Source organism: Aulostomus chinensis, chromosome 13 (assembly GCF_037954235.1).
Source record: "Aulostomus chinensis isolate RoL2024-O1b breed Wild chromosome 13, RoL_Achi_v1.0, whole genome shotgun sequence".
Lineage (NCBI taxonomy): Eukaryota > Metazoa > Chordata > Actinopteri > Syngnathiformes > Aulostomidae > Aulostomus > Aulostomus chinensis.
Window position 1 is genome coordinate 14,263,400 of NC_141332.1, and position 60,948 is coordinate 14,324,347.

Sequence of the window (60,948 nt, forward strand, 5' to 3'; positions counted from 1 at the left end):
TAGAAGGGGACTTGTTCGGTTGAGCTTGGGCTACTGCTGTGCCTCAGTAATGCTGTCACATATTGGACAATCAATGGCAGGGAGGAATGAGGAGCGAAACGCACACTCAAATGCATAAACACAGACACACACACACACACACACACACACACACACATGCATACAGCAATATGATGTAATAACTGCAGTGTATATATACACTCTTTAATAATTCTTGCACTTCTAATTTCAGGGACATTCCTGCATTTATGTTTGAGTGCATATGCGTGAAATGACATGCTAACGAGTCCTTCCAAAGAGGTTAGCTTAGCTTCATCCACCATACATTAGCTTGCTACTAGCTTTGTGAACTAATAACTTGATTAGAGACGATATTTTTGAAAAGCTGAGTAATCGTTTAGACTATAATGCATCTTGAGCGAGCGCCACCGCCTGCTGGCTGATAATAACCTGAGAGAATTAGAGGGACTGTAAGCAAGGGAGTAAAAGAGGGAGAGGCTTGACTAGCATTTCTGAGCTTAGTTTAGTTTTTGTGTTATCCGTATTCCTTCCTCGCTTCAGGAAGGGCTAGGGTGATAGGTATGTGTGCATTTATATATAGATTACAATAAAGTCGCTGGATGGCACACACACAATAGGTTGTTTCCGCTGCTTACACTTTACTCTGCAAACTCTTTCCAATCACATCACGCTGCCTTGCTCAAATGGACAAGAAAACATGGAGAAATGTTCCTCTTCTCACTCCCCGAACTCTCTCTTTGTCTCTTTGGATTATCTGGTAGCGCAGCAACACACCCACCATTAGTTTTCTGCTGCTGCTGACCCCAGTCATTCATTTAATTGGCTGTTAATTGCTATTCTCTCTACAAGACACAATGTATATGTGGAGCTATATTTAGGCTCTCCCCTCGATGGCTCTTCATGCTAAATTACAACTTTCAGCCAGGCGCTGAAGGGCCCCATTGTGGCCTGTCGTTCTCCCCCTCTGACTGACTGACAGGGGGGGACACATCCCTCCCTCCTTTTATGCCTTCCTCTTTTCTTCTCTCCTTTCTTCTCTCTATTAGATGCTGTACTGTTCTGTCTGACACCTGGATCAAGCTGCGTGTCACTTTCTCTGTCCTCTTCAGTTTGACATGGCAGCACATATTCATTCGTCGCCAGGCATCTGAGGACACCATTTTATCAGACTGATCACACTGCATAGCCAGTTTAAAAAAAAAAAAAGGCCAAAAATACAACTAGGCAGCTTTTAATCACATACAGTTCTGCTCATTTTGATCCATCTGTGACACCTCTCCAGAATATCATGATGAAAGATTTCCTCGCGCTGCGATTGGTGTTTGTAATTTTCCAGCATCGTCTGTCCCTTCAGCAGCAGAGAGCAGCTGCGTCTGAGTCATGGGCGAATTGCAACGCACACACAAACACACGGGAATGTTTGTGACACAGATGTGAGTTTGATGGATGACATGGGCCAAACACTGACGTCACCCGGTGGAAATCCCGGATAAATCGGTACCCCCCCACACACACCCCCACACCCATCTGTCCCTCTGTTACATTCACTGTGTCCACTCTGTTTTTGTCTCTTCTCACTGGCAGGAACAAGCAGAGTCACCGTTTGTCCGAGTTGGTCCCAAGGGGGGTGCGGGTGGGGTGAAGGGGGAGGGTGGAACTACCTGTGGAGAGAGGAGGGGGTTCCTGATTTATGGCTCTGTCTTTTCATTTGTAATACCCTGATTATCTCTGGGGAGCTGGTCGGGAGGGCGGCGAGGGGTGGAGGCTGGCAGGCCTGAGCAGCTTAATAATGTGTACGTGCCCACAGCGGGGGGGGGGGGGGGGGGGGGGGTAATCAGGTAACAAAATGCGGCCCTTTTGAAAATTAGAATGAGAGCAGACAACCTCTTGTTTTAGCAGATTAGATTTAAATATTGTTTTCTTCTGTCACCGTTAAGTATCTGTGCACTTTGTCATAAAGATGGAAGGTGATGAAGACTTCAAGTAGATACGCACTTGCACTCTCGTCTCCTTTCTTATCGTCGCAGGGTGTCAATATGGTGACAGTGATGAGACAATTACCGTGATGTTTCTGTTAATGAAGCCTGCCGCCATTAGTTATGAGTCCCAAATACTCAGGAGATTTGTGTGGTTTGCAGAGTGAGATTATCTTCCTGCTGTCTTTAACTAAATAATCCAACCATTAGGACAAAGTGATATCTTTGTGTGAAATATGACACGTGCCGTCTCATTCACACATAAAATGATTTCAGTGGATAAAACCCACTTTCTGTGACAAACATTTGCTGTTTTTCTCTGCACAATCTGATGCGTGTGTGCAGGCATGCGCGCACACACACACACACACACACACACACACACACACACACACACACACACACACACACACACACACACACACACACAGGTAAGCCCGGCCCTGGAGATAACACCCTCATCATTGTCGCAATCGTGCTAATAATCATCATCGCAAGATACACTGTTGTTATCATAATCAGATCTGTGGCGGTACACAGCTTTAAGGAAATGCAGCATGAACCCTGCTCATTATAATTGCTACAGTTGTACATGCACGTTAGCCGGGAGTGCATCTCCAGTTTTTACACAGTGCTATTATCCCGCAGCATAATACCTTGCTGATTATCCATTCAACGAAGGCGTAGCTATCATAACGGTTATGATAATAGCATGGCTGTGATAATCCACACAACCGGTGCTCTTTCTCTTTCAGATGCTAATGATGATAGTGGGTGGTCATACACACAAACAGCAGTAGCTGCTGCAGTAGTGAACCACTTGATTGGCGCTGTGTAAATCCGTTTGACCGCCAACCAGCTGGGCACCGGATGGGCAGCTGAAAGGGTGTCGATGGGGGCTCACATGGCTCTCTGACTCCTTCTTGGTCCTGTGAATGATATCGCGTGCACTGATTAGCCCATTTAGCCGGATTGATTCAGTTAAAAGGAGACACCTTATCCTACAGCTTACTAATATGTTGCCATGGCGACAGTCAAGGAACAAGCTTCTCAAGCTCTGTCTGTCTCACTTTCTCCTGGGTTTTGTGTTTGCTCCGTGCGTGCACACACACACACACACACACACACATGTACACACATACACACACGTACACACACACACACACACACACACACACACACACACACACACAATGCTTGCTTAAGTTACTTTTGGGGGTATTTACATCATATTAATGGAGACTTTCCCTCACTACTTTCCTCACTTACCTAATTTAACCCTCAACCCAGACCTTGACCTTTGACCCCAAAAAATCACTGTATAACCAATAAAAAAAAAACACTGCTTTTGTCCCCACTTATGAGGTCTTCAGTTGGATCTTGGTCCTCATAACTTAACTCATCACCAACAGAGTTAATGTTGCTCTCTTAGTGGGAACCTGTCACTGACATTCTATCCTGACCTCTAACCTTTAACCCTAACCCTTGGGTCATCCTAGTCTGAGCAGACGTTTGAACACTTGGGGTCCAGCGCTTTTGGCAACCCAGCAAGTATAGTGCACCCCTGGTTTTCAGACTACACGAATATACTTAAACAAGGCCACACACACACACACACACACACACACACACACACACACACACACACACACACACACACACACACACGCACACACACACACACAGATGTCTCTCTGCTGAGTCCCTCCGTCTGAAGTTGCTGAGATAAGAAGATCGGGTTTTCCACTCACTGGAGCGAGAGCGCTCTTACCTCTTCCCCCACAGTCCACCCAGCAGCACCTGTGTGTGAGTGTTTGTGTGTGTGTTTATGTGTGTGTGTGTGTGTGTGTGTGTGTGTGTGTGTGTGTGTGTGCACGTTCATGGATTTGTGTGACATTTTGGGTCTACAGTGGAAGAGGCTAAAGTGCACAGGTGCATTTTGAATGTCGGTAAATCCTCTGTGTGTGTGTGTGTGTGTGTGTGTGTGTGTGTGTGTGTGTGTGTGTGTGTGTGTGTGTGTAGGGATGTGTGAGGTATAAATCAGGTTTATAAAGCTCCTGGCTGGTGGATCAGCAGCCGAATAGCTGGAAACAAAAACAGTGTTTTTATTTAATATATCATTCCAGGTGATAGATACTCGAGTTCAGTTCCGGCGTGAAACAAATGCGGACGCGCCGGAGGAGGAGTATCACTCTTCTTTCTCCTCCAAGTTTGTCATGAACTTCTCCACTTCCTCTGCGCACCATTTCCCCCTTCCTCTTTGTCTCTTTCACACCTGACATCCCACAGTGGTTGACATGTGTCTCAGTAATGTCTGTGACTCTGTCTCCCCAACTCTGTCTCACGGCTCAATTTAGGTCAACTCTGAGACAATGTGACCAAACCCCCTACCACCACCACCACCACCACCACCACCACCACCACCACCTCTCGCATCCTTTTCCATATCTCCATGTCCTTCATCTCCTGCTGCTGCCCCTGTCTTTCCTCTTTTTTTTTGTCTTCTAACAGTTGGAGTATGTGTGTGTTGTTGATCGGCCCCGTTTTGTCTCCTCAGCTGTTTGTTTCTCCCCTTGACTCTGGCAGACTCATTATCTTTGTAGAGCAGCAGCGTGCGTCAGTCAGCAGTGATTAGCGACGTCTCATTCCAACATTGTTAAGGAAAAAAAACAGTTTGATATTTGAACGAATGAAGATACGGCTTTCTCTAATCTTCCACCGAAAAACTGTGTCATAATAGATAGAGGCTCCGGTTAAGTTTTCCATAACATTAAAGCTTGCATTGAACATAATCCAATTAAAAAAAAAAATGCTGGACAAAAAGGACAAGGAATGCTTGCTTCATTAAATAAAAAGAAATCAACTGTAATCAAATTGCTGAGTTCTCAGAACTGATGAAGTGTAGAAATTTAAATATCTTGCAGTAAACATAATTAATTTGCAGCCCTTTTGATAAGTGATAATGACTTGGAGATTATTGGTTTAAATGAATAGTTTTGTTGTACAGCTGGGGCAGACCAGAGATGAGAAACATTACACTACTTACAAAGTTCCCGAGGAGATGAAGTAATGGTTTTAAAAACACAATAAGACAATTAGACCGCGTATAAACTAATTACTGCTGCTTTAATTCCTTTTCAGATTAAACTGCAATTGTAATAAGACGACGTCTCAAAGGAGATGTTTGTACGCAGGGATGGAAGACACATTTGTAATTAAAGGTGGAATAATATTTTTCTCATTAAACAAATATTTGCAGAGGAGATAAAAGTGCTGACTCTGAAGACACTTGTGGGTCTCTTTCTCCTCCTCCTCCTCCTCCTCCTCCTCTCTCTCTCTCTCTTTTTATGGCGGAGCGGCTTTTGCGTTGCCTCCAGTAACAGACTAGCTGGCTGCTAAACGGGAGGTGAGGCGCTCAGACGTCTTCTCCGACAAAGACGTGATGATTGTTTTTTGCTCTGAGGCTACAAAGTAGGACACTTAACTTACAGAGGAGGAACTTTTCTTTCATTTCTGCGACATTATTATTGTGAGAAAGTAATGTTATTACTGCTCATATTCACCGCAGGCTGTTCCCCGTGATGTTCCTCCCTCGGTCTAACAGCGTCGCCGCTGATGGACTCAAAACAACAGGTTTCAGCATGACTGGCTCTCTCTTATCATAATTTGATTATTTTAATGATCTTGTTACTAAACCTCAGACACTGCGATTGCATGCAGCCGGGGGGGAAGGTTTGGGAAACCATGGTTGAACGCGTTGTATGAATCTCACATGAGGCTGAGGAAATGACCAGGGGTGACAATATACAGTGGTGTGGTTACCCATGTGTGTATGCAAATGTGTTTCACTCTGTGCAGACAAACAGAGCCCAGCAGCACCGACCGCAGCCGCGCCGCCTGACACGGAGAACAAGAAGGTTATGGGAAGCTATTTGCATAAAACAGCCCAGTGCATTATCAGTCAAACACCACAGCCAGAGGGGGCTTGATTGTGGCGTTTTATCATCGTCTATTGAATTATCTGGATTAATTTAACGCATTTAGGCCTGTGTGTTTTCCCCAGCTCGCAACTCTCCCGTCTCTTCGTTAGCGATAATTACACTAAGTGGGTCATCTCCTTCTCAGTTCTCTCTCTCTCTCTCTCTCTCTCTCTCTCTCTCTCTCTCTCTCTCCACATAGCATTAGCATTTTCAACTTCTTAAACAAAGTTTGGCCAAATCTAATGATTCACGTCATGATTCACTCGGCACTCTGCGGATGAAAGCCTTGAAAAGGAGGCAGTTGACTCACACGGTGGAGGAGTGAAGCGAAGAGAATAGCGCGGTTCAGCTGGAGAATTTCTATCTCACCTTTAATTTTATTTTATTTCTTCACATATTCAAGCGTGCTGAGTCACACAGACTTGTGAGAGCCCCGGCCCCTTTTAACCTGCGTGGGCAATGCTGGTCAGTAGAACGATTATAATGCCATCCATCTATAGCTATAATCACGAGTATTCCAGATTATGTAACACATGCCAATATTTCATTCCAAGGGTGTTGCAAAGCGGTTACACTATCATGAGCATAGCAACAAAAACCCTTAACCTATTTAGACAAAACAACGCCTTAAAAATATCAATGCCTTTTTTTACAAATAACCCCCAAAAATCTGAAAAAGGTTTTATAAAACCCTGTTGGAATTGTCAACGTCCGCTATAACTTTGTTTCTCAGACTCTGTTGCTGATAGAGATGTGTGAAAACTAACCCCAAAAAACCATGAGATCATTGTCTTCTGTTTAAAATGATGTGCTTTTACTCTACTGTTTTTTGAAAGAAATGAACACCTACAGTGCATCTGGTCTGAATCGGTGAAAATAAAGACCGAGATACAAGGAAAAAAGATGGCCGGTTGCCACAGTAACAGATGGTGGCTTTAGTTGTTGTCTCATTACCTCTTTTACATCAGGTTACATCTGGAAATAGCGAAAGCTTAGAATACCTGTGTATACCTGTCAACATCCAAGACAAACAGAGGGTTGCACATACTCACGTATACACACACTCACACACACACACTCACACACACACACACACACACACACACGTGCACACACACAAAATGAAGAGGTCAAGAGGATAAGAACCATGGACAAAGTGTAGCACATCCACTCCATCACTCTCACCTCCCTCGTGGGATGCAGCCTGAGCAATCACTGAGAAACCTCACAGAGGAAATATGGCTGTTAAGTCATTAGGCAGCTCATTAACACGTTGCTTAATTGGTGTCTAATTGATCGTGGTTGTTTCATAAAGCTGTGGAGCTCAGGGCTGTGTGGCGGCAGCGGCAGGCTCTCCGGAGAGGAAGCAGTCGGCGTAAGTCTATGAATAGACCTGCGGTGTCGATACTGTGTGAACCGCTCAGCAAAACCTTTACTTATATTCCAGTTACTGTTCAGTCAACAAAGTTGCAAAGCCGGAGTGATTCAGAAAGAGCTGCTAGATCTGATCTGAGGGTTTTAGTCACTTTGAGAACTTAAAGTGGGAAAAAATTTAAGTGAAGAAATGTGATGCAGCAGGAGGAACGAAAAGTGACGGTGGTGTTATCAAATTAATGCAGTCATTTCTCCTTCTATCTCTCTCTCTTTGTTTCACAGACCAAAACACACACACGCGCGCTCACGCACACACACACACACGTGCACACACATAAACACACTCCAGTGAGTCGCTGTAAAATCTCTTCAGAGGACCATTAGAACGCTTCACGTGGGTTAATGGAGAGAGAATGTTTTGACCTCCCTTTAGTGGCGGCGTCTTCCTTTTAATACCACAAACTTCTGCCAAATATTGATGATAAAAGGAGAAAGGGGGGGGGGGGCTCAAACCTTGTGCTGCTTGTCAAATTGGTTTAATTCAGATAAAGGTAACTCTCTCATGTAGCAGATAAAAGAAACTCTCAATGTGCGACCCATATGCTGGAAAACCCTGACAGCACATTCTGTAGCTTAACATACATAATCAATGGCCTCTGCATGAAAGTCTTTATAAGTTAATGGAAGGTATGAGGAAACCTATCACTGCATCACTTCCCTGACATATGCCTTCTCCTATTTCAGTGCTTGTTTTTTCACCCGGAGCGCTGCGTTATCTCCCATCCTGTCATTTTGTGACGAGAACTCACCTGTGAATAATTCATGAGGAGCAGCACATACGATTACACTGGTTAAAAAGTAATGAGGCATCGCCATAATAAAAGGTTGTCTCGCATTGTTTTACCAAGTGTCTCGCACACGCCGATGTCGTTGCTGGCCCCCAGTTTACATGAAAGCACGTCCCTGTCGCCCCCTGACAGAGCGGAGCATAAAGAGAGAGAAAACAAGAAAACAAAATCAGGCCTGTGGAGCAGGAGACAGACACACACACACACACACGCACACACACGCATGCACGTAAGCACGCACGTACGCTCGCACACACATCCAGAGCGGCATGATCCAGCCCAGGCTACGAGCTGTCACTGCGGGCTTTTCATGTCTGAGCTTGGGAAAGATCAGTAGAGTCCCCGTCTGAGCTTGGAGCCCTTTGATAATCGATGGAGCTTACAGTGGTGCTTTGCAACGACAGCGACCGTTCACGGCCCAATCAAAACCGCTGTCCTCTCTTGTTTGTTCCCAGGATTGTGCAGGCGATTTCCTGTTTGACTTAAAATGAGGCCTCGTGCTTGTCAAAGTTGACAGCAAGGAGATGCGTCTGTATCACAAAGCTCCTCCGTTTTGATTTTCTGTACAATATCTGTTTTCTGCACAGCGTGGAATTGTTTTGTGTGTTTGCAAGAGAGGCACAATACGAACACAGTGGGTATGCTCTATGACACACTTCAGTTTTTTTTGTCAGAACCAATCAATGTCTTTTTTAAGAAACTTAACGTTCACGCATTATTATTGTGAGATATAGAATTAAATGATCAAGTATACAGTGAAGCCAATAACTTCCTTCATCAAGATCCCCTATGAAACACCCTTAATTCCTCCTTGCGTTACGCTTAATGTGGTCCCTGGCAAAACAGGGTTTGTAGGAACCAAAGATTACATGACTGAGCAACTGAATTGTTACACAATATATAAATAATACCTAATGAGGTTCAGTAAATAATAACTATATTATCATATAAACAATAAAAATCCCAGTAATGATCAACACAAGTAATTACTGCAATTTAAGAAGCTGGAATAATAATGATAATGTGCAAAGTAATTAAGGATTACATTATACTGACAAGGACTGACAGCTTGAATTCTTTCAATGAGTAATTTATTTACTATGGAACATATTTCCTCTCTTCATCATCGTGCTCGGTACATCCCAGAAACAGCAAAGAGAAGAGAGTAATTATGAGCTTAAGACGCTGGTTTTGATCATAAACTTTTCATGTTGCTCTTAAATGGGAATCTTTGTGTTCAGTTTTGTCTGTTTCCATGTTTTTTTCGTTTTTTTTTTTTTACGTAGTTCCCGTTTAATTTTTAAATCTTTTATCTTTGTTTTCTTCACTTCCTGTCTTTGTCTGGCATCCTTTTTGTTTCCCGCGCTCACCTGGGTCTCGTCTGTTCATCGTCAGTCGTGGTGAGACGCATCAGCTCCTTCCCTCGCTGCGCTCGTCTCCTACCGCGGGTTTCTTCTCGTCTCATTAGTTCAGTTCAAGTATTTTAGTTTTCTCTGTCAGTCCATCTCAAATCCTCCATCATCGTCACTTGCCTGTTACCGAGGAGAGTTGTTAAGATTTGAAAGTTTACTTTTTGTTTGTCTTTACTTTTAACTGCAGCACGGTGGTCCAGTGGTTAGCACTGTCACCTCACAGCAAGAAGGTTCCGGGTTTGAGTTCCGGCATATATCTATATCTATATGAAATTTTGAAGACGTGGTTTTTTTTTAACATATATATTTTAATCAACATGGAGCAGAAAGTTTCATCAATCAAATGTTGTGATTCAGTTGATCTGCAGCACCTAACGCACGTCTGCCAGTCCTGAAAGAGGGATTCCTCCTCCGGGGCACTTCCTGAGGTGTCTGCCATAAAATATATTTACGATGTGTTTTTTTCCTGGGATTGCAAAGCATCCCCTCCCCCAAAAAAGTGTGATTTGTGATTTTGGGTCGTATCAATAAAACTTGGATTTGAATACATTTTGGATTGCACTGCAAAGACCGAACGCGACTCTTGAGTTGGTTTGCAGAATAAGTACGCGATTTCTAAGAAGTCAGTGCAAAATAAAAAAATAAATAGAAAAAAGTAATCAGAAACGTCTGCAGGTATCTCCAACCTCCAATCTATTTCTGTCCCACAAATACATTATTCAGTTGCTGTGCATCTAATTAACAATTGAAGATGCACAGATGGTGCTCTTGACCTGTATATGCTGCAACAACACGTGTCTCTGTTAGCATGTGAACATGCATGGATGTGTCCTCTCGCTACTCTATAGACTGTTGCGTTCAAGGTAGATGCCAAGGACACATTATTGTGTTGATGTTTTCTTGATGTGTGCATGTGTGTGTGTGTGTGTGTGTGTATCCCTGGACTCGTATGGTTCAAGAAAAACCTGTACCTGTTCTCTCCTTTCATTAGATAGACGCGGTTAATATGCTGGTGACATTGTGGCATTATACACACATCTATTTGAGACTACATGCATATATGTGTGTGTGTTTGGGTATGTGTGTGTGCGTCTTCCCCGCTGCTTTATGATACCAAGGGAATAGAACAAACAGTCGCACAAATAACATGTAGAGACACATGTAGCGAGGGAGGGAGACCAAACTAATGAATGAAAGAGTGGAGAGCAGATTGATCGAATAAGGTGGTGACACGCAGTGTTCACAGCTGGCTCAAAGTCCCCAAGGTTGTTTAGATATTTCCAAGCCACTTCCATGGTTGTGTAGGTATTGTTGTGCTTTATGGATTAAAAAAAAAAGTTTATTTTATTTTACCGCTTGTCTGTGTGAGTTTTTACTGTACACAAACTCTCCTTTACCTCTGAAATTAGCAGGATTTCTCTTGAAGCAATACATTTCTGTAAAGTTACTATAATTAAAGCTTTCATTCTGCATCAAGTTATTAAAATGCGCTCTACTTTTTTATCCTTCAGTGTCTTCACATTATCCACTCTTGAAGGTACAACTATCTGCCTCCTCTATATCACTTTTCTTGCCATCTATCATTCTCTCTATCTCTCTCCCTGTTGGCCTCGTGCTTCCCATTTAATGTCTGCTGTGGGCCGGCCAGATCAATAGTCTCAAGACGAACACGTAGACACGTGTGCTAAAGTGGGAAAAAATAGCAAACCACATAAACATGTAGAACCAGCCACACACATACACACACACACACACACACACACACACACACACACACACACACATCCACGCATACACACACACACACACAAACACACAAACAGCATCAGCCGGACTGCACCATTAGCATCCTGTGAATGTTCATGGGGGAACGGAGCTGAGGTGAAATGACTTGTGTCAAGTTTGCAGACCACTAGTGGCTGATGGCCTCATCACACACAGCCTGGAGCGGCTGAGCGCAATCCAAGCTAAAAAAAAAAACAAACCTAAAAACTAAAACCTCTGATTATGACTTTTTAGCTTTTCAGATTTCGCCGGCCCCTCGCTCGGCAGCGGATGCACCCAGTCACAGTTACTCAATCCTGGCCTCTGCACGATTAGGCACCATCTCACTCCAAGCATGACCAATTCTTCTGCTCCCCTCTCACACATGGCGAAGTCAGGGGACAGACGAACCGAGGACTTCATTCCTTACGCTTCTGTCGTTTAAATCAGGTCGGATGAGTGTCATCCTCCCCTCCCCTGTAAGAGCATGGTAATCTGATTCTTCTACTCATGCCCATATCCACTCTGTTCTCCGTTGCCTCTAACTCTCTCGCTTTATCCGCCCAACTCTGTCACTCTGTCTTCATCGCGGGTATGCTATGATTGAATTATGCCCTCCAGAGTGGCTCTACAGGCTCCTGTATGGCTACTTGCCATCTTCAGTGGAGCCACATTTCCCCTCCATGCTGCCCAGTTCCATCTCTCTGCCATGGTACAGTAGGATCACTCGCTCTAGCTGCCCCAACAGTGTCCTGTCACCCCGGATCACAAGGGAAGGATGAAGAGAGGGACGAAAGGAGAGAAAGCGGGCACAGACCCCATGGCTGAGTCTTCCCCCACAACATATATGAATATGTTGGCAGAAAAGGACAAGCTTGCTGTTAGCAGTGTTGAACAACCGGCCATTGTTGAATTTGGGTCCTTCTGCCTTTCTTGTCTTTTCTGGAGTTTAAAAACTAGCCTGTACCCCAACCGTGTGCTTCATGTCATGACTCCATCACGTCCTCAGAACTTCCAGGTTGCTCTCCATACTCACAGTATATTGATGCGTGACCGGGATTTCACATTCTGCTGGACATTTTTAAGATTTTTTTTCACCCAAAAAGTCAGAATACTTTTTTTTTTTTAAAGATATCTAACAATTATTTCATATCACGTTTCTTTTTCGCCGTCATTGTTGCCCTGTAAACTGGTTCTGGAATGAGAGCTTCATCTCTGGAAGCCTTGAGCGAGACAGCGAAGGTCGTATTACAGGAGCAAATTCAACTGAAGGAATTCTGACTTGTCTTACTTTATCCCATCTTATTTCAGGTTAGGAACAAATCCCGTATGCTCAGTCTTTCATATTGGTCACTAACTAATTGTACCTTTTACTCATCTCAACAGCCAAGCTCTTTGGTCACCTGTTAGACGTTCTGGAACATACCACATAAAGAATAAAGACAGGGAGAGACCCACGTCAGCGGGTCACAGGGTCAAGGTCAACTGTTAAACTGTTCTTTAGGAAATTATTTTTACATGATATTTGGAAGCTTGTGAAATCCATCCACTTATTCCTACATTAGGGGGTCGTGGGGGGGGGGGGGGGCTGGAGCCTATCCCAGCGGCTACGGGCAAGAGGAGGGGTTCACCCTGGACAGGTCACCAGTCCATCACAGGGCCAACACATAGAGACAGACAACCATTCACACTCACAGTCACACCTACAGTCAATTTAGAGTATCAACCAGCCTCGTCCCCTCTTGATGTCTTTGGACTGTGGGAGGAAGCTGGAGTACCAGAGAGAACCCACGCAGGAACAGGGAGAACATGGAGACTCACACAGAAAGATCCTGTGCTGGAGCCGGGACTTGAACCTGGAACCTTCTTGCTGTGAGGCGACAGTGTGAACCACTGCACCACTGTGCTGCCCAGCTTGTGAAATGTACTTTTCTTATCTGATGTTACAGGACCATAATATTTTTTCCTCAGTAAGGGCCTAACACTAATCGCCATGGTTACCTAACACTGAAGATCTTTGGAAAAGTTTGGAAGTTTCTCTAATACGACCACACACCACTCACCACCCCTGATGCATGAACCGTCCAACAACCTGTCGGAAAAAACAAAACACTTTTCTCCTGAAAATGTTTGAAGTATATTACACGCCAAGTTCTGGTAATGTGTTTTGTTGGGAATATGTTCGCAGAATATTCTTCCTGAAGGTGGGATAACTCAAAAAAAAAAAAAAAGTTGGACAGGGCAACAGATTATGGATAAAATATTCCCCAAAGCCACAGTTAACATGAACATGTGTTTAAAATGATTTCACATCTTTAAGATATGTTCTTTAAGTTAAATGAAAACATTAAAACCTGTGGCCAATGTTGGAAAAGTGGGTAGACAATAATAATAATGATAATGATAATCATCATCATCATCATCATCATCATCATCACCATCATCATCACCATCATCATGTAAATAATAGTAATAGCACAGATACATTTAGGTTTTAATACCAGCAAACCGCAGAAATAAAGTGTGTGTGTGTGTGTGTGTGTGTGTGTGTGTGTGCGTGTGTGCGTGTGTGTGTGTGTGTGTGTGTGTGTGTGTTGCGGGGGGGGGGGTTCGGAGATTATACAAATAGTCTGGTAAGAGGCATGTTGTTTTGATTAGACCTGACAGACTCCTCAAAAAACATGAATAAAAAGCGAGGAGCTCCAGACCTGGACTCATGCATAATAGTTTAGTGCAGCGAGCGCCAGGAAAAGAAGAGTGGCTCATACTTAAGCCTCACGTAATTAATGCATAGATTAAGGCATTGATAGTGCAGGGGGCTGCATGTGCAAGAGAATGTGCACAAAAAATGATATGCAAGCAGGAAAAAAAAAACCAACCAAGAGAAATTAGAGAGTGCAGAACGTTTTGTAAATCCATCCTTTGTTTTCTCTATCAAATGCTATTTGCTCCCTGGACTCTTTATTTTTTGTTTTTTATTTTTGGAGCTTTTAGAAAAGAAAACTTTTTCCTCTCCTTTGAATCCGACACACGGCAGAGTCGTGGCCCTTTTTATTGCACTTTATCAGCTTGACCAAAGGATCCTTGTGTGACTTACCTTCACTGTGCTCTCCTCCTCACTACCGTGGCGCTCAGAATAGTCATATGCTGGTTTCCAAGGCAACCAACCAGGACCTGTGTCCAGAGAGAGTTGACAGACATTGAATGGAAGAACATGAAACAGTGGCTGCACCTTTTATTAGACAATGGCACAACATAACCTATGAGCTTTTCTGATTAAAAAGAGCTGCTTAGTAAAAGTAAAAATAAAAACGCTGTTAACTTTTTTTCATCAAAGAATCTGTATGGCCTTACAGAATTGCCTTGTGTAATATTTCCCTTTTCTAAATAGATGAAACAAACTATATTTTTAGGAACAGCTGCAGTGCCCCTGGAGGGAAAGACTTCATTTGCTTCTCCCCTGGGTCACTACACCAAGTAAGCTCCATTAATGTAAAGAGAAAGACTAGAGGCTTACATGAGATGAAATAGAAAAACAAAACTCAGCGGGCCAGCACTAAGAGAGAGCTATCAGTTGTCTAATTAATCTGTTTGTTCGCTGATGTTCTGCGGACCAGAGGAAGGGGCGAGGAGCTGCAGCGTCAACGGGAAAAGGAAATAAGAATCTTCCTCACCGGAGGGTTAAAATTGAGCATTCGAGGACAATTAAGAATATGTTTTTATATTATGTGGGCATTCTCGACTTATGAACTTATATATGATGAAAAAAAAAAACGTTTCCCAATATTGTTGGTGCAATCTGAAGTTGCTGCCCTCATAAAAACAAAATGCTGTTACTCCCCAACAGGGGGTGCTGCTTCCTATCTTCTCCAGAGGGTGACCTGTGGGATTGGGGCTGTTTAATCACAGCAGAGTGAGAGAGAGAGAGAGAGAGAGAGAGAGAGATAGAGAGAGAGAGAGAGAGAGAGAGAGAGAGAGAGAGAGAGAGCTGGTGGCTTAAGGCCATGTGACCCTTATAAATTTAATCCAGAAACAGAGCTGACACCAGGCGACATCAGTAATGACAACATTCTCTTCTTCTCCTCCTCACATAAAATATATGTGGAGATTATTGGTGTGAAAATGAATGAGCGCTACTCAGGTGTGGCTGCAGGAGTTCGTCTGACGAACCTCTTTATATTTGTTACACATAAGCGTTGCAATGCTTCAACAACTGCATTTAGATGTGCAGTTTCTGTAAATCTTTTTTTTTTTGTGGGCATCATTTTGGTTTTAAAAATAATAATCAGTAAGACAGGAAGAGTTCCAACCATTCGCTGCTCAGTCTGACAGATGAAGAGACAGAGGAGATGGCTCCTTTGCTCTGCTGATGTTGAGCAACAGCTGATAAGTGATATCCAATCACATTCAATTTGCTGGGGATGTTTTCATTAAGCGTAAAACATCAGTCAATATGTCTGGCCCGTGGCTGCGGAGCTACGAGATATGAGCTTTGGTGCAGACCCAAGTTTAGCTCTAACTGCTCCAAATCCAGCACTTTTAAGAATTTCTTCAGAAGTGACAGGGCTCAGCAATGAGAACCGCTGATCCTCAGAAAACTATTTGACATGTATTCCTTTTGTTGATAAATAAAAGAAGTTTATTTATTCTTATTATTTACTTGCTGAGCCCCGAATTGCTCCTGATGGCCCTGTGATGGACTGGCGACCCATCCAGGGTGAACCCCGCCTCTCGCGCAGTGTCAGCTGGGATAGGCTCCAGCCCCACCTTAACGGATAAGCAGTACAGAAAATGGATGGAAGGAAAGAAATTTACTGTGACAAAGTTCAGCCTTGATATTTACTTGGGTGATGCCAGATGATGGAGGCACTGCAGAGTGAAACCGGTAGAATTCACCTCCAGTTTCTCTCTTTGCTGTTTATTTTATTCTCTCTGTTTTGGTGCACAATAAACAATCAGGGATAGAAATTTTTGTTTTGACATCATTATTCCCCATTTTTCTCTACACATCCAGATTCATCAGAATAAAGGGGTTGACTTTTGTTGCTAGCCGTCAATCAATAAAAACAGATAGAGATTTTGAGAGAAGCAAAAGGGGGGGGGGGGGAGGCACTGCTGTATAAAATCGCTTTCTAAATTCAGGTCTTGTGCAGCAGATTAGGAAGTCAGAGTCCTCCAGTTTCTTAAAGTAACCCTGCATTTCCCTGTGATGAAGACTTAAAGATCTGAGAAGCATCAAGAGACATATCTAAGAGAAGTGACTTCAGTTTTTATTCATGCCCCTTGCCTCTTCCCTTTTTAAGTGATCCACAGCTTCAGAGAGGGAAAGAGAGAGAGAGAGAGAGAGAGAGAGACAGAGAGAGACAGAGACTCTTCAGCAGGACCGACGCTGTCACTGCGCAGTTCAAAACATTTTGCCATGCAAAAACCGCCAAAAGCCCTGAAAAAAACCTGCTCCTTTGAACATCGGAGGAACTCATTCACAAGCAGGTCAGGCATAAACTTTAAGAAAATTTCAAATCAGCTCCCCTCCCCCCGAAAAAAAAAAAATCTAGGAAGTTCTGAAGGTAGATTTCTTAATGCTGGGGGATTTTTTTAAAATTATTATTATTTCTCCTTCTCAATTAAGATCCTTGCAGTGCATATTGGCAAGTAACCAGGAGTGAATTTGTCATACACCGCAAACACAGAAACACGTACACACAGACGGTTCCCATATTCTGGAGGACAGCTGCAAGGGTGTGGAAGTCTTGGGAAAATAGATCATGGAATCAGGCCAATCAACTTCCTCTGTCACCAGCACCTGTTTGTTTGGATCTGCTGCTGACAATACAAAGTGATCATAAAAAAAATATATACAGAGATTAAATTCACTCGTAAATGCGAGGCATTATTGTCACAAACACGCCTTTCTTTATAGGAGTGGTGTAGTACAGTAGGATTTTCTGCTGGCATGTTTGCTGCTGAGGTTTATTCAACAGAGATTATGCAAATGTGAGACTATTGCACATCCTGCCCTAATTCACTAAACCCTGTTATAATTAAGACACACATAAACCACATATACATCAGCATAATACAAAAGTGTTACCTTGATATATTCCCTCTACCAAAAACAAGAGAGATGATGACACTCCTTGATGTTTTCATCACTCAGAAAACAGGAAGACTGGAGGTGTGTGTCTGTGTTGGCATGTTCATAAGCGAGGCTGTGAATATGTGTGTGTGTGTGTGTGTGTGTTCGTGTGTGTGTGTGTGTGTGTTCGTGTGTGTGTTCATGTGTTTGAGCTGAAGGGGGGTAGACGATCTTCTCTGAAGCGGCCCAGGCAGGCATCAGCACTCAATCATCGCGGATCTGCCAGACGACACCAGCAGAGAAAACACATTACTCGTGTTGTGTCGCCTCGTCGTCTTCTGTTATCTTCTCTTTATTATATTTAGGGCTGCCTAGCCTCAGGGTCAGGTGACAATCTGCATTCTCTGTCTACAAGTTTTCTCAAAACTGTCTGGAGTTTCTATTTATTTATTTATTTATTTATTTTTGCATTTTTGTTTCTTTCTTTATTTCTTTCTTTATTTATTTATTTTTGCCTCTGTTTTAAAGAGGCGTTGTTGATGGTTTTTAATCCCTACATGAGTCCCTTTGCAGATGATTCTGCTGGCATGGTGTCAGAAAAGAAACTAACAGAGAGCAACGCTACGCTTTCGACAAAAGATGAATACCCTGAGATGGGAGGGAGGGAATATAGAAGAGAGACAAAGAACCCATTTGAAGTGTCTGTCTAAGTTTTAGTAAAAAATGAATTCTTTATAACGACATATAAATATATAAATGAAACACTTAAAGATATTATCAGCCACTTTCATTCCCCCTGCCTTTTGTGTGCTGGTTGAGGTGGGAAACAGAAGGGAAGTAAACACATCTGCATATCTGAGTCATTGGTTCCAAGGGAGCTGTTATGGGCTGTCTCTGCAAATCTCTTCTCTGTGTTGCTTACAGCCCACCAGCAACAAAAAAAAAAAAAATCCCCCCTACACCACTGGTGCCGGCTCAGATATTCCGGCAGTCTTAGATTGGAGGGAGGCGAATCTGATTTCGCATATCTTGATCTCAAATGGCTGCATGCACCTTTTCATTTATCAGTTCGGGTCATGTGCCAAAAGGTCTACAGGAAGGAAGGTGGCTTATAGGTGTCGTTGCCGTTTAGTGTTGAGTTGATGGTAAGTTGGCTCAGTCGGGGTAACAGAGTGAGCCAAGTCCGGTCAGGCCCTCTGTCTCCACCTGTAGCCATCACCTGGACAACCAAGCGTGCCGTCCCCGTGGCCACATCTGAGGAAAAAGAGAACTGGCATCAACTGATGACAAGCACGGGGCAGGCGACACTGTCTCTGCCACCTGCTTCATAATAATGCATGCAAGCCACAAAAGTACTTCAAATAAAAATGGGATTCATAAGTCGGCGTGAAGGTGGACAAATGAAGCTCCATTAAATGTGTGTTTAATGGGAATTTCTTCTAACCTCGAGATCCATTCCTAAACCTGTTGTTGCTGTTTATTTTCTGTGTGTTTTACTTTATTTATTTTTGTCCCTCTGGTCAGCGAGAGGACTCTTTCATTACGGCTGTCACCCTCAGGACCAGGCTGATACAACAGGAATAATGAGCAACTATTCTGCTCTGTTGCAGCAAACCAAACAAGGTTTACAAAGAAGGACTCTGGGGGGTCAAGGATGAGCACCACTCTCTTCCTGTCTCACACACACACACACACACACATATATATATATATAGTATATATATATGTGTGTGTGTGTGTGTGCACATACACACACTCTTTACAACTTCCACTTTCTTACGTCTGTCCCCAGTGTGTAAGGCTCACCATGGTAACCTCGTCCTCTAGAGCAAATGGCGAGTACGCTGTGATGGGGTTCTGACCAAAGTTTATTGATCAACAAGATTTGGTGGCTGTTGCAAAGAAAAATCTTGTTCTACATTGTTGAGACTCACGATCAATAAGAAAATCCCTGGAAACACACTTTATAGATTTATACTCCTGAGATATTCACACTTTATTGGGTGTACTTAGGGTTTATTTCTGGCTTGTTGTTTGTCCCAGTGCATCACTTTCTGCATTTGGTTTTGTATGCTGATGTGTGTATGCGCATGTATAGGCGCGCGATTGTGTGTGTTCCATGGGTACTTCCTGTGCTTGTGTCTATGCAGCCGAGATGATTCATGAGTTTCGTTTTTGTTTCAGAAGAAAAACTTCACACGTTGAAACACTTTATGTCACACGCATACAAATACGCACACACACACACACACACACACACACACACACACACAAACACACACGTACATTCACTGATGCTGTTATGTTACTCTCTTCCAACTCCCACACAAATACACACAAATGAGTGCATCTTCGTTGATGCTTTTTGGGGCACAAACGAACCAAAAATATCTTAACATGCACTCGTTCTGCTTTTCCTCTGACTATAGCAGCTCATGATCATAGTTATAAATACCATAATCACATAACAATACACAACATTTACACAGTGATGTCTTTTTATAAATAAATAAATTCATATAAATAAGCAGTTTATATAACAGATTACTTTCAAAAATCTGTCTCCTCTGAGCTTTATCGGGGAAACGCTGCTGCACATTTGTGTGTATAGTACAAAGGATAAAGTCCTTTTTGTGCTCCTGGAAAAGCTGTGTTGCGTATTTTGCTGTGCAAAGTGTGCTTGGCGAAGGTCACAGCAAACAATGGTCCAATGAAAGTATCCGTAAAGGCACAATGGCATGAGAACAATATAGAGAAAAAAGATGTGTCTATTGAAATCAGTTTATGTGTAGAACATTTTATGCAACAGAAATAATTCCTCTGTCAGTCAAAGCAGTAGCGGTATTTTCAGATGGTTGCTCACCTTATCACCTTTGCCTATTTGATTATCTGAAAGGGGAAAGTCCGCAGGAAACTTTACAGTATCCATCTACAGTTTCAAGTCAACAATTTTCCTTTTTCAAATGAAGCCAGCAACTTCCTCATTGCTGATTTTCCACGCCTCTTTGTTGCTCTCTTTCTCTCTCTCTCTCTCTTTTTTTTTTCCGAATGTTGCGTCACTGGGTTGTGGTTTGCTCACTACTCACAGTGCACAGGAAGTGTTTTGTGGCAAAACAGGTCCCTGTCACTGTTTCCACTCCTCGTTGAGGACCGCAGAGCTAAAATTAACACTAATAACAAGATCACAGGTGCCTAAAATACTCACTTCCACATACATAGAGGTTGAATTTGACTACTCTGAGCTATTTATACGTAACCATGTTAATATACTTATGTCTGGGCTGAGGTTAAGTTTACTGTGTGACGCAGTTGGCCACAAAGGAAGCAGCCCAAGCCAATTAGTGAGCACGGGGGTTAGAGAGGAGCTAGTAAGTCGGAACAGTTATGATGATCCCGTAAATGAAAACGGCTTAAAAACAAATGGCAGGTTGATTCGTTTTTTGGCTTGGATGCATCACGGCTGAGTCCAATCTAAAGGGACAGTTCACCTGAACATAAAAATACATCATACTACCGTGAAACACTGCTGGAGTTTCACAGGAAAAGGTTTTGCAGTAATCTCCCAAACATTTAAGTGAATGGGGAGTAATTTAAGACTAAAATGCCTCCATGGTGCTCATCTGAAGTAATCCAAGTATCCTGAAACTGTGACATGTCAAGTTGTTCGAAAAACGTCACTGACAACGTATTTGTTTTTTGGCCACGAGAGTCATTTTTGGGAGAAGTAAATATCCACCCAGGGTGTCAGGGCTCAGTGGTGGAGTGGCCATCTAGCAACCGAAGGGTCGCTGGTTCAAGCCTCACTTCCCCCGGTGACCGTGTCCAAGTATCCTTGAGCAAGATACTGAACCCTTAATTGCTCCTGATGGACTGGCGACTCTTCCAGGGTGAACCCCGCCTCTCGCCAAATGTCATCTGGGATAAGCTCCAGCCCCCCCCCCCCCCCCCAACCCGTAACAGATAAGCGGTATAGAAAATGGATAGGTCTACATATACATCTATCGAAGTGATATCAATTCCTGCTACACCTCAAAACTTGCTAGATATGTCACCATGAGAGTAACAAGCTATTTTTCCAGCTCCACACAAATGGAGGGAAATACTTTTGCTATTAGTGAGGAGGAGGATAAACAGTCAGAGCATTTTGAAAAAAAAAAAAAAAAAGGCTGACAGAGAAATAGATAGAAGAAGAATCATCCAACAAGCCACAAGAGATAAAAATGTGAAAGATATGTGGGATCAATGGTACTGAGTGGAGACACGACTGAAGCCGTGTAACTCTGCTGAACGCCTTCAGATCATGTCCGGGAATTCATCTGTGCAGCAGCGGCAGTATCAATATCAGCGCCTTTATCACAAGCAGCTCCTCTTTTGTGCGAGGGGTATTGTGAGGCCTCGGCTAAACTCGCCCTCTCTGTGCAGCGTATGCTCACTTTCACTTCAATCGAGATGGGGTGGTGGTGGTGGTGGTGGTGATGGGAGGGGGTGGCAGAGTTGAGAAAGAGGCCAGTGGACTTAACCCAGTGCCAGGGGCAGAGTTGGTTTTACTCTGGCTAAAGTTACACCGCTCTCTGTGACTGGCTCCGCTAACTCAGTCTGGCTGGGAGCAGAAGCCAATAGCGGGACAATTACCGCCGGCGCTGCCGAGGCGTGTTGGCCAAAGTCTGTCTTGTGTCCATGTGGATATAAATTTAGTCACACACTCACAACACATACAGTACAGTGGGCAGATTGGTACAAGCCTGAGAGGGCTTTCTACACTCCCCTTTCCTTCCTTCAAGTAGTTAACCTCATATATTCATATTTAATGGCTGCATCATTCAGACAAAGATCCAGTGGGTGCATCATTTTAGATGTAAAAGTTTAGAATCTATAGAAGCGTTCAGATGAATTAAAAATATATTTCTGTGGGTTTGAATAACGTCTGCAACATGAAATTCTAATGATGTGTCTTTTGGCTGGTCAGTGAGAATAAATGAAAAAATGAACGCATACCCTGTTAGTTTCTGTTACACTGTATCACGCCCTCCTTTTTTATTTGCCACTTCCTCCCTCCTACTCATTCCGTCTAGTTTTTCCCAGCTCTTTCTCTCCATCTCACACCGTCCATTCCAAAGGTCTGTAAAGAGGTTGCGCGAAGGTTGTGATGTGGTGTGGCTTTGGAGAAAGCAGATTAACTCTTGTTGTCACTAGTAGAAAAGGAGCCAAAGGGCCTGCTATAAATAGGCAGATTTACTCCACCCCACTACTCAGAGCTATAGGCAGGAGATCCAGGCTCCGTAGCATAACTTTGAGGCCAGGGTCAGTGTGTTACTATGGTGACAAGGCCATGGCAGTACGTGTGTGTCGGAGAGGATGAGGGTGTGTGTGAACGTGTTAGTGTGTCTCAGTGTACGCGACCCCCGCCCCTCCTGCCTTCCTGTTCTGGGGTCCAGTGTATCTCCAGCAGCAGCAGCAGCAGCAGCAGCAGTGTCCCAGCCCCTGCAGAGAGAGAGAGCATGTTGGGTAACAACGGTCTGGAGTTCCCCTGGACTCACTCCAGCCCTCCTCTCCCTTCCCTCCTGCCTCTCTCTCTCCCACATTCCTCCCTTCCTTCACCCCTCTCCTTCTCCATCGCTCTCAGGAGTGTTATGGGTTTCTGCATGTGTGGCTGTTTCCAACAGCCAGTACAGTTGGACTGCTGGTTTATTTGTCGTTTTCACAGCAGGTTGTCTCCTTTAGATGTTTTTGATATTTTCAACACCACCCTTCCTGACCTTCTTTCTATTGACCTCATGCATGCACAATCTTCCTATTAAATCATTATGTAGACCAGTTGTGGGATCCGTGTCTGCTGCTTCAGCATCTCAAACACATCTGTTCTGACTCATTTGATCTGCTTCCCCATTCTGAACATGAAAAATGAAGCCTGCTTTCCAAATAAATGTGTCTATTTGTGGCTCTGGCACAGCCCAAACACCGTCATCAACACAATCATCATCATCACCACCACCATCACCATCATCTTCTTCATCATCATCATCATCATAGCAACAAATGTTGAGTATTGGGTGAAAGTGGGAAGGTTGTAATGCCTGACACATTTGGAAAAATCACTTCAAATAGATTTAAAATAAATTAAACTCACTTTTTGTTTTGTTGTCCATAAGGTTTTTTTTTTTCCTTAAATGTCTGTTCATTGTCTTAATGTTTTCTTTTACAAATAAAAGCAGAACGGCTCTACTGAACCTTCACAAGGTGATTAAAGGAATCTCATTCAACTATTTAAAACACTGATGTATATGTAACAATAGAAACATGAACCCACCAACTGACATTTCCTCCTGATGACAGATCCTGAGGAAAAAGTAGGTGGACCAGTGTGAAATGTGTCAACAGCAGAGCGAGTGAAAGGGCCTGTTTTAGCATGTTTACCTGCACCCACTCCATTCGCAGGTTAACCTCCATGCCAGAGGCTCAAGCTCCAGCACGCTTTTACCACAGAACCACACAACAGTAACTCACCCCACCTTGCACCCAGCGCTGACGAAGCACAGCGTCACAGTTTCCAAAACCTCTCCCTCCACGTTTGCATCACATCACAAAAAAAAAACAAAATAAAAAAACGAAGAAAATATAAGAAACGGGAATATGTGAGATCACATATTATGCCAGTAGAGTAGACAATGAAAGACATTTACGCTGCCTTTTAAAAAAAAAAAAACCCACACGCTGCATTGCTTGAAATAAAGCTGAATAACTTGGTGGTTCTATAAAAGTTATACAAAACACACAAAAAAATCTCAAAGCAAATATATAAGAACAAAGTGAGCAAACGTCACAGACTCCTCTCAGCAACTGCTGATGTCAGCAAAGTCTAGCCCAAAATTGTGTGTATGATTAAGAGGGATCCTAAAAATACTTTATGAGCAGTGATTCAGCAGGATACATGTTTGGAGCCGGTCTAATTAAGTCGATTTGTCGGGCGGACAAACAAGACCAGAGTGTGGGACGTCTGAGCCACAGCCACTGAATGAAAACAAAAATCAGACACAGCTTCCTCTTTCCACTCGCTCTTTTGTCTGCATGACTGTCTCTTTTTCTTCATTTCACTCTTCATCTTTTCTCCGACTCAGACCGGTGATATCACGGAGCAAAGGAAGTGAGGTCACTTCCTGTTTGGTTTGCACTGCCAGCGACTACAGAGGTAGCAGCTTGCTGACAGCTGTGAGTGGAGCTGGAAACAAATAAACGGGGTTAAAGGTTAAAGCTCGCAGTAGAGTTTGAAAGCCTTCACAGCTGCTTTTTAAAGTCCCGTTAAAGTAACTCAACATTCTAATCACTTTTTGGGGGGAGAATACAGCTCAGGTTAGACTCCTTCCACCACAAAGTTCTCCAGGCGATTTTTGTGTTGATTTTTTTGTGTTGCAATGCAACAAGGAAGACTAAAGTGCTGAACTCTCTGATACTCTTCATTATTTACAGCTGTAAATATTATATATACAGTATGTATACAGTGTGTGTGTGTGTGTGTGTATATGTGTATATATATATATATATATATATATATATATATATATATATATATATATATATATATATATATATATATATATAAAATCTGTATTATCACTTCTGCCAGGAAGAGAAGCAGTAAGAAAACTCCTCTTCTTCATCATCTGTCGCTAGTTGAGAGTCTCCTGGTGACAGACGCTGTGACACCCAGCCCTGGTAATAGAAGGCAATTATAAGCCCTGGCAAGAGCTGTGGCAATGGGGAAAACTTTTATACAGCCCCCCTCCTGGGGCGATGACATGCAGACACACTGAAATTAATTGCTACAAAACATCAGACGAGCTTGACGCACACATACGCATAGACAAACTCCTGGAAAGGATAAGAATGAAACAATACACATCATGCGACATTGCATTGATGCTCATGAGGAAGGAGAAGAAGAAAGAGAAGGCAGAAAAGAGAAGCAGCAAAAACAAGTAGATCCCTTCCAACAAATCATGTTTTCATCTAAATAAAGAAGCCAAATACAATAGACTCGGGTACCTTGGAGACCAGGAGGACTATTTCTCCATGGCAACCAGTGTGGTGTGTGACAATGCCGCAGTGCGAGGGTTTGAACTGCTAAAGCTGTCTGGGAATGCAGAGATAGATGGGGAGAGAGAGTAAGCGACTGAGACCCATGGAGGGCTGTCTGTGCGCTCGTAATGAGAACACACACTGTCACAATCCCACCGCGAGAAAAATGGAAGTTCATGACTTTTCAACTCAAGTCTAGTTCTTTCTTCAACTCTTTAAGTCAATCCAGAGAGAAATCCTGCTCCTAAATAAATTATTACACTAAGCCTGTTTATGTTTCCAAAAGTGCATATCCAAATATTCTCATATGTAAACATTTCTCGGGTGTTGCTATGGAGTTGTTCCCCTGTTTGCCTGTAAGAAAAAGCAGCGCCATGCGGCCTTCCTAGGATATTTATTTTAATTGTGTGGTGTATTGTGGCCAAGAGAGTGTCAGACTATACGCTGGGTGTGTGCTGTCAGCACACTTGTGGATACACGCCGGCCCTTAGATGTGATCACGTGTGTATGTGTGTGTGTGTGTGTGTGTGTGTGTGTGTGTGTGTGTGTGTGTGTGTGTGTGTGTGTGTGAGTTTGTGTTCAATACACCACGTGCAGAGAGTGTTTGTGAGACAAATAAAGTAATGTGGATGACAACGGTGATTAAAAAGTTATGCTTCCTCCTTTCGCATTCCTCATAAAAGTCCTGGATTTAATTGAGATTATTGTTCCATCTTCTCTCAATTCGAGGTCCAGCTTTGTACAAACTGTACACTCCTGCAAGTCTCAACGCCGTCCTCTCTCATTTCTCCTTGTCAGCATCACCCAACAACCATCAACATGCAATCTCCTTTGTGTGTCTTTATTTTTATTTGCAGTGCGCTTTACAGAAATTCATTACTCTGTCTGCCGCCAGCGTAGGCAGAAAAATATTCCCCTGGCTCAGCTGAACTCTCACCCTCCTTTAATGTAAACACTGCTCACCAGTCACGTTTCTCCCATTAAGGTAAATGCCTGCATTATGTATGAATCTAGTCTCCTTAATCCAGTTGCACCATTAACCTGCACACCCAGTAACTTCCAAGTCCTGGCATGAAGAGAGAGGAAGAACAACAACTTTGACCCGTTTAATTTGTAGATCTTCTCAATTTAAAGAACAAATCAGATTATTACTGTGACTTTATTTTTTGAACAAAAGCGGGAGAAAAAAATCTTCAATCGAAAGGATTAATCCTGAGGGTCCACCAGGCCTCTTAAAAAAAACAAAACATTGTCCCATAAACCAAATGCTTCTGACAGTTACTCATTTATTCATTCCTCCCTCCCGTCATTGCTTGTTTTTTTCTTCTTCCTTGGAAGCGTACAACAGATGATGCATTTGGTGTTATTGTTGTTTTTTTTTGTCTCTCTGGTTCGTCAGCCATCATGCTTGTTGACATAAGGCACTCAGAGTTAAATGATTATCATATGATTGTTAAAGGTCCCAGAGCTTTCTGATGAAGACCTGTCTGCTCAGCCCTGTAGGCTATCCCACATCCACATTCTCCAACTGCGGTAGAGGGAAGGGTTGGAGGGTTTGACGGTGGGGAGGAGAGGGGCTTCTTACCTCAATCAACCTGTCGTAGCTGCCCTCAGGCCCACCTGTCAACAACCTAGCAACAGTCGCTTTCTCTTTCACTCCTGTCTCACTCACTTCCCGGCTCTTCCTTTCCATCACTTCCTCTGCCTCAGTATATTTCTTTATCTATTTATCTGTCTGCATCTCAGCTTCTCTACTCCCTTGCTTTCCTTCACCTAAGACGCCGCAAAATTAATAACTCTCACCTGAGCAGATGTACGTCTCTCACTGCCATTCTCACGCCACAGCAGGTTATTGGGAAAAGATTTGGCCACCGGACCCAGAGAGACCATTTGTCTTAGCAAGTTCTGATGTAACTCACATCTCAAACTCCAGAGAATAACTTTAAGGCTGTGTGTGTAAGCCTCTTTTGGGGACACAAACCAGGCTGAAGACCTGGTAAATAGGTGTGGCTTGGGGACAACTGGGGACAAAACCTGGTCCCCATTTGGTGAAATGCGGTTATTGGATACATGTTTAGATTAGTCATCAGTTAATAGTTCTACATATGTACAGGATTTGTAAATGGAAGGGATTAGGGTCAGCCAAGTGCTGTAGCGGGTCACTCAGTTCAGACAGGTCCTCCTCTGAATGGTGAACTCACTCAGGTTTAAAGGTCTTTACAGTTCAGTGCTATAGCCTATCAGATTAAATGCTTGATGATACACTCATAAAGCGGCAGTAGGACTCTCAGCTTATAATTACAATGATAACGTAACATGGTGAGCTTTGAAAAGATACCTGAAGTCTTTCGAGGGAGGGAACAAAAAGCACCTCAGAAACACCGAAGCATCACCGAGGCAAGAGAGAGAGAATTTGAAACTGAAACAAATGACGGTTAGCCCAGCTGAATGCAAAAAAGAACAAAGGAAACTGGTGAATGAGGCTCTAGATAAGTCAAACAAACATAAGGAAATAACAGAAGACAATATGAAAGACAGAAAAAGATGATGCAGCCGACATGCTACTATGTGCCTCCCTCGACCTCCGCAGATAGCAGCAACCGGTGGCTAAGCTATCACTGCTAAACTTGATGCTAGCTCATTCAGACAAGGAAGCCCAACAGCAGACAGTTTGGACTTGAGCAGGTTTACAGCGTCTACTGGGCATTTCTACTGCCTTCATTGGTGTGGGGCGATGTGGCAGAGCTCTGCGATTATATGACTTACGACTCCAGCTAGAGTTCCTTCAAAAACTCCAGGGCCAGTAGTAGAATAAAAACAGGCCTGTGCGTCTAGACGTTTTCTGTCTGCATATGTGAGTCACACGCATGCCTGCTAAAGACAACAGAACAGTTGCTGGCCAGTCTGGAAGCTGAGGCAACATCTTCCTGTCTCCCTTGCATCTTGTCTCTTCCTGTCCCCCTCTCTCTCTCTGCTCTGTAAAGATGTCAGCAGTGCGGAAAGAAGTTGGCTCTGGTCGGCTCAGTCATTCATTAAAGAGCTTTGTCTTGGTGCAAACATAGCAGCTTTGAAATAATGTGTGAGATTAAGTCAGACTTAAAATGAATCTGTTCTGATTTTTTCCCTTTCACAAAGTGACACAAAGCTGATGAGGCAGCTTCAATGTTAAATACCCAACATGTTAAAGGGTCGTTGTGAGAAGTTTTATTAGCAAAGATGTTGGCCTAATCTGGGATATTATTGGCGCTCAGAGTTCAGTTTCGGCACCAGTAAACGATGTGTGGGCCAGATGTGGGCCATTTAAGGTGGAGCTGTGGCTCAGAAGTCACACTCACCATGGTTCAGCACCGCCATGTTAGCCAAATATGGCCTTAAGAGAACTAAACTAGACAGATGTGATTTAGACCAAATACATATTGCTTTCTGTGAGGGCACCAGCAAAACAATTTTTTTTTTTACAACAATTATTTTCTCTCTCATTAGGGACCTAAACACTCACTTGTTTGCTAGCCTCTGCTGTCCTGCTAATGCTAGCTTTCAAACACTAAGTGTCCTAGCAACACTTGCCACCTAAACTTTAACTAAAACTCTTTAGGAAGCAAAAGTTTGATGATTTCAATAGGATTTTGTTGCACTCTGGGCTGCAACAGTCAATGATGTGTAAATGGTTCATTTCTAATCTCATCACGCAGTATAATTCATGTCTTCTTCATCAAACTGTATGCTCAGTAATTCACAAACACTTTGATTTGACCTATTCAGAGGTAAAACGTCACTCTGTGAACTCAAGACATCTATTTGTGAGGATTTGAATGTCACAATAGATTTTTTTGGTGAAGTATTTCCTCAACACTGAAAATGTTACACACATTTTTGACCCGTCTGGCATCATCTTTGTCAAAATCACAAGAGGGTTATGGCACACACACGACAAAAAATGCCTTGTGACAGCCTTAACAGTTTCCCGTTGCTGTACAGTGACTGTGACAAATGCTGCATGGCGGGGGAAAGCCCCATGCTTTAGCGCGCTACCGGTGACTCATCAGGGACGAAAAAGGTCAGGGGTCAGATCTTTTGTCACGAGCATCAAACAAACAGGCCGGGGGCTTAGTGACTCACCTATCTTTGGGGATGCGGTGGGGTCGTTTCAGGGTGAGTTTTGTGCCGTGCTTGGTAATTGTCTCCCTGTCACCTACCACCTTCGGGAGGCAACAACAGGCAGATAAGCAGATAGAGAGGCTATTTGATGCCGGAGCACTGTTTCTGTGTGATACGCTTACACCAATCCGGCTACACAGCCTTGGGGGAAACACAACAAGGAGGGATGCCTGCGGTGACTCTGAAGTGCGAGCAGATTGTTTTTCAAACGTCACCGGGGCCTGAAGCTTTAGTAGGTCAGCTCTCACAGTAAAAGTAACTTGTATGATCTTACACAGAGTATAATCATAAGCTGCTAACACAAGGCCAGCATTCTGCCCTCCTCCACTCCTCTGAAAAGAGCATGAAAATGTCTGGCTGCTTCAGCGTAGCAACAGGTGGTGTGCTGTAATCTTCTGCATTGTATTGTAATGGGCAGTGCAGATTTCAATAAGAGAGCCAAGGTTTATGATATAACTGGAGCGCTGAGTCGAGGTGTGAATTATTTAAACATAAAGTGCTGGATGTCTTCATCGACGGCAGTTTCCAGAATCCCACTGGATCCATTCGGCTTTTCGTGCATGTCAATTAGTCCGCAGATTTTTTTTGTTTTTTTTTGTGGTGACCGCTTTACTCTGCCAGTTTCCTCAACACTTCCAACAGATTTTATCCCTCTCATGCCAGTTCATCTTTTCCCGTGAGCATTTCACTGTGCATGTAAAAGGTCAGGCAGCACACTCCTGCTGGCATCATTTTAAAAGCTGGGAGAAAAATGACATTTATCAAATACCTTCCTATAATGTCCTCCGCTCCTTTCCCCATCACTCCATTACGATGGACTAATATTCGACCTGTCACTCTGCCCAAGACCATCAGGCATCTACTCCTCATTTAATTATCAGCTCTGCACTCAAGCACCAACACATTTGGGCCACATTTCATTTCTTCCTAAGTATCTCCTTTCCATCCCACAAGGCAAAAAAAAGTATGAGCAGCATTCTGTGTTCCAAAATAACCATGTCCTCTCTGTCTTTATCCCTCTCTCCTCATCTTCTCTGCCACATTATGTAACATTCCGGCTTTGGTAGTTGTGATCATCCACCTTCTAATCTTGGCACGCCAAGCTGAACACACCTGTATGCTAATGGAGAGGGATTGCACCACTGCTGGGTGTAGGCGGACCGGGAGGTGAGGAGGTGTGACGGTCTGTCCTGTCTCCCCGAGTGACTGCCTGGCATTAGCTGCTGACAAATAGCAGCACAAAGCTTGATATTTGCTCCCACGTACAGTATGTGGGTGTGAGGATTCTCTCTCTGTCTCTCTATGTTCTATTTTTCTCGTGCCCTCACCCTTCCCTCCCACTTTCTCAACCTTTATTTTATTTTATTATCAACTTGCCTTCACTATCCTTGCATTGGTGGCTCTCTGTCTCTCCCGCTTCATGTTTCAACTCCTCACTTTCTCTACTCTCATTGTCTTTTTTTGGCTACGGTATCAAGTTCCTTGTCCTTTTCTCCACAGCAGATTGTGGCCTGATTAAATATTAACCAGCACTCGTGCGGGGTGTTTGTGTTTGTGTGAGCAGGGGCGTGGTGACTGCGTAGGTAATGGGAGAGCCTTTCTTTCCGGCGGGCTGGCAGTGCGTTGGAGTTTCATCAGGCGAGGACTCCTCTGGCTGCTTTGTGTGGGCAGCAATGGGGAACACATCGACAAGAATGAACCGGCTGACCGTAACACACACACATGCATACACACACATACACACACAAGCAAGCGACAGCGCACACATCCTGCATCCCCATCCACACTCACACTCTCTCCTTTCCCTGCCCTTACAGCATCTGGCTTCCACCCCCCTTCATGTATCAGAGTGAAGGGAGGGCCAAACAACCACTGTGAACTGTTTATCATCTTTATTACTTTATTGCTTTTCCGAGAGTTTTCCCTAACCGGATTTTATTACATTGTCATCAGATGATGACTTCTTTCATCTGCTCTCTCTACTCTTTCTCCTTCGCCTTGCCACAAATTTATTGACCTTGGTATTTGATGCATAACAGAAGCACTGGATGCAGACGGGAGTTTGAATTTGGCGTTGTCACTTCGCCACACAGATACAGACCTGTTGCATAACTCAGCACCATCATGTCCTGCATCTTCTGTTTTCTTGCCATAAACTACCAGGCCTTGGGGGTGGGGGCGGGGGGGTTGCATCCGCCTACTGAAAAACAAAATGTCAAGTTTGACTCACACACAAGTGAAACCAGTTTCCACCTCCAGTGCAACACTGCTGTGCAGCGCCACATACCTTCAAAAGTTATTCGATTTGATCATTTACATGTATTTGACTGAATGAATAAACAACATTACACAGCTGCGCCTTCCACTTCAGGCTTATTTGGATTTTGTGAAGGAGCCTCTGCTCCAGATCATCCATAATATATGACAGAATTTTGCTATCAGTGTAATAGGGGTAAACAGAAAGATTTGCCAGAGGCTGAATGAAAACGCCTCAGAGAGAATGCAATTCAAAAAGCCTGAAAATCCATCCATCATCTATCTGTCCATCTATCTATCTATCTATTCTAAATGTTGTAAACATTCATAAAACATCACATTTGGTGAACTGTCCGCAAAACAGATGAAATGCCTGAGACTCCTTGTTAAAATCATCAACCAGTCGAATTCTAGACGTATATTTGATTTTCCATTCATCTCAGCTATGTGAGCTTTTAGAAGCTGTAAGCTACTGAGGAAGAAGGTCAGGTTATAACCTGCTTTACAAAACATTAAAAAATAATTTTGATAGTAACAGGGTTCCAAATGTGTTGTTTAAGACATAAATATTATAGAGATTATTTTTATTCTGATGCTGCTTATTGAAATTAGATCCTATTATTTTTATACTTTGTTATGTCATCTAATGGGTTCGATTATACCCCTTGCTTGACCGGCTCTGGTCCGCGGTCCGTATGCTTGACACCCCAAATCGTCAGGTAATGTGTTTGTGATTGATCTGGCGTATCTGATGACAACAGATGTGAAACAATCGTATGAAGGTCGGCGTGAACACACGCTGCCCTGCAACTTTGCTCATGATATTTGAAGCATGCTCTCACCTGCACTGTCCTCCACGCAGCATCTCTCTCTCTCTCTCTCTCTCTCTCTCTCTCTCTCTCTCTCTCTCTCTCTCTCTCTCTCTCTCGGCCACCCAAAACTGTCCTACCACAATGTTTCCCAATGAGGTTGCTGGCATATAGATCCAGTCAGCAGCAAGGGAAACACATTGATTTTCCGTCAGCATGCACCGAGGGGTGTGCTGGCGCGCCGACCGAAGCTGGGGAGCTGCAGCCGGGGGGTGGGGGACATCGGTATCCCGCAGGCGTCCTGGCAGCTGTACGCAGCCTTGTTAATACGGCCCATTAGGCCGCTGAGTGGCAGAGAGATTCCCCGACTTTTGAGGCGGGGACACACCTCAGTGAGACGGATCGCCCCGCACCTCGTCAGCATCCCGGTTATCTGTTCTGATTGATCAATGACACCGTGGAGGGAGATGGGAAATTAATTTAGAGGAAGATTGCACACTCACATAATGTTATAACCATATGGCTTCAAAGTATCTCCTGCTGAATCAGTTTGACATGTATGAATACCTATGATGCATGCAAAGTTTCTAATCTTAACTGTTGAACACGCAGGTTTCAATCATGATTGATGATTGTGCTTCAGTATTTAGCCTTTGCTGTGTCTGTAGTGATATATATATATATATATATATATATATATATATATATATATATATAAATAAACTGTTGCGCTTCCAGTTCTTTATTATGTACACAACTAGACATACCTTAAATGTCTCAAATGTAAGGTCTGCTGCTCTGTCTTTTTCACAGTGCATTGGTTCCGGTGAATCTTGTGCTTTAAACAGAATGGCAGGCTTCTGCTGCTGACATTAGTTATTGTGAGTCCTGGACATGATTTGCTCTCCAGCCTCTTTCACTGCCAAGCAGCGATCAGCGCTGCCTCAGGAAGTTCCAAATAAGGACGGGGAACTGGAAACCCACCGGAATAGGTCCTTATGTAGTCACGACCTTATAAGGCACGGCGGAGCCGGGCTTTCCGGCAGCAGCGCAGCCTGCTGCACAGATGGGAAATCCAAATCAAATCTATGAAGCGACGGGGAGAGAGCAAGAATGATCCCGCTGTCTCACGGAGCAGTCCTGCTATGAAGACACATTGATTCGGGCCAGAGGAAGAGCCGCGTTGTCTTCGCAATTTACTGCGAGAGCTTAATATAAAGTCTCTGTTCTCTGCTTTTCCCCCGGGCCAGCGTCATGTGTCCTCCACTGCAGTGCCTAAATATGGGCTTCCTCCGCTCCAAATATGGACATCTACGTCACGGCAAGAGGGTTTATAAGTAGCGGGAAACCTTTCAGCTCAGAGAGAGCCCCGAGAGCCCACACGAGCAACTGTTAGCACAGAGACAAATAGAACTCCCTAACTGAGAAATATCACACCAAAAGTAACAAGTCATTTCAAAACAACATTCATCCAAGACGGTCAATACCTGATTGGAAAAGTCATTTAATATATCGCAAAAAGTAAAACTATCAAGATCAATCTGTTGATTCATTTCGGCGATAGGGAATGAGTATAACGGACACTTTTGATTTTTTCTAAAAAGACAAGTGGATCTTTACTCATCTCTGAGACAGAAGGGGACAAGAGGACAACTGGAGCGCGACAGTGACGGAGCGAGCATCTTCATCAGCAGAAGTGTGCACCTCCCTGAGCTGGGCGAAGTGATTCCTTCCACCTGCGAGGCACCGCTCTTCCAGCGTGCACCCAGCCTCCCTGCACTCTCTACCCGCCGCCAGCGCAGCTTCAGCCGTGCAGCTCCAGCAGAGGATGGCTGCAGCCAAGACCGAGATGATCCTCCCAGCCCTGCCGATCTCCGAGCCTCTGAGCTTCCCTCACTCCCCCATGGATAACTACCCCAAGTTGGAGGAGGTGATGATGCTCAGCTCTGCAGGGACCCCCTTCCTCACCGCCTCCGCACCCGAAGGTGCTGGCTTTGGCTCTGGGGAGCCGGGAGAGCAGTACGACCACCTTGCTGGAGGTGAGACACGGGAATGTGCTTGTTTAAACTGTCATTATATGAGCTGCGAGGGAAAAAATGGAGTTCAAGACCGAAGCTCACGCATTACACAAACATTAGATGATAGGTGTTGTTAGTTTGTTTTTCAGTTTTGCTGTTTGATATCAATTCACCTTTTATTCACCTTTTTATATTTAGATTTTCAGTTCATTATAATTAGTGTTATAATGGCTCTAAGTGGGAAATTTAATACAGCTGCAAGTGAAATGTTAATTCCATTACATTTGTAATTATAATGATGATAATAATAGTAAAAAAAAAAACTTTATCATTATAGCACTTTTCAAACAATTTCACAATATGCTTTCCATCAAGCTTTAAAAGCCTTTTTTAAATTAAGAAACAAGCCCAAAAAAAGGGTGGGTGGGATGAAACAATCTAACAATTCCACCAGTTTATTGATAGTTCTAAATCTCTGTTGCCTCTGGAGGACTTAAACACGTCTCAGTCACCGCGTGCCTCCTGAGACTCCTTCAGCTCAATTCCAATTGCATTCCTCCAACCAGCTGAATTGCAGTTTCAGTAATCAATTGCCTCAGGATGTGATGGGCTTCAAGAATGTGTGTGTGTGTGTGTGTGTGTGTGTGTGTGTGTGTGTGTGTGTGTGTGTGTGTGTGTGTGCAAGGCAGGAAGATAGACAGAATGAAAGAATGATTAAGAGAGTTAGAGCAGGGAAATTAGAGAAAATCTTAGTGTGCAGAGCAACGTTTTGACTTGAGTGAAATCGTTTCAGAGATGATGGGGAGTGAGTTGAGTTGGAGGGGATTTTCTGCGTGGGCACCAAAGCGATCTGTCACTGAATAGAAGGGTGACACACTGTCCACTGGTCTGCAGGATTCCCCTCTACCGCCCTCTAGATATTGACAGTTTGATTAATGTTGCCCCTCTCTCTCTTCTCCCCACAGACACGTTACCTGATATCCCCTTCAATTGTGAGAAGTCAGTGGCAGAGCAGACCTACCCCACCCAGAGGCTGCCTCCCATCTCCTACACAGGCCGCTTCACTCTGGAACCCGCCACCACCTGCAGCAACAGCCTCTGGGCGGAGCCTATATTGGGGCTGTTCACTGGTCTGATGGGCAACATTCCTCCAAGCTCCAGCTCTTCCTCCACTGCCTCACAGACCACCTCATCTTCCTCTTCATCCATCCAGTCCTCCTCAACTTCCTCCTCGTCTACCTCTTCCTCATCTCAGAGCTCCAGTCTGAGTTCTTCCATTCACCACAGCGAGCCCAACCCCATTTACTCTGCCGCTCCGACCTACTCCAGCCCAAACGCTGACATCTTCCCCGACCAGGGCCAGGCTTTTCCCACCTCGTCTGCGGCAGCACAGTACCCTCCTCCCGCCTACCCAAATGGCAAACCGTGCAGCACTAGCTTCCCCGTGCCCATGATTCCTGACTACCTCTTCCCTCAGCAGCAGGGAGAGATCAGCCTGGTGCCCCCTGATCAGAAGCCCTTCCAGAGTCAGTCCAGCCAACCCTCGCTAACCCCTCTGTCCACCATCAAGGCCTTTGCCACCCAGACAGGTTCACAGGACCTAAAAAGTGTCTACCAGTCACAGCTGATTAAGCCCAGCCGAATGCGCAAGTACCCCACCCGGCCAAGCAAGACACCTCCACATGAGAGGCCCTACGCTTGCCCGGTGGAGACCTGCGATCGCCGCTTCTCACGCTCTGATGAGCTGACACGTCACATCCGCATCCACACGGGCCAGAAACCCTTCCAGTGCCGCATCTGCATGCGAAACTTCAGCCGCAGTGACCACCTGACAACACACATCCGCACTCACACCGGTGAGAAGCCCTTCGCCTGTGAGATCTGCGGACGCAAGTTTGCCCGCAGTGACGAGAGAAAGAGGCACACAAAGATCCATCTTCGGCAGAAGGACAAGAAAGCAGAGAAAGCAGGAACAGTGGCGGTAACTGCAGCGCCAGTATCAGCTGCTTCACCTGCCTCCAGCTACCCCTCTCCCATCACCTCATACCCATCTCCAGTGTCTTCTTACCCCTCTCCTGTCACCTCCTGCTACTCCTCCCCCCTTCACACTTCCTACCCGTCTCCCTCCGTCGCTACCACCTACCCATCGGTGTCCATGTCCAGCACCTTTCAGTCCCAGGTAGCCTCCTCCTTCCCCTCCTCAGTTGCCTCCAACATCTACAGCTCTCCCGTCCCCACCCCGTTATCAGACATGCAGACCACTCTCTCCCCAAGGACAATTGAGATCTGTTAAAAAAAGACAAACTTTTTTTTTCTGTCTCTCTGCATCCCTCCTTCCATGAGGTTCTTTGAGGGGAAATAAATCAGCATTAAAAGACTTGTTATTCCCCTCCTAAAAGCACTTTTCTGACTGCTCCCACTGCAGAGTTGGGTGAATCTCGAGGTTTACCTAAAACAGAGAGAAAGACACATGTCAAGGACTGGGCAAAGACAATAGAAGATGTCTCTGTAAAGCAAATGCAGCACTTCAAATGCATAAGGGACTCAACAGAGAGTAGAATCCAGCACTGATGGGTCTCTACTTTTCGGTACAGAGAAACAGAAACAGAGAGGAGAAGATTGCCAGCAGTCTGGGTGCTGAGGCACGTCCGTCCTCACAGGCACACACAGTACAAAAGACATTGAATGATATACATAAGCTACCATATATGTATATTGTACATGTGCCATGTTTCGTTTTTATCATTCTTTGGTATCATTGATGTGAAAACTTATTTGCATATTTGCATTGTATTATTTGAAGTGAGCAGGGCCATATTTTCTACATACTTTCTCTATTATGTAGTGATGATGCTGTGATACGTTTTGACATTGTTCGAGAAAAAAAAGCACTTAAGTATTCAAGCATGAGTAAGAGTGATGTTAGTTTCTGTTTGTAAATATCATCCACTGGTACTCTCTCTTTCTCTCTTTCTCACATGTGACATATCGCTCAGTTATATGGAAAAATAGAGAAAAGAAAAAAAACATCTTAAAAAAATGACACATGACAAATGCTCCCGTTTTTTGGTGCCTTTTGTGAAGCCTTGCTGATATTGTGACTCGGCTGTGTGCACGACAGAGAGAGAGAGGATGCACTGCATCTCGCCTTAAGGGTTGAGGGAATATTTTTGTTACAGAATGTAAGTCATACTCGGAGGGACAAAAAGGGATGAGGGCACCGCTTCATTTGATTAGAATGTAAGCAAAAAAAGGAGACAAATTTTAAAGTATATTTTTGTAAAACTTAAGTGTAAATATCCACATCTTCAAGAGCCGGAATGTTGAAGTTACCTACTGAGTAGGCATGGGATTCTTTTGTATGTTATATACATGCAGTTCATTATTTTGTGGTTATCTTTATTTTGTATTTGTGTTTGTTAAAACAAGTGACTGTTTCTGGCTTCTACACACATTGAATGCGCTTAACTGCCAATGGGATATTTGGTGTACAAGATATCCTCCCAGAAATGAAATATAAATAAAAATATGAATATATATGTATATTTGTTTTCATATTTTAATGTTTGACTTCTGCATTTTCAAATATTACCATTGGAACAATACAGAGAGAGACATCTTCGAGACATCTCGTCCTTCATTTTATCATTTGGATCCCTCCTTCTTCATCCGTGACCATCACATGTTTCATCATCTTACGTGTTAATTGTATGTCGATAAGTAGCAGATTAACGCACATCACAGAAAACGTTTAATTGAAAATAAATCTGCACAGTGGGATCTAAGGAGACCCGTTGCTCCTCTCCAGCTGTGCTGTGTATTCATGATAACGCATGACTCCCATGCCTATGAACATGAACGTGAGTTCTTATCGAGATCCATCACGCTCTTGAAGATATTAAGCTTATCTAAAATTCCATTTCCTTGCTGGTGTTGGGATACACACAAGCCTGCGTGCACTCACTTCCAGTAATATAATCTAAAAAAAAAAAAGATTTCCTTCTCCATGCTGTTTGAGAAATGGTTGTGAGAGGGGAATAGGGGTGTTTTAAACCGACTGTGCTTAAACATGCACAGGCTTATTTTCACAGGCTCCAGCTGAAATCTGTCACATGATAATTACCCTCTTTTCTGTAAATGTAGCCGGCGAGATGCTGTCACCTCGTAGTAAATGAGTTGCAGCATATAACTGGGTAAAAATCTGTGTAGGTTGGGCTGAATTATTGCATGTTGCATTACTGAAGCCAAACCGACTGGCCCTGAAGGTTAAACTTATGCTTTTACATCGGTGATGGTGTGTTCATTGCACCGTCCTTACCCATCTGTCGGTGTTTCTTAGACAAAGACATCTTGCTTCCTTTATTACAAATAAAATAGCATGTTTTTAACCTATGTAGGCAAGAACCCCCCCAAGTTTTTCCTCTCTGAGCTTTGAGGTAATTCTGTGTTGTGAAATGGACTTACCAAAAATACTCACAAATGCAAACACGGCTGAAATAGAAGGCAGGAAAAACAAGAAGAAGAGGGTGATGGAGGGAAAGGGAAAATAATTAAGATAATTGGTCTCCTGATCCCAAATTGACTTTCTAAATTGGGTCTGATGAGTTCTGTGTGTTTGCATCAGTGTGTGTGTATGTGTGTGTGTGTGTGTGTGTGTGTTGTTTGTGTGCCCATATGCAGGGTGGATATACACACACTGAATTCAGACTCCTGTTAATGTAGTTGTCTCCTGCTCTGTGTGTGTTGCTGTTGTGTGTTTGTAAGTGTGTAATTGTGTGAAATGTGCCGTGTTAGCAGACACTGTGTTGCTCTGTTCTTTTCTTTTTTTCTTCTTCATTTAGTCAACACTTGATGTTCCAAGGAAACAGATCTACCTGGACACCAGCCCCTCATGTGCTGACTCTGCGTATGTGTGTGTATTTATTTTTAGGAGGTGGGGAGGGGGGGGGGGGGTGTAAGGTTTGATTTTAGCCACTTTCATGGACACAAATCAGACTAAAGGAGGACAGAAACGGTGTCAGCAATTGGACAAAACAGTTTAGGGTTACGAGTCAGGGTTAAGGGTGAGTCTCCACTTAATGAATGTAAGTCTGTGTAAATTCTCTTAAAGTGATTTCAGTAAACAAGTGTGTGTGTGCGTGCGTGCGTGTGTGTGTGTGTGTGTGTGTGTGTGTGTGTGTGTGTGTGTGTGTGTGTGTGTGTGTGATGACAAAGCGCCATGACAAAAAATAGCAGCAGAAGTTGAAAACGGTTGATATTCTTGGATGAAATCTGTACCCTTGCTGCAGTCTCAAAATGACTGCGTGTACATGAGAGGATATATTTCAGTGAATCACAGAAATCAGAGCTGCGCTTTGTGTCAATGCTTAATTAAATCACATTGATGTTTAAGTCAAAAGGAAAAGTTCTTAACTCACAAGAAATCTGAATCCACCCTGTGTGGCTTAACATCATGATTTTTTTCTCATTTCCTGTCATTGTTTATGGAATTATTTTGGTTTCTGGCTGCAGATCAGGAACCATTCTGCAGCCTTTGCATCAAAACCTTCTCATACCACACTTTTAGGAAACTCACTGTGAGAACCACAGACAGTGTTTCTCTCCGCCAATTCTCATGTTAAGAGACAACCATTTCTGGTTGCACAGGGGAGGTTGCGGCTTGTGGTTGTCACAGTCCGTTAGCGAGATGCAGTAAGGACAGACGACTAGCGTCCCTCAAAGTAAGAGGGGACTGTGTCACCCATCATATCCTCTTGCTCTGTTCAAGGCTCTTCCTTCGATATCAAAGCTCCCTCGCTGGGCCTGTTCTGTTCAGGGATGTGTGAGAGAGGAGTTTGGAGTACAGTTGGCTTCACTCTTTTGTAACCCACAACGGAGCCACCTCATGCCCCCAATGGGCTTCCATTTCAAGAGGGATGCCTTTGTTCAAAAATGTATTTGTTCTCTTATTCTTTTTGGGAACTGTGTAAAACAAAAAAGGACGAGCGGCAAAAAGAACCATTCTTTCTCCCTCAGTCATCCCACAAAATCCCTCTAACGCTCCGTCTCTACCTCTCTCTATCTCTCTCTGGCAGTGCATAGTTTGCAGGAGATGCTAATGATGTCCCCCTCTGTATTCTGATGCAAGGTCTGTCTACACTTTTCCCTTTCATCCACATACAAATGTGCTCTTATTGCCTCTTCGCCCTCGGGCCTTTTAAGATGCCTTTTTGAAATATGCCGTTTGATAAGCACATCATTGGCCAAGTCCCCGCAGTGATTAGAGCACGCTTTAATGTGAGCAAGTTAGAGAGTGAATGAGGGGCTCCGGGGCCGGCAGCTATCCCTTCTCCACTGCCCTCACCCCTTGACATTTCACGAGCCGCTGGGGAGAGACAAGCATGACCCGGAGTCCAGCTCAGACACCGCCAGCCATCCTCCATCCTTCGTCGCCACGTGGAAATTATACACGGGAGCCAAGACACTGGAGGATTGCCATCGTAGAGTGAAGGTACTGTATGCTGGAAGGTGAGATTCCTGTACTTTATCACAGGAACGTGACAAGAGGACGGCGCTCTAATGTCTTTTAAATATGCTCTGTTGATCTCACGTTCACAGCCTTGCTCTGCCTCGCTGGAATGGCTTTTTTATCTTGCCAATAGGGAATGCCGAGACAGTCGTCAGGTGCTTTCTCCTTTTCTGCCTCTTACACTCAGCACCTGTTGAGCCTGTTGGGATAAGTAGGTTATATTTAAACTACTTGATTTCCAACCCACTCACAGCTACATTTCAGGTAGATTGCAGCATTTACACAGACACGGTGTTCAGGAAACGTGGTCTGCATATAACGGCTTGAAACAAATATCAGCCATTCAACTGTAAAGTTTTACAAACCCAGACAAATCACACCAGTCCATCTATATTTAAAAATCTCCTTGTGTTGCCAATGAAATGCAGCCTGGCTGACCTGAGACAAAAGATGCTCTACTTTTCACATCAGAATGTGAAAAAAGAGAAGATGAATTTGTCCTACCTGCCGAGCTAAAACGTGTGAATCCTTTGTGAGCGTGTTTGCTGTGTACCTGTTCAAAACACTAGAGATGTGAAAGCAGCACAACTCACAGAGATCTTTGAAATTATTTGTGGCACTAAAAAGAGATTTTTGACATATCACTTCCACAATAATCTACAGGTGTCCTGGCAACTTTAGCTCTACTTAATAAGCCATGCTCATTTGAAGTGTGCGGCTTTGAACAGACAACAAAACAGTGCATGCTTAAGTACCTCCAAATATGACACCCCTTCAACTCAGCATCAAGTGCACTACAGCTTTACAAAAGGCACCTGGGTGGCTCTGAAATGCAAACAAGCCCTTAAAAGTCTTTATGTGTCAAGGCTAGTAAGTGGGCTTGAGTTGTTTTCTTTTCTGGTTGTGAGTCTGACTGTCATGTGCAATCCCCGAGCAAGGACTCCGAGGGGGATAAATATATTCAGTCATGGCTGTCAGTGACATGTTATACAGCAAATAACTCGCTGCTACACATTACCAGTTCTTCAGTCTAGATTAGCATGAGTGGTTGCATTCACTGTTTATGATTTTGAGTTGTTAGGGTGTTAGATTATTATGCGTCTTTCTCGTAGAACATGTCTACGAGAAACATAGTGGTAGTAGTCGTACTTCTACCACTAACATGAAGTACTTTCTTGACTGTCGCCGGTGCAAGTATCTTTAAACAAGATACTGAACTCCTAATTGCTGTTCCCGGTGAGTAGGTGTGTGTGCGTGTGTGTGTGTGTGTGTGAGAGAGAGAGAGAGAGAGAGAGAGAAAAAGCTTGCAATGTTAATTAATTTTTTAATTTATTCTTTATTTGAAAGGGACAGCACATATTAATGAACATTAGTATAAATACATCTGTAAATATACTGGAGTCAGCAGAAATGCTTATTTACATCTGTAGTCCCGTAGATAGGCAGCTATAAAAGACCATAAAAGGACAAAGGAAAAAAAACCCAGAACAAAATACATCAGAAATACAACAACACAGATCAATTCAAAGAACCATGGGTGAAATGGATTAGTCTGGACAAAGGTAAGATGCTGGGTAAAAGTGGAGTTGATTTATCTGGGTCACTGGCTTTTACCTTAATCTGTAGTTCAAGAGTTCAGGAAAACCACCCAGTTCATCCAGCCGTCAAAGTCAGTGTGTATCTCCACGCTCTGTGGCTGAATGGAAAACTTAAAGGGATAGTTCACCCAAAAATGAAAGCTCAGTCATTATCTGCTCACACTCATGCCGATGGAAGCTCAGGTGAATTTTTTAATCGTAATCTCCTCAAAAAAATGAGGTGAGTGGGGACCAACATTTAAACATAAAAAATATATATGATAAAACAATAAAATGCCAACATACCGCTTGTGCAAAGTAATTAAGTATCCTGAAGCCTCAACATGCCAAGCACAATTTTAGTGAGGCTAAAAACATGGCGTCGTGCCTTGGAGCTTCTATCGTACATACTAGAATTAGAACGATACAGAGAAGAGATGGCTAACTCTCATAAGATGTTACAATTTGCAGTATTTGTTAGCCAGCAACAAAAACGAAATAACAAACATAAAGTGCGTCTATTATTTGAAGACATCAGAGGGCTTTTGTTCTTTCTTCAACCTCTTATGTATCTCATATTCATCAGCTGACATGATGCACATCAGTTCAACCTCAACATGAGTGACTTCTCACAAATGTGGATTCATCACACTGTCTGAACTGTCTGCAGCACCAGTGGCTAGGCTAGCACTGCTAACATTAGTGCTAGCTCTGTCAGAGATGGCTTCAACCATTTATCCCAGTTCAGACAATTCAGGAAACATACCGGGTGCTAAAGGGCCTCATTTTTTTTTCCATTTCCAGAAAGTGGACGCACTGGGGGATCATCCCTACCTGGTGCCCTACTCTCCCTCTGATTGGCTAGTTCTTGGTGCCTTGTTTAAGGATGTGGAGACAGATCCAATCAGAGGAAAATAGGAACGGGTCATCACAGAACAGCGGTTTGGGAATTATGGTTTTGGTCACCCGATCAGATTAGGACGTCCTCTGTGTTATTCTGAGACTTCAAAAGCTGGGAGAGAGACAGAGTAGAAAACCTGTGTCTCTCCTGCCTCCAGATGTGCCCTGCAGTGACTTCACCACCTGTCATTCAAACAGCTAGGCCAGGTGTGTGATCCAACACCATAGCCACCTGTTCTCAGAAGCACCACACACACACACAAACACACACACACACACACACATACACACACACACACACACACATACACGCACATACACACACACACATACACACACACACACACACATACACACACATACACACACGCACACACCCACATGCTCACGTGGTTCTGAAAGTCTACCATTTTTCCACAATACACCAACTTTAATCATAACTTAATCTTTCCCAGTTTATTTTGACCGAGCACTGCCAAAAATAATCTCTAACCCACGGTGTGGAACAAACGAGTCAATAATAAATAATATAATCTGCCATAAAAAGGAAGCTTTAGTCACACAACTGAAAACCAAAAACAATATCACTGGTTCTAGGCCAAAGATAATAGAATCAGGACAACAGAGGTAGAAAGAAACCTCCTTTGTCTTGGTGTTTTACAGTTTTAGCTTTTTGTTCTGGGTGCCTTCATAATGCAGCAGCAGCAGGTATTACAAGAGCAGAGCTTGTCATCCAGCTGCAGCTAAGCCCCATTTAAAGTCAGAATCAAGGCATAATCACACACAACACACAAGCACACACACAGATAAGACGTGGAGTTAGGTAAACAGGTGTGTATGAGTGGTGTTTGTGTGTGTGTGTGTGTGTGTGTGTGTGTCTATGCCACATGTGCCAATATGCTGCAGCCATAAGGTGTTATCAGTCTCAGGAGTGACAGCATGATCGTGAGGGAGTGGGAGAAGTGAGAATTTGGGAGGAGGAGGGAATCGTCGAATGTGTATCATCATCTGGCCAGGTTTCCTTTCACCACCCCCTCGCTACAGCTGTCCTCCATGTCTGATGAAAGCCTTGCATTGCTATATTTGTCCCACAGTGATGAGGTGGAACTAATGGCCACTTTCACACCAGCTGATGTCATCAGTGTGCTGCGCCTGGGGAGCAAGAGTGTGGGAGCAGGCCGGGATCCCTGCTGAGAGCTCCTCTTGTCCGTCAGCACACACACACACACACACACACACACACACACACACACACACACACACACACACACACATTTACACATGCTTCACAGCATTCATAAACTTTTTGTTTCACTGTTTTATGGCAAACTCATGTCAGGACTCTCCAGGTATCTCTTGACTGTCTGTCTCACATATGTGCCTTCCTAACAGCTAGTTAACAATAAGCATTGTGTGTGTGTGTGTGTGTGTGTGTGTGTGTGTGTGTGTGTGTGTGTGTGTGCGTGTGTGTGTGAGCGCACCAAGGCGAGCCGAGCCCCGTCTCATCTCTGTCACCTCCTAGGTCCTCATTTAGGGCCCATGACTACTTGCAGTAGCATGTCAGCATCTGCCAGCTCTGTCAAATGTGTGTGTTGGCTTTTATGCTTCCTAATATGAAACAGTTGACAGGTTATTACTGCCAAAGTGGAGTCATGAGCCTTACCCAACTGTAACCTGGGAAAATTTGAGCTCAGTGCTGAAATGCTTTTTTTTCAAGGCCAGAAAAGTAAAGTTTTCTATAGCCGACTCAAACATCTGCAGTGCTGTGTAGTATGATGAACACAACTGTATTCCATCCCGTGTCCATTAGGATACGTGTGTGATCAGACCATGAACCTTGTACGCTTTCAACGCCTCAATCGTTTGTCTATAAATACCTCAGATGCCCCCTCGGTGAAATTACCCTCCAGAGGCCTTAGCTCCTCCTGCCCTCCATCATTTTCATCCTCTAATGTAAGTGAAGCTGCCGATAATGGTGCTAGATTACCGAGAGTGCATATAGCATGTGTTTGTGTGTGTGTGAGTGAGGGAGTGTGTGTGTGTGTGTGTGTGTGTGTGTTTTATAACTCAGAAATATCCCTGCAGTTAAGTATAATTCACACAGGGAAGGCCACACATTTGACCCGTTCACATACAGGCACATGCACTTCACTGTGCTCTCTCTCCACCTCATGATGTGAGTGTATGTGCCTGTATGTGAGTATGTGTATGTGTGTGTGTGTGTGTGTGTGTGTGTGTGTGCGTACATTTCGCTCTGTATACTGCTGCTTAATAGAGTCCTCCATCGTGAGTAATGACCCCAGCTCTTTTCTGTTATTCTATCCAGACCAGCGGGCTAAAAGCTGCCGTCTGAATGCGAATGAGAGTCTCTCTTTTCTCAAAAGCAGTAAAATGAGAAGAAATTGCAGTTCAATGAATGTTGTTTATCCACTGTGTTGTTCTCAAATTCACCTCATCCATCTTCCTTGCTCAGCATCTACACTTCCACATCCCCCATTCGGCATTTACCTTAAACATAGATTATTGCTTTCATCAGTCTGCTTTTCCATGCCTAAAATATAAATGTATTTCTACATCTTTTTTTCTCTTCCAACTACTTCCATTTCTACAAAATACTACTTTAGATCTTCTTTTAGAGTCCAAGGCTTCCAGGCTCAAACCTTTTAATACACTCAACTTTGCACATGCACGTGCACGCACACACACTCACACACACACACACACACACACACACACACACACACACACACACACACACACACACACACAGAAACACACACACACACACAGAAACACACACATATTTTCCCTGGCAGCTACAAACATACAAACACCATCATCAGCACTCCAGCTATGCCAGTGATGCTACAGTATGAAGCAGCAGGGCTATTCTGCTACTCTGCTGCTGTGCATCATGAAGTAATCGTCCATGGACATGACAAGAGGAAAATCTTGAGTGTTTGTGTGTGTGTGTGTATGTGTGTGTGTGTGTGTGTGTGTGTGTGTGTGTGTTTGTGCGTGTGCGTGTGTTAAGTCAAGGTCAACTGTGTGAATGTCTGCTTGTGTTTTTTGTGATTGTTTTTGTGTCTCAGACACAGGGTATTTTTTTACATCCCGCTCCCTGTCTACTGTCCATCCTATGCTTCATTGAATTCCTTTTCCTCAGTCTGCAGCAATTCCTTGTGTGTGCGTGTGTGTGCGTGTGTGTGTGTGTGTGTGTGTGTGTATGTGTGCGTATGTGTTTGTGTTTGAAAGAGAGTGAACGCAGGTGCAGATTTATGTCTGATTGGATATCTTGTTTACCAGGAAACTGTCTGTTCATCTGTCTGTGATCAGTCTGTCTGTCTGTGGGGGAGCACTTGAAGCTTACTGCAAACACAAGTGCACACTTGGCCGCTCAACAAGCAACTGGGAGGAAAAAGTCTATAATTTTGAGATTTGGCTCTTATTTCATAGCTTCTGAAATGTAAAGTGGTGAAAAGAGCAAAAGAGGTCATTGGCTGAAGGCCCAAACAAACTAACTGTGGCAAATTAAATGAGCGCTTTAAGTGTCAGAGCTCATAGTGCAACACACAGTAACTTTAGAATGGAACTTTAACTGAACTCTCTTGTCACGGCAGCCCCTCTTCAGCCTCTTCGGCACACAGTGAGTAAAATAAAAGGAAAATGAAGTAGAAATATTAATATTAATGATAAAAATGCCATTTGGAGAGTGAAGTCATCTGCCTCATCAATGACCATCGCTAGGGACATGACAGCCACCACTCTGGGAGTGTGTGGAGCCTCCTGTATCAGTAACCCAGCTAAAGCTTAGTCTCTTTTTAACTTTACACCTCAGATTTCAACATATTGCTTGAAGTTATCATTCCTGAAAACTCAACTACATCCTCGATACACAAAATGAAACAAAAAAGTTCCTCCACATTTGTTTTCGTAGAACGCTGCAGAGAACACTGAGGCTGGATATGTGGTCACTACGCAAGATAGTTGATAGTTCATTAAAAAAAAGTCCAGTTTTCAACAGTGAATAATATGTTTCTTTGTTGACATACTTTGTCAGTCAAAATTTCCAACTGGGTTGTTTTTTGAAAACATATGTAAACCAGAAAGGCCTTGGGTAGAACAGAGGGTGACTGGAAAAATAAAGAAGCAGCATTTTCCATCATGTTGCATAGATCTTCTCAAAATATAATAGTTTCTCTCTCGGCTGATGCTGTAGCCCACCACCATGTATCATGAAATAAAACCTTGTAGGTTTTGCGTAACTCTCCTGACGCAGAGACAGACAAACCAAGAGTGCAGACCACTAATAAGTGTGTGAGAAATCTGAGCAAAGTGGCCTTATGTCTGAGGACGGTCCCACAGTGTGAGAGTTTGAAAAACCGCTGGAGGGAAAAAGTCAGAATATCACCATATTTACCATATTTCATCTGTTAAATTTCATGGCAATTCTGGAGACAATTCACCCAAAACCACAAACGCCAACACACAAGAGAAAAATTCAGCAAAGTCAGTCGGATTTATCCTCTAAGGACAGTGAATAACTATTATGAACCATTGTGTGGTTGTTGATATATTTCAGCCAGAGAGTGACCACACCACATTTCAACCCTAAAGTCACCCTATTAGCAAAGAGCCGGAATTAAACAAAAATGGACTGAATCCAAAACTCATACTGAACACACAGATGCAATCACATGCTAACTATGCTAACAGAACAAAGTGCTACTTATATATCATTAGTACAGAGAATGAGTGTGTGTGTGCGTGCGCGTGCGTGCGTGCGTGCGTGTGTGTGTGTGTGTGTGTGTGTGTGTGTGTGTGTGTGTGTGTGTGTGTGTGTGTGTTTCTGCTCCAGCAATAACCCACTCCAGCTGCAGGCTGCACAGAGGGAAGCAGAGACAGTGGGAGGAAGCGCTGCAGCTGAAACCAGAGACTGGGCCCGGCCCAGCCCGACTGGCGGCCCACCACCCCTGCAGCAGCCTTCATGTGATCCCTTCTCCAGAAGCCAAGCAGTAGAGGAAATGTCAGTCTTCTAGTCTGGCAGGAAACCTCCATGCCCAAACAAGGAGTTTCCTGCCCTGACACAGCTCTTCCTTAGGGCTATGTAAGGATTTTCCTGCTCTCTCTTCCCCAGTTGCTCCCTCTCTCTGTCTCTCTCTCTCTTTCTCTCTCTCTCTCTCTCTCCCACTCCTTTGGCAGGCAGCCCTTTAGCAAACTGCCTCTCGATGCAGTCGTTTTTTCACCGCTTGCTTGTGTGTGTTTTCATTATTTTAAGCTTGTGCAGATAAATATGTTGCGTCACAGTTGTGTGGCAATCCTACCCTCAGTTTACACTATAATACATAAATTTATCATTAACTCTCTGTACTTTATAGACAATACCTCAGAAGCGCCTGCTGTGTTGATGGAGCCATTAACTTCACTCACTTCTTCCCAGCCATTTACTTGCTGGTTTTACAGACTAGTAAATGTATTACAACACCACAGCTCAGGGTGGAACGCGTATCCGCACCGTCTATAACATAACCATAATGTCATTGACTCTTAACTGAGCAGCTGCCCACCTGTAGCCTGCGAAACTTTCCTTTTATATATTGATTATTCAGGGTGTTTTTTTTTAGGAGCTGTTTGTCTAAGCTGTTTTGCTGTTGTTGCTGTTGCTGTTGTTGCTGTTGTTGCTGTTGTTGTTGTTTTAAAAAGAGACAGATCCGTTGAGAGGCATCTCTTTGTTTTCATGGAAACCAAAGAACATTTTTTTCTTTACAGTTTGCGGGCTGAGTGTCTGACATTTCATAACCCGTAATGACACCAAGGTGTTCCTATTCTTCATAATTGGTCAGGTCCATTGTCTCATTTCTTTATTTAGAGCTGATGTCCAACTGGCTCTGGCTCTTTTAACAGACTACAGGAAAATACTGAAGTGTTCCTACCGCAATGTCATTCATCCGATTTTAAATAACAAGCCACTGATCTACTGGACAAGAATTAAAGAAATGTACCCCTGAATACTGTTACAGTACAGACTAGGCCTCTGTGTCAGTCACATTCTTTGTCATTGTATAAGACACCTCAATGTATGTGCGTTTGACAGTGTGAATACTTGCGGTCTGTATCACACAGAGACGAGTCCCTGTCTGCCACCAAAGCAGCATGTGGTGCGCTATTTATCTTACAGCTGTAGTTAGCCCCAAGTACTGCATTTCATCTGCACCACTTTCAGCTGTATTCAGTCGTGGGAGCACATTGCACAGTGGCATGTTACTGTAATGTTATCTGATTTAGGGTGGTGGTGGTGGTGGGGGGGGGGGGGGGGGGCTCTGACAAGGTTGGCAACATCTCAGCTGGGCCGGTTATCTAACAGTGGACTTTATTCTTCCAAAATACATTAAAATACATCCCTCCAAAGACTGAATTAAGGGCTGAAAGAGATTTCTTTTCCTGTGGAAAATATAGGCTGTTACTTATGATGTTAATGTAAAGATCAGGTCTTAAATGTTAAATATAATGTTAAATCGAGATCTAGTCTGAATGTTATGTGTTCAATCTCTCTGAATGTAAAATATTGTAGTTGTGAATCATAGAGGTAAAATTAATTTACATCTAAATGCTAAATCCTACATCTTAATGTTGATTCTTAAATCAAATTGTTGGATCGAAATGTTGTGAATGGTTGGAAAAAGGAAATATTTAGTAAATAAGCAGTTTATTGTTTCAGCAGTGTATCAGCAGCAGTTGGTTTTGTGTGAGCTAGTATGGTGATGTAAAAGTAACTGACTCAAATTCTGCTTAAACTTTCACTTGGACTTAAGGATGAAACGCATTGCTCAAGAGGTCACCATTACAATCCATTTCTGCTGTAACAGCATTGACAGGCACCAGCAAGAAGGTTACATTACATTAGTGACTTGAACACTAGCAGCATGAGGAAGACACATTGCTTTATTTACTACATTTTGACATCATAATCAATGCGGTAATGAATAAGAAGAAATAAACCACTTCAAGACGTGATATTCTGACTTAAACAGTGTGGAGGATGGAACTTTCCCAGCCTCCAGCTGCTCATGAATGCACCGTTTGTGAATATGTTATGAGTCGTTAAGGCTGTTTGTGTTTAATTCATTTAAATGTAACTATTAAGTAAGATATTGAGCACATTTCTTATGGATGAATCACCAACTGAAATATATTGCTGATGTTTTAGATCCTTTATAAATCATTTTTCGAAACCCTCAGGAGTGAGGAGCGAAGACAGTGACATCCATTCTGGTCAATAATGTACTTTAACAACAAATAAAGGTTGATAAACACTTCACATGTGATAAGGAAATCCATGAGTTGAACTTTTAGGATGTGATTACGAAACGGAAGCTTCTTTACCTTTGTAAGTTTGTGTTTGTATCAGTATTTGATCTTTCAATATAACGTCATTGTTACGCTGCATGTTCAAAATAATACGCTTTTATTTAAAGTCGTGAGGGTATTTTTCTTCCTCTCCTTAACATGTACTGTATCTGATGGATACGAGCTGAAATACAGATGCATGCTCAAAGAGAGCTGAAGCTCAGGCTGTGATGACAGAGGGAGGAAGACAGTCGGCATGCAGCTCTGCTCCTGCACACTACTGTCTAGCATCAGTTTAGAAATCAGACTTTTTCTCTCTTAAGTGCTCCCATACCTACAGTATATTGTATGTCAGCTTTTATGGCTGCGATCTTGATCACTGCAATTATGGGACGTTTCCTTGCACTTGCTTGCCAAGTGGTGTCTTTTAAGAGCATGTAAACACTGAAAGATGCTTCGATCTCACCTGGATAGTTTGTGGAAATGCTCCTGATGTGGAGAAGAAAAAAAAAAGACTGCTATGTAAACCATGCATGTTTCAGTTTACTAAAACAAAGAGCGAAATTCATAAAAGGGACTTTACGTGGCCTTTGAAGAGACTCAATAAGACTCTCACCACAAAGAACCACAAAGCTCTGCTGACCTCGAAACATTTAAAAGCGACCGTGGAGGACGTAAACAGGCCATGGATGCCTCCACTTAAAACCACAGCAATGGCACTTTGTGAGAATAAACAGATGAATTGATTCTGAAGGGGAATAATTTCTTTTGATCTTTGTAAATTGATTTTATCAAAGTGGTTTGAAGTCATTTGACAAAATGTAGCTGTCTGTAGCATCAAAGCTGTGAGGATTTGGTTCCTGTGTTGTGGCTTGACAGGACGTTACTTGACAAGCTGTTACAACACCTTGGAAGACATCACCATCTCTCTCACACACACACATTGTCGACATGCACTCACACACTCTGACGCGCATAGGCTACAGTAACATGAGTTCTCTCATATGCCTGCCTGTCTTGCAGCAATTACATGATGTGCTGTAATTGCCAGTCTCTGAAGCGGGCTCTTCAGACACACTTCAAAGGGAGCGGAGCGCGTCCACGGACGCAATTAACAAGATCAACGGAGCCCAGATGAGCTGGCGGGCCCCGCGCTCTTCTCCCCATTGTTCTCATTTTCACTCTCATTAGCAAGTGCGCAGTGGGTGGGGGGTGGGAGAGGTTGGACACCTGCGGAAATGCAGGGTGCACGGTGCAGCGCAGGGAGAGAGTGACATGTACAGGGACCGGGTGTTAATGATGGTTGTCTAAGCTATACTGGTGGTGGTGGTACGTGTGTGTTTGTGTGTGTGTGTGTGTGGGGGGGGGGGGGGGCAGCTCTGAGTGTCAAAGCATGTGCAGAAATAGAGACGACTCCTGAGAGACAGAAGCGTGTGTCCATTTGTGTGTGTGTGTGTGTGTGTGTTTGTGACTGATGCACCTGGGAGAGGATATCACCACGGCAACTGGATTGAGGCTGCTGCACAGACGTTGCAGCTTCACTTTTTCACGTCAACACACATGGACTCTCCACACACAGATAATTCAGCCTCATCTGGTCCCTGAACATCTCTAGTGACACCTAGAGGACACTGAGCAGCAACAGGCAGACAAGCTCGGAGGAGAGACCGCACTCTTGATTTACTGCCCCAAACAAATGTAATTTATATACCCAAACCAGGAATCTCATATTTTCCCACATTTCCCTTATGAAATTTATCATTGCCCTTGGTTTGGGATAACTGGAGTTGATCCTGAGGGTTGGAGACAGCTCAAGTATGTGATGAGACATCACTGTTCATCAAAAGCTCCACAGAATCTTCATCCTTCACTCGTCTGTCTTCGCGGCCAGGCAGCCGCACTCCACCAGCCCCCTTAAGATCTGAATATTGCATCTCTGCGGCACCAATTCAATTTCTTCAAGCAATAAACTAAATGAGTATATATATATTTATATATATATATAAATATATATATGGTAAACTACAATGCCTTCACCACCACCAAGGAGGGGAAGCATTTAACTTCAGTTGTGTATTCTTTCAAAGTTGGATTTCCTGCTGTCTAGACTACTTAAGTCTTGGTTTTTATCTGAACGCAGCCTGGTAGGCTTGTAAACGCCTATTGGTTAGAGCTTTTAAGAGAGTCTTTCATTTGTTTCTCCTGAATGTTTAATGCTACAAGGCCCAGTGGTGCATAGGAAGACTTAGAAATGTGGAGATATGAATACTGAAGTATGGCGCATGTAGCAGCAGTTGGTCAGCTTTTATCACGTGGAGTAAAGTACATCTGCGCTGCTCTTCTCTGGAGTACCTCTGAGATAAATTGACCAGAGCAATGAGGGGAAAGTAATCACACTAAGCTGATGCTTTCCAGCAATTTCCATCCTTGTCCACTGTAGGGGAAATCATCCAACTACCACACTCAGTGTGCAAGAATTTTGAAGCGAAGGCAAACGTGTGACAATGACTGTGTGCCATTTTTCACACAATAGCAAAATTGGACCAAGCATTGTATTCGCCGTGGACAGTGCAGACGGGCAGCATTCAAATCTTGACCGTGTTCGATGTATCATACCATGCCCGAGACTCTTGACTTCCATGCCAAACCACAGGAGGATGAGGAGGGTGGGGGAACAGGGATCACTGGCCTGCAGCAATAACACCAGCTTGAAGACTTGTGTTTACACCAAAAAGCCTGGCTTCCCGGTACATGCTATTGTCATTGGGCTTTTATAAGCTGAAGTGAAAACTGCTTGTGTGAAAACAAGGTATTAAAACTCTTGGATGTGTCTCATCTCCTGGCAGTTGGCCTGCTGATGGTAATAGACTGCGCTAGCTATAGTTGTCTGTCTGGCTGTTATTTGTACAGCAAGGCATGAGCTTTGGAACAAATTGTACCTCGCAGCTGAGAGTATAGAATTTGCAGTGTTATTCTGGCTGCTTAAAGCAGCTCCACTCCATGTGTAAGGAAGAAAATCTTGGCTGATATACCTACATGATCCTATCCCTGAACAAACACACACACACACACACACACACACACACACACACGCACACGCACACACACTAAAAAACATTTTTGGCTGGTACAGATATGCGACATACAGCACACTTTGGTAAATGTCTGTCTCTGCAGCTTAGCGAGAAAGAGAACACTGTGTGAATGTGTGTTTACATCTCAACTCCAATGCTGTGAACTTCATTTCACAGCAGCCAGATGGAGATTTAGCATGTGAACATGCGCGCCAGAGATGAAAATACACACAGCGGAAAGGACTAAAAACAGGGTCGTACCACTCTAATCAGGTCTGACGGATTGCGGCTTTTGCATTTGCTATGTTTGTGTTTGAGGGGTAAGTTCAATTACAAGTCTCTTGACACTCAGCAGTCACTGAGGGAAAACCTCTCCGATCTATTATGTGACGTCGATAATTAAATACTCTCTAATCAAGCATTCACCTTACAAAAGAAAATCGCACGAATCGGACGTGACATTCTTTTATCCCTGAGAATGTAAGGTGAAGTTGAAGATTTTGTTTGTTTCAAAACTTTATGTAATAGGCTCCCACAATGTTTTCAGAGCCCAGACAAAAACAAAACTTTTGACCCATATCCCGTCTGAAAGTGTTTCTGTGTTTGTGGGACTGTGTTTGTGTGTTGCATGTGGATGGGAGAGGCCATGACTGGCAAGGGAACCAGCAGACAGACAGACAGTGAGCGCGCCTCAACTTTAACAGGGCCTGTGTAATTATGGTCAACCACACTCCCCACCGCCACCTTTATTTATAGGGTTACAAACACACTGGGGCTTCAGAATGCTTTTCCCTGCACATTCCTGCATATTTGGACTTTTTGTGTGTGTGTGTGTGTGTGTGTGTGTGTGTGTGTGTGTGTGTGTGTGTGTGTGTGTGTGTGTGTGTGTGTGTGTGTGTGTGTTGGGGGGGTGTCAACAAATGATATTTAGAGTAGAGTGTGTGTTTGTTCACATACAGTTTGTGGGGAAATTGGAGGCAGGTAGAGTTTGTGGGATAGATACAAGAGTCTTAATCTATTTTGGATTCCACCAGGACGTTAACACCGAAAGCTCTTTTGGACATCACAAGCGTTCCTCGGCTTCTTGGAGAACTTTAATCGAGATGGAGAGTAACTCACCACACGCTAACTTATCTAGACAGAACTCATCAAAGAAACATGCTGTCGAGGTTTGGTCCGAATCAGTGGGGAGGGACGACTTCTGGCCACAAACCTCTGAGGACCGCAGGCCCATAGGCCCTGTAGCCTTTAGGCATGATCCACAGTAGCCCAAGACAGCCGTCACCTTGGAGAGGCAGCAGAGCAGAAGCCAACAGACATGTGAGTTAACATGAAGAGAAAAGAGGAAGCACATGGATGTGAACTTGTGTCGTGGACCGACAACTCCAATTTATATGTCATTCATCGTCTGTACCACATTTGGGCCTACAGAGTCTAAAAGTTTTTCATCAGCAAAATCTCCTCAGTGCTCTAAAACATTGAAAAGACTAATGAGATCTGCTATTATCTGAGTGTGTGACTCAAACATTCCAAGAACCACGTGATTACGTGACAGTTGAAAGCCTGCTGCACTGACCTCCTCACATTGTACCGTAGAACCCAAAGCTGGTCAAGTTCTCTTGGCAAATGTCCAGGGTCATCCTAACATTACGTGTTAAACCCGAGTGGATACGAGATACGGATACGGATACGAGACCGTTGATCCGGTGTTGTGATGATTTATAAAACCTCGTAGAGAAGTGCCTGCCACGCACACCCTAGCAGAGTCTAGACCAAAACCGAGCTGCTTCATAGCGTAGCACATCTGGATAAGGTAGCACGGAACAACAACCACGATCAGACAGCAGGAGTGAGTGCAGCTGCTGAGGAAGGACAGTAAAACTCCAGAGAAACTCATAAACAGATTACAGCCGATTAGCAAACATTAGCAGCTGCGGCATCAAAATTTAGAAGGCCAAACAGTCAAAAGTTATGTTTATTATGTTGAATCCAAAAAACTGCACAGCTGATGTGCGTCGACAGTCATGGTGACTATAAGTAGACTTTTAAGAAAAAAAGATGTGTTCAAACTCCTTCTTAGCAACGTTGGTGGATCAAATGTGTCATCCAGGGAAACAGGAGAGAAGAAAGTTTTGTTCTGACAAGCAATATTAACTTGTAAAAAGCAAGTAACTGAAATATTAGTGCTGATTGGTTGTGCGTGTCACGTTGCTGGATTTGGATCTGTTACTTCTCAGGCCTGCATGGGTCTGGCTCCTGTCTGGGTCGGCTCCAGGTTTCACTCATGCACGAGTTTTGGACTATCGGAGTGTGCATTCCCTCTTTAAATAACAGTTAGTCAACAACATCAAATAGTACAAGTCCATTGCTAATCTCAATGATTTGACATTTCATGAGCAGAACCTTCTCTAAACTGTAGAACATCACAATGGCTCAAACCTGCCACTGTATTGCTGGGGAACCGGTCTCTTAGTCGGCTCTCAGGACTCCACACAGCAGAAAACTGCTGCTATAGACAGCAGTTACACTGGTGGACCACGACACTCTCTGAACACCACAGAACAAATTCCACTTTTTTCACTAGGTAACTCAGACCATTCCCAGCTCTCCCTCTCTTCCCTTTTGTTCCAGATGAACACATCTGCTGCACAACTGAAGGAAATGTAAAATGTACAGGATATCCTGTCGTAATGAAACTCCAGGTTGAATGAAAGAGAAAAGAGGAGGTGTGGGAGGGGGAGCTCATGTGTAATGCCTGTTGGTGGACACATGACACACAGTGGTGTCGGGGCTGACGGGCCATTTAGGAACACATGAGCAGACCCTGCGTGTATGATGTGGTGGGGAGGGCAGGGGGCTCATATTGGGTGCAGGTGCGTTCTGAGACACAGAAATGGGGGTGGGGTTAGAAAATGTGAACTCAAAGAGAAAGGCTATCTATCTATCTATCTATCTATCTATCTATCTATCTATCTATCTATCTATCTACCTATCTATTTATATATCTATCCGTCTATCATGCAAGGATGATATGATTTATCTCGAATACTCTGACAGTGTAGCTGACCAAGCTGCAACAGATGCTCCTTTGAATCGAGACCTTGATCAGGATGTAGTGCTGCTACGTAATGCTTTCTTGGCTTTGCATGCAAACATAAAAAAAGCATACATAAAGTCTCTATAGAACCCAGATGGCTGAGAAAAAGGGAAGAGTACGAGCCACATACAAGCAGAGAAGAGAAAGACTGAGAGGGAAGCTTCTCACAATAACAAGCGGAGTGTCGTGAGCCTTCTCTCAGTGGTTGTGTTTACCCTTGTTCAGTCCTCCAGGGGTAATTTGGGGAGAGGAAGAGAGTCAGAAAGTTAGACAGAGCACAGAGAGACCAAAACTAGCAAATAACTGTCAGGAGGCAGCCTGTCTCCTTCAGTGTTAGGTGTTTGTGCTGACAAACACACAAAGGCAAGAACACGGCGGCTCACTGATACATCGCTGCACGCACGTACAATTTCTTTTTTATTTTCTCTCTGTCTCTTTCCAGACATGCAAACTCTTAGAACTGAAGCTGAGCTTTTATACTGTACAAGAGCGCGGTGCGATCGGATTGGTTGTAGTCATTTGGCAAAGAGCTGTTAACGATGCACCTTCAAACTGAAGTATCAGTGACAATATCTCACTCCCATCCATCACTCACTGCTGGCTTGCAGACCTGGGAACAGATTCACACTCTCCTCTAGCCTTGTTTTAACCAGCAGGAGGATGAGAAAATACCCAGACCAGGGTCAGCGGTTGGGTCAAACCTTTGCCGGCAACATGGTCCTATCTGTATTTATTCCTTGTTTCTATAGAGAGACATGGAGCCAAGGGTCAATATTGACCGTCAACCAACCGCTAGCTTGGCTGGATACCACTTGACTTCTCAGACTTCAGCAGGGTAGTGATGGTGGTGGGGATATTAGGGGTGGGGTGCCCAGTATTGATCTACAACCATGCTCAATGGCTCGTGCATACACACATTAGCACGAGCACACACACACACACATTTTTAACATAAACATGCACCAGCCTCAACCTGCCATATGGGGAGGAAGGTATGAGGAGGCTCTATAGTGTGCTGAGTAGGAGTTGCAGCGGTTTGGGCACCGTGACAGAAAAGGTGACAAAGAGAAGGAAGAAAGTGAGTGAGAAAGGTGGGGGGGGGGTGCAGTGAAATGGATTATAGCAGTGTCACTGAAGCCTCTTATATTTGCTTTAACTGGACACGGTCGGACCATCTTGGCTGCCCATTTGTCTCTTGGAGCACCGTTCAAGCCTGACCTTACTAGACCCTCACCCGCCACTCCTGCACACACACACACACACACACACACACACACACACACACACACACACACACACACACACACACACACACACACACACACACACAGAGTACAGCAATCCAATTCCTCCTGAGCTGAATACTCACACCCCAGTGTTGTAGTCCGAGGTGAAACCGCTGAGATATGGCCCATAATGCTCTCCTCTCCTTGACAAAGACAGAAGCAGCAGTTCTGTGCCAACAACAATAGGACATGAAAAACACCTCAGACACCAGCACAAATCATCGCAGCTCAAGGGGAACTATGCTATGGCTATACACAAATATAACGTCCTGGATTATTTTACTTTAAACAAGATCATTGTCAAAGCAGACACAACAATTTAAAATAAAATGGGACGCGCTGGCTGGACATCCGCTGCTCTCATCTGCAGAGCTTTTCATAAAGTTTTTCAAGAATCAACCAACAGGGGCAGCTTAGACTAAACAAGTGGTCTGGCCGTGGCCCCCCCGTGGGAAGCTGCTCACAATACATGACAGAACACAGATGAAGCACATAAAGATGAAACAGATGAGAGCAGATGCTTGTTCATTTCAGAGTTGTCAGGAGGCCCAAAAGTTCCCAAAGTCTGTTCCCACTGTATGGTAAACTTTTTTTTTTTTTTGAACATAAGAAGACTCTCCTGTCAGGGTGCTGATATCTTGTTTATACCATTTATAAAGACATATAAAGTTGAAGAAAATCAGAAAAGAGATCGAAGGATGACAACGGAAGCAGAAAGAGAAGAGACTGAGTGGGGGATGGAGAGAGAAGCATTGCGATCGTCTTGGAGAGACTGCTCCTTTGTTCTGATGCATTAATCTGCTTTTCTCCCGTTCCCCTGCTCGTTCTTTTGATCCGCTGTTGGATCATCCCCTTGATGATTCACTAACAGCAAAAGAAATTAAATACATCAGATTGACGACCCCCTCCCATCCGCCCCCCTTCTCCCCTTTTTTTGCCACCACTGCCTCCCTCCTCATCTTCTCACTCCCCTCTTCTCCCCGAGGCCTCCATTTCTTCAATAGATAAGCAGCGGATCTCCTCTTTATCGCTCCACTCACCATCTCTATCCATTTCTCTTCTTTCTTCTTTTTTTTCTTTTCCTCCGTGCTGTGTTTAATCCCAGCCTTGCGGTGGATGCATGTCAGATATGTAATTCCATTGTTTAACATGCTCTTCTGAGCCCCCACCCCAAACTCTGTCACTCCCGGGACCACATGCATATTCATTAGCTCACAAAAACAAAAGGCAGATCACACTGTTTGTCATGTTGTAGTGCAACCATTGCTATTCAATTCTCTCTCCTCTTTGCTGCTTCTGGCGGATTAGTGCATGTTAAACATATCTCAGACACACAAATCCTTAGTGCTAACATATAGACATTCAATCACAGAACGAGCGTCTGGAGTTTAACGAACACGCAGGCACAGGCTCCTTAGTTTCCCTCATGTGACGACATGGGGAACTCTGGAGAAGTGCAGTGACAGTTGGGGTTAGAAAACAAAAACAGTGGAAGAGTGTGTGCGTGTGTGTGTGTGTGTGTGTGTGTGTGTGTGTGTGTGTGTGTGTGTGTGTGTGTGTGTGTGTTGGGGGTGGCTGAGGGAACATGCATGGCAGTCTGAACTGTAGGCTATTCATCATCAGTCCCGCAAAGTCGGAGCCTGAGTGAGAGTCGGTTCCCCAGGTCCCGCTACAGTCTTCTGGGTGATGTCCAGGATGCACCGGCGCACCGCTCCAGGTTCCAGGCTCCAGGGCCAGACAGATGTAAACACGGCCAGACCGCACACAGAAGAGCAGTGCCAGCCTGCCCTCACCTCACATATAAACATCCAAGGAGGCCACACTGAGGGTTACAGGACAGACAGGACTGAGCTTGGCTGGAGGCGGGGGGGGGGGGGGGGGGGCATCATGGAATAGGAGAGAGAGTAAGAGATGGATTTTATGCTTGTTAGTAGTTAACGTCTCTGAAAAAAACCTGCAGCATTAAGGCTTACTTGCCTTAACATTGTTATTCTATTGTTCTTATTATTTTCTGCTCCTAATTGTGGCTCATGCTACTAGCTGTGCGCGTTCGGGTGGATCTGCTTAGATATTTTCTGCAACACCCTGTCATGACAGATGCACTGGGCTCCTCAGCGCCTGTTTGATTTATGCGTTAGGACAAATATGGGTCAAAATGAAACATCCAACACGGTGGCTTCTTCTTGCTGGTTCTCCTTTCTTCTTTTTCATTCCCTTTGCACTTTCTTCTTTTCAAAGCTCTGCTCAGCGGGACTCTATGTCTCTGCTGCACCACAACCAGGTTGTGTGTTTCTGTGTGTGTGTGTGTGTGTGTGTGTGTGTGTGTGTGTGTGTGTGTGTGTGTGTGTGTACACACTTGTGTGATGAGATGTGACAAGCGCCTTCATCCTCCCC

At 43.9% G+C, this 60,948-nt stretch overlaps 1 protein-coding gene and 1 long non-coding RNA gene across 2 annotated transcripts; one reads left to right on the top strand and one right to left on the bottom strand.

Annotated features, from left to right (window-relative positions):
- Nucleotides 1–15,991: 15,991 nt before the first annotated feature.
- Nucleotides 15,992–20,494, bottom strand: LOC147251005 (uncharacterized). Its single transcript, XR_015119037.1, has 3 exons — nucleotides 20,315–20,494; nucleotides 18,505–18,705; nucleotides 15,992–17,730 (listed from the first exon to the last, which is right to left on the bottom strand). It is a non-coding gene; the product is annotated as an uncharacterized LOC147251005 (long non-coding RNA).
- A 13,386-nt stretch (nucleotides 20,495–33,880) lies between these two features.
- Nucleotides 33,881–39,082, top strand: egr1 (early growth response 1). The gene is made up of 2 exons (XM_086221491.1): nucleotides 33,881–34,786; nucleotides 35,731–39,082. Exons 1-2 carry the CDS (start codon nucleotides 34,576–34,578, stop codon nucleotides 37,056–37,058), a joined length of 1,539 nt encoding a protein of 512 aa, XP_086077617.1. The 5' UTR covers nucleotides 33,881–34,575; the 3' UTR covers nucleotides 37,059–39,082.
- Nucleotides 39,083–60,948: the final 21,866 nt, after the last annotated feature.

Coding starts and splice junctions, on each gene's coding strand:
- egr1 (XM_086221491.1), top strand. CDS start 34,576: ATGGCTGCAGCCAAGACCGAGATGATCCTCCCAGCCCTGCCGATCTCC. Junction 34,787..35,730: donor GTACGACCACCTTGCTGGAG/GTGAGACACGGG, acceptor TTCTCCCCACAG/ACACGTTACCTGATATCCCC.